The 72,089-nt window shown below is 36.0% G+C and overlaps 2 protein-coding genes and 1 non-coding gene across 3 annotated transcripts in view; 1 reads left to right on the forward strand and 2 right to left on the reverse strand.

Moving 5' to 3' along the window:
- Positions 1–21,060: 21,060 nt before the first annotated feature.
- Positions 21,061–21,164, forward strand: LOC145641109 (small nucleolar RNA R71). Its single transcript, XR_014115175.1, has one exon. It is a non-coding gene; the product is annotated as a small nucleolar RNA R71 (small nucleolar RNA).
- Positions 21,165–61,407: 40,243 nt separating this feature from the next.
- On the reverse strand, positions 61,408–64,527 carry LOC145640206 (protein FAR1-RELATED SEQUENCE 5-like). Its single transcript, XM_081691509.1, has 3 exons — positions 64,330–64,527; positions 62,433–63,708; positions 61,408–62,018 (listed from the first exon to the last, which is right to left on the reverse strand). Exons 1-3 carry the CDS (start codon positions 64,525–64,527, stop codon positions 61,408–61,410), a joined length of 2,085 nt encoding a protein of 694 aa, XP_081547635.1.
- A 2,951-nt stretch (positions 64,528–67,478) lies between these two features.
- Positions 67,479–72,089, reverse strand: part of LOC145639009 (WD repeat-containing protein PCN-like) — a 7,583-nt gene continuing 2,972 nt past the window's right edge. Inside the window, exons 9-11 of the mRNA XM_081690107.1 lie at positions 70,658–70,839; positions 69,590–69,850; positions 67,479–68,153 (exon numbers count right to left, since the gene is read on the reverse strand). Coding sequence (XP_081546233.1) covers positions 67,829–68,153; positions 69,590–69,850; positions 70,658–70,839 — 768 coding nt within the window. The 3' untranslated portion in view covers positions 67,479–67,828. The remainder of the gene's footprint in view (positions 68,154–69,589; positions 69,851–70,657; positions 70,840–72,089) is intronic.

The raw sequence follows: 72,089 nt of genomic DNA on the forward strand, positions 1-72,089 counted from the left end.
CAAGGTGAGTAAACTCTTTACTGATTACAACTCTTATAACTCTTGGTTGAATAATTAATCATCACATGCTTAATTATTACCCTTTGCTTCTGATAGGGATAAGATAGGTCGTTAAACTACTCCCCTAATCAAATTAACAATTTATAAAGCCTAAACTTACACTAAACTAGTTAGTGGCAAGTAAAGGGTCGATCCACTGAGGAAGCACACTAATTCAACATCACAATTACTAAGCAAGAGTAAGAAAGGGTGTATTTTTGTTGGTTTTTTGGATTGTAAACACTAGAACTATAAAACAAACAAGATAAAGATGATTAAAATAAAGAGAGAACGACGCTAGGGGTTCGAGGGTGTCAAACATGATTAGAAAGAGGGGAACAATGATAGTTGTCATGATGAACATGCCAAAGAACACAAGATTCTACCTAAACAATTTATTCTCATGCAATAGTCTAGCCAAATCAATGAAAGAAGTCTATGCTAGTTAGGATCATTCTCATGCATCCTTTTAGACACAAGCAAATCTGAGAATAAAGAAGCACAATACATGAGACTCTATTTTAACAACTCATTCTCATGCAATCATTAAAATAGAGGTGATCTTAATCTAGTTCAAATCATTTTCATGCATTTAAACTAGAAGGCAATCAAATAAAGTGCAACAATAATCTCAAGCCATTAAAAATCATGTCTTTCATCAATTTAAGGCATGTAATCAATCCAACTATCATCATTCATCCATCATTCAATGCATATTTCACACCCCCTTCCCCTAGCTAAGAGATTAGCCTAGAAAAGGGGGAATAAACATGATAGCAAAACTAAGAGTAAACACAAGAAGCATGAAATTAAACATGATCAAAAACAATGAAAATAACAAAGATAGATTAATCCACAAAAAATAAATAAAAATAAGCAACTAGGAGGTAAATAAACAAAACTAAGAGAAAGGATTAGAGATTACTAAAGAGGCAATAAATGAAAGATGAAAACTTGCAAAGTTGCTTGATTGATTAATTGAAGGGAAAGCTTGAACCAAAGTTGCATACAATGAGATAACTTGAGCAATACTACACTACCTCTCTCTAAGATTAGGGTTAATTGTCTAGGATCATGAGATAATCCAATACCATTACATAAAAACGTTCTAAATAACCTCCTAAAATAAATCGTACCAAGCAGCTGGAATAAAAGAGATGGTCCGACCGAACAGTGGGAAGGTTCGGCCGGACCACAGGGTAGGTTCGGCCGAACCCTGGGTAGGTTCGGTCGAACCTCCCCTGATCTTGGTCTGGTCGAACTTCTGAGGTTCGGTCACTCCTGCAAAACGGCCATTTTCCAGCTTGAAACTGCCAAGGTGGTTCGGCCGCACCACAAAGTAAGTTCGGTCACACCTAGGTTCGGCCACACCTTCAGGGGGTTCGGCTGAACCTAGTTGATTCCTCCTTCCTTCACCTTCTCTTAAGCTTCATGCTCCTTCTCCACGGCACGGCATGCATTCCAAAGTTCATCCAAGAAGGCCAAGAACCTACAAAACGACAAAGAAACGCTAGAAAAACCAACAAAAAGAGAAAAAGGGAAAGGAAACACGCGAAAAGAAAGGGAAAGGAAAAACTAAGGGAAAAATGCTTAAAAAGGCTCAAACAAGTGCAAATGAGGGGAGAATACTTAGAGAAAAAGGATGGAAAAGTGGCATAAATGCCACTCATCAAAATCCCCCACACTTGCCTTTTGCTTGTCCTCAAGCAAGGAATAATAAAACAAAAAGACAACACACACAACAAGCATAATATGACAAGGGTTAAGAAAATCAATCAAGCTTCACGATGGGAAATGCTCCAAATGGACTCCAACATAGGGACATGTATCAAAGAATGCTTACTTTTCTCAATTCAAAGAGGGGGAACACGTTCTAAGATGCTCATGGTTGAAGGAGACAAACCTAAGCTAAGCGTAGAGAACTAATGATTTCATCCTCCGCCCTAGCCCCAACCAAGACGGTCCGCGTTCTCTCCACTAGCTTCAAATCATCCCCAATTTAGCTCCTCATGATTCCTCGAGGGAACCGGTAAAAGAAATTTTTATGTGGAATCATAAGGTTATCCCGACATCTCAACTATGCACACTCTCTCCATAGGGTTGAATTCTATCTCCTTCCACCGTTCTTTGACCACGCCCCCCTAAAGTCCAAGGGTCTTAACTAGGGTTGTAATGTTATGGCTAGAGATAAAGGTTGGGAATAAATTTGAAAATTTTGGTGGCAAATCCTAAGTGAAGCGTAAGAGTGGCCATCTCTCAAGAACATCCTAAGAATTGAACCAAGTCTCAAACTTAAAACCTTTCAAACAAATCACAAAACATTACTTCATCCCTTTTTATTTAGTTCACTTATTACATATATATAAATTTTTTTTTTTTGGTTTTTATGAGTTTCAACTTCCTTGCCAAACCTTTTACATACTCTTTTCACGAATACCCTTTCAAGACCATATTTGAACCAAATTACACAACCTTTTTTTTTTTTTTTTTTTTTTTTTGCTCATAATCAACATTATCAAACTCGAACCTCACAAGCCGATGCTTCACTAACTACAAGGGTTGGTAGAACATAGGCCGCTAGGTTTGTAATATGGTTAAATCAAGAAAGGGGAAATAAGGCTCAACATGGTAGGCAAGTGGGTGAATGTAAAATGAAAACCAAATTTGTAACAAAACATAAAGAAAACAAAGAAAATCGAGAAGAAATGCCCTCTTCCTCCTCTAGGGTTATATGGTCACGATTTTGGGAGCTAGATACCAACACAAAGATTAAGATATGCATAGTCAAGGATCCTAAATGCCGCTCACAAGAGTGATGAAGGCTTGAACAAATGACGCTCACATGGGATAAGAAATAAGCAAATACCAACCTAGGGAATCCTATTCACTACGAAGAGCAACACCATCGTACCACTTTCCCGTGAACTAGGGGTTCAAACGTCCTCAAGAGTTCTAAACCGGGCTAGCTTAGCTTACAATGTGTCTAATTCAACCCTAAGCACTCTCAAACCGTGTAATCCCTCATCAACTAGGAAGGTAAGCATTCAAAGTCATGTCATCAAGAAGGTACACAAGTCCACAAATCCAAATGAATGTGCAAATCCACATCAGAAATATTTCAACTTGTCATGGTCATGCTTGTCATACAAAAATAATAAAATAAAAAAAAAACAAGAAAAGCACACAAAAAAGGTAGGAAGAAATGAAGAAGGTTCATAATCGAGGCATGTAATCCAAATAAATCCTAATCGACATACAAGTGATCGTTGATATCAACATCAACGATCCCAGGTTCCTTAGAACCAAAATCAATCAACCTCGAACCATTCAACTCTTCTTAAACTAAACCTAAACTAAGCACTCAAAGAAAAAGAAAATGAAAAAGAGGAAAGGTCTCACCAAATGCCGCTTGAAATAGAAGACAAGGTAATATATCCAATCTCACCAAGGGAGATCGGGATGCTCCTTAAATTCCTCCATCTCCTCTTTCAAGCTTCAAGAAAGGTGAGCCAAACAAAAGATACTACAACAAAACAAGAAAAAGTTAGAAAACAAAGAAAAGACTAAAGAAATAAACAAAAAGAAGAAAAATAAATAAAAAAGCTATCTACAAAGTTTGGATTAAGGGGATTTGGATTTTCGAGAATTTAGATTTTTTTCTTGGGAGCATCTCCACCTACAAAAACTCAAGAATCATCAAAGAAAATCATCAGAAATCAGCAAAAATAATCATAAAACATCATCATCATCATCATCACCATCACATCACCACATCATCATCATCACAACATCACCATCCCATCACATCATCACCATCTCATCACATCACCATCACAACGCCATCAACAATAACAAGGCCACTATCCTCACTATCCTCCTTATGTGCAAGCTACTACCCTACCACTCTACCCTCCTATGTACACTTCAACTAACCAAAAGGACATCTGATCGGGGGATTAGATAGTGTCGTTAGTCTACTAACCCTAATCAAATTAACAATTTATAATACCTAAACTACCCTAATACGAGTATAGGGGTAAGTAAAGGGTCGAACCCAAAAGGACTAAGTGTATCAATCTATGCTAATTAGACTACTAGGAAATCTTGTGAGGTAAAGAGAGGTTCAACTAACACTACTAAGAGCAAATAACTAAAACTAGGGAAAGTGGAATCCAATTACATCAATGCATTCAACAACATCAAACAATTAGATGAAAATGACCTCAATTAGGACGATTAACACATTTAACGCACTCTCGCGCAATTAAACATGTTAATAATCCTACTAAACTAATTCACTCTCGTGCAACTAGCCTAGCAAAGGTATGAAAGAATTTAGACCCTCAAACAACTCACTTTCGCACAATTGATTGAAAGCACGATTAATAACATAGAATCAATTAGCTAGAAAGATTCTAATCCATAAAAGCATTCATCCATACACACTAATCAAGAAACAATTCCATACTAACCACAATCAATCATTAAATTAATTAACATAACCTTCATCCATTTCCCTAGAACAAACCTAAACTAACATGGTGAACAAAAACAAGGAAAACAAGGTAAAATAATAATAAAAGCAAGAATCAACCACTAACCTAATTAATCTACTCAAATAAACAAATAAATAAGCAAAAACAATAATAAATGAAAGCAATAAAGGTGAGAGAAAGTTAGGAAAACTCATTGAATTTATGAAAGGAAAAATCCACAAATTTGCTTCTTCAAAATCCCAAAAACTCCACGAAAAATCCAATCTTTCTCTCTCTAAACTACTGCTAAACTAGAAAGAGAAACTCCTAATCTAACCCTAAGAGAGAGAAAATAAAAGAACTAAAAACTACTCTAATCTAATCTAGCTAAAATAAAAATGTTAAGAGTCATGAGAAAATAACCCCAAAGGGGTATTTATAATACAAGGCTAAATAAAATAAAGTAAAAGAGAAAACTAAAAAGAAATAAAAACTAAACTAAAATAATTAAAATAACTAAACTTAAAAACCAAAAAAACAAAACTAAAACTAAAATAAAATAAAAGAAAAATGAAAAGGAAAAAAAAAAAAAAAAACAAAACAAACCCACTAATTTCCCCAAAACCCACGAAACAAATCAGACCCCATTTCCCCCATGGCTGCTCTGCTTTTCTCATTCAACATCACGCATATCACCACCGTTCATACTCCATCATCAACGGCCATCATTATCCCAAGTCGAAGATCAACGGTAATCACCAAGCTTCACTGTTAAATCATCATTTATTGTCACGTGCGAAGCTCGTGAAGTGGTTCAAATTGAACCCCGATCTACGCGCCCGCGAAGACATCGCACAGAGGTCGCGCAAAGCTTCTGCCTCGACTCTGATTTTGGACTCGATTTTGTGCGCTTTCTGACAGGGGTGCGCGGCCGCGGAGGTCTAGGTTGCTCCTTGCTGTGAAATTGGGTTCGATTGGTGTGATTGGAGATGCGAATTGGCGGTGGTTGCTGTAATTGGAGTTGAATTTGAGGTGAGGTGGTGCGTTGGGAGGCGTAGCAGGTGCTGCGGTGTTGGTTGCGGTGTAGAAGCAGGGGAAGGTTGTTGGTGGTTTGCGGCGGCTGAAATTGGTGTTGTTGTGGGGTTGAATTGAGTTTCTGGTGAGAGGGGTGGAGATGCGTGGGAGTTTGGTTTGTGGGTGCGATTGTGGTGGTGCGATGTGGGGTTGGGAGATTCGGGGCTGTGCAGGTTGGTGTTGCTTGGTTTGGTTGCGTGAGATTGGAGGAGAGTGCAGCTGTTGTGGTTTCCGTGGTGGCGCTGCTGGTTGTTGTAAATTGATGTTGTTGTTGGTGTTGGTTGCGGTTTTGAGAGGGCTGAGAGGTGGTGTTGAAGGTGCGATTGGTGGTGGTTTGGTGAGTGTGATTGAAGGTGTGTGGTGGTAAGTGGTGAGCTGCGTGGCTGCTCTGTTTGGTTGATGGAGGTTGCTGTGAGGGCTGGTGGTGTTGAGGAGTTGGGAGCAGGGGAGGTTGTGACGGAGGGTGTGGTGATGGATAGGGAAATGGGGTGGTGTAGGTTAAGAGGTGGGCAATTGAGCAGCTTTGCAATTTGGCAAGGGAGTGATGGAGTTTGTCTTTGCTCGTTAGAACATTTGACCTTGGACTTTCGAACATGACTTTGATTATAACCAAGTCTCGACCCGAACGTTCCTACAAACAAAACCAAACATGAGGGGAAATCGGGACAAAGACTAAAATAAAATAAAATAAAAAAAGAAAAATAAAGTTAAATAAAATGCTAAAACAAAAGAAATAATAAAATAAAATGAAATAAAATAAAATAAAATGAAACAAACTAGAAACTAAAAGAAAATAAATAAAACGAGAGAAGCGGGAAATTATTAACTAAAACTACAAAAATAAAATAAAAACTAATAAAAAAAAAAGCAAAGATACTCAAAATAGAGAACGAATAAGGAAAATAAGAAAATAAAAGAAATAAAGGATAAAAAGGGTTAAATTATTGGAAAATAAGCCGGAAGACGACTCAATAAACACCCTAAAAGTGACATAAAAGTCACTTATCAAACTCCCCCAAGCTAACCTTTTGCTCGTCCTCGAGCAAATTAACATGAAACACGGGAGAAGGAGAATGATTTATTCAAGCAAAGCTAGAACACTAAAGGAGAAAAGAATGTACACTAACTCACTTTCGTAGGAATCACGGTCACTTTTAGCAACTAATGACAAGCCCTTTAAACCCCTAGATCGCCCTAGAGGACGAGTGTGCTCTCGTGAGGGTGTCCTAAGAGTTTAACCCACAACTCTAAATAAAAACCAAGGCAAGGCAATAAAAAGAAAAGAAAAAGAAACATAAAACGAGAAAGAAAACACAATTTCATATTTGGACAAGAGATAGGAACAAACACCAATGAATGCGAACCTTTCTAAATAGACAAATGTATGCACGTTCCAAGATGTCAATGGTTGATTGAAACATAACATATGCTAAGCATAGAGAACTAATGAGGACACAATCCACCCTAGCCCCAACCAATCGGGCCGCGTTCTCTCCACTAGCTTCAAATCAACCCTTAAGCTAGCTTCTCATGATTCCTCGAAGGAACCGGAAAAAGATAAAGAAATGAAAAACTTTGAGAAGGTAATCCCGACATCTCAACTATGCATACTCTCTCCATAGGTTTGAAATCTATCTCCCTCCACCGTTCTTTGACCTAACCCCACTAAAGTCTAAGGGACTTTTATTAGGTTGTAACGTAAGGCTAAAGGTTAAGGCGGGGCAAAATTTTGAAAATTTTGGTGATATTTCCTAAGTGAAGCAAAAGAGTAGCTTACTCTCAAAAACAAACTCAAGAATTCACAAAATATCAAACAAAAATACCAATAATGCCAACTCCCACAAGCTTACTCAACACTAACACACAATATATACAAAAAAAATGAAGGAACGCTCCCAAAACTCCCCCAAGCTTGGACGAAGCATTGTCCTCAATGCTTAAACAAGGGAAGAAAACGAAACCAAACTAAAATATATTATTTGTGTTTATTTGTTTCTTTTTGTTTTTTATTTTATTTTATTTTTTTTATGTGTCCTTGCCTTTTTCTAACCATGGACGGCTTTTTCTTGAAACTTCATTTGATTTTCTTGAATTGCATCTTTCTTCTCAATTTTTTTGCATATTCTTTTCAAGCTCAACTTTCAAATACCGTACTTAAACCAATTCACAAAGTTTTCTTGCTCATGATCAACACTCTCAAAACTCAAACCTCACATGCCTATGCTTCACTAACTAAAAGGGTTGGTAAACATAGGCCATTGGGTTTGTAATGCGGTTTAAACAAGAGCGGAAAACATTAGGCTCAAATTGGTTAATAAGTAGGTTGATGCAAAATAGAAAATCAAATTTGTAACAAAATAAAAAGAAGATAAAGAAAAATGAGAAAAGGTGCCCTTTTCCTCCCCTAGAGAGGCCCGGTCACGATCTTGGGAGCTAGAGGTCAAAACAAGGATTAAGACATGCATAGTTAAGGATCCTAAATAGCCGCTCAACAAGGTGATGAAGGCTAGAACAAATAAAGCTCACAAGGGATTTTAACCAAACAAATACCAACTAAGGGTTTCAAATCCACTATAGAGAGCAACTCCATCTTACCACATTCCCGTGAACTAAGGCTTCATGGACCCCTAAAAGTTCTTAAATCGGCTACCTTAGCATATAGTATCCTAGAGTCAACCAATGACACTCTCACACCGTGCACACATTTACCACTCAGGAAGAAAAACATTCAAGAATACAAGTCCCAAAAAAATATGTCCAAAATAAGAACAAACAAAACACATTTTGCCAAAATTACCTTGAAAGTAAACCAAAATCTTTTTGGATTTTTCAAAACAAAAGAAAAGGCATGGAAATGCATATACTCGAGTGCATGGCATAAATGAATCAACATCCCACCAAAGCATGATAGAATACCCTCCCCCAAGCTTGAATGAGACAATATACTCAAACATAAACTAAATAATCCATGGGAGGGGACAAGAAAGAAATCAACCCAACAAACCAACACATGTCCAACGAGTCACCAACCATTAGAGAAAGAGCTAGGAAAGATGTTACTGGATATTGGTGGGTGTAAATACCCGCAAATGAACCAATTTAACCTTTCAAAGCCGATTTCCTTTTTAATTGAAATCTCGATTTCCATATGCTAGCAAAAATAGGCATCAAACTTCCTTGATTCTTGATCCAAACCAATGCATAAGTGTATATCAAGTCATGTACCTAGCAAAAGGCACACAAACATTTCCATAAGAGAAAATCTAATCTAAAAAGGAAAGAAAATGAAAGCAATAAAAACCTCGGGTTACTTCCCGAGAAAGGCTTGTTTAACGTCCAAGCGAGACCGCTCTAGTAAATAATATTGCAACGAACGCAAGAGCTTATCAAATGCACTACTACACATCTCATATGATAACAAGTAGGCAAATGAAGGGAGGAGGACGTGCAACAAGATTATTGCACGTAAATGAGGAGGAAGATGCCAAAATAAAGAAGAAAAATCAAAAAAAAGGAGAAGAGAAAGAAGAAGAAAAATAAGGAAGAGAATAAAAAGGCAAAACCTCCTCAAAATCTTTTTGGGTGGCACAATCACCCATTTCCTCAATAATAGGAGGATGAAAAGGAAAAGTCTCATCAAACAAGAGAGGGTCCTCAATAGGCTCTTTGACAAAAGAAGGGAGGAACATGGGATAGTAGGAGATGTGGTCAAATTTCCTTGAGAAAGGGACATGAGGAAGGGGAGGAGAAACAATGGTCTCACAAAGCCTCACATCATCAACGAGGGCATGAAAATCAATCATAGAATCCTCAAAAGAACACTCATGACTCACATCTCCCTCAAACAAAAAATCTCCAATAGAAACAACCTCATCCTCCTCTCTATCACAACGATGAACAACAACTCCCTCAAGATCCTCAAAGCCTAGAGTCTCTAAACCATGCATGAAAGGATAAAGGTTTCTCTCAAATTCATCCCTTTCCCATGAAGCATTGCCAATGAACTCTTTCAAGAGGCTATAATGATTTGTTACACCTTCAATGAACATACTAGCCATAACCTCAAATGAGTCCAAAGACTCATGGGTAGAAGGGTCACAAACATGCAAGGTAGACTCATCAAGATGGGGAAGGGGGTTGGAAACCTCAAAATCGATATTTTCTTCATTAGAAACTCTTCCACCATCACTCAAGGGACTTTCAATCTCTCTTGATTGCTCAAACTCATCATCATCATCCTCATGAAATCCCTCATTCAAAATTGAAGATGGCTCACTCACATCCTCACCAAGGGAAGCTCTCAAAGGGGTGAATAAGGGGAAGGATGGCATTCAAGCTCAAATGGGGAATGAAAAGAATCAAAATCCTCAAAAATCCTCTCATCACAAGAAAATCTCCCTTCACCTTCACACCCTCGGCCCACATCATTCTCAAAAACACTCTCACACTCCAAATGAGGTGCCTCACATCCATTTACATCAACCAAAGCACTCATCACTTGGGCAAGCCTCACTTCTCTCAATTTTTGTTCCTCTTGAAGCTCTTGGATTTGTTGGGTGAGATATTGCATTTGAGATAGAATTTGGGCTTCAATGTTATTGGGTTGAGGTTCATGATCAAAGTCAAATTGCACATCATCAAAATTAGCACAAACCTCATCAAAATGAGCATAAGGGGGAAAGATGTCAATTTTCATACTTGGATTATGACTAGGCACATAAGAAGTATCAAGAGAATTCATGCAAAAATTAAAAGAATCTTGGCATTGAGAATCAAAGTAAGAAACATGAGATTCTCTATCTAAAGAATCCTTAGCAAGCCATGTGAAGAAATCCCACGCATCATGCATAGACAAATGACAAAATCTACCATTATTCATGTCCTCAACCATTCCCCTAGTATACTCATTCATGCCCCAATAAGCTATACCACAAGCATCACTAAGAGAACACCCATGGTAACTAAGAAAACCATCAAGTCTTTCAAAGTAAGCATAGAAGGGTTCACCATCAAATTGAGGAAAAGATAAGCATGCCATTTTTATACAAAGAACAAAGAAAAGCAAACATAAATCAAATTATATACAAGAACCTAGCTAATCTAATCAACACAAACTAATGAACGCCTTAGTCCCCGGCAACAGCGCCAAAATTTGATCGGGGGATTAGATAGTGTCGTTAGTCTACTAACCCTAATCAAATTAACAATTTATAATACCTAAACTACCCTAATACGAGTATAGGGGTAAGTAAAGGGTCGAACCCAAAAGGACTAAGTGTATCAATCTATACTAATTAGACTACTAGGAAAGCTTGTGAGGTAAAGAGAGGTTCAACTAACACTACTAAGAGCAAATAACTAAAACTAGGGAAAGTGGAATCCAATTACATCAATGCATTCAACAACATCAAACAATTAGATGAAAATGACCTTAATTAGGACGATTAACACATTTAACTCACTCTCGCGCAATTAAACATGTTAATAATCCTACTAAACTAATTCACTCTCGTGCAACTAGCCTAGCAAAGGTATGGAAGAATTTAGACCCTCAAACAACTCACTTTCGCACAATTGATTGAAAGCACGATTAAGAACATAGAATCAATTAGCTAGAAAGATTCTAATCCATAAAAGCATTCATCCATACACAATAATCAAGAAACAATTCCATACTAACCATAATCAATCATTAATTTTAATTAACATAACCTTCATCCATTTCCCTAGAACAAACCTAAACTAACATGGTGAACAAAAACAAGGAAAACAAGGTAAAATAATAATAAAAGCAAGAATCAACCACTAAACTAATTAATCTACTCAAATAAACAAATAAATAAGCAAAAACAATAATAAATGAAAGCAATAAAGGTGAGAGAAAGTTAGGAAAACTCATTGAATTTATGAGAGGAAAAATCTACAAATTTGCTTCTTCAAAATCCCAAAAACTCCATGAAAAATCCAATCTTTCTCTCTCTAAACTACTCCTAAACTAGAAAGAGAAACTCCTAATCTAACCCTAAGAGAGAGAAAATAAAAGAACTAAAAACTACTCTAATCTAATCTAGCTAAAATAAAAATCTTAAGAGTCATGAGAAAATAACCCCAAAGGGGTATTTATAATACAAGGCTAAATAAAATAAAGTAAAAGAGAAAACTAAAAAGAAATAAAAACTAAACTAAAATATTTAAAATAACTAAACTTAAAAACAAAAAAAAAACAAAACTTAAACTAAAATAAAATAAAAGAAAAATGAAAAGGAAAAATAAAAACAAAACAAAACAAACCCACTAATTTCCCCAAAACCCACGAAACAAATCAGACCCCATTTCCCCCATGGCTGCTCTGCTTTTCTCATCCAACATCACGCATATCACCACCGTTCATACTCCATCATCAACGGCCATCATTATTCCAAGTCGAAGATCAACGGTAATCACCAAGCTTCACTGTTAAATCATCATTAATTGTCACGTGCGAAGCTCGTGAAGTGGTTCAAATTAAACCCCGATCTACGCGCCCGCGAAGATATCGCACAGAGGTCGCGCAATGCTTCTGCCTCGACTCTGATTTTTGACTCGATTTCGTGCACTTTCTGACAGGGGTGCGCGGCTGCGGAGGTCTGGGTTGCTCCTTGCTGTGAAATTGGGTTCGATTGGTGTGATTGGAGATGCGAATTGGTGGTGGCTGCTGTAATTGGAGTTGAATTTGAGGTGAGGTGGTGCGTTGGGAGGCGTAGCAGGTGCTGCGGTGTTGGTTGCGGTGTAGAAACAGGGGAAGGTTGCTGGTGGTTTGCGGCGGCTGAAATTGGTGTTGTTGTGGGGTTGAATTGAGTTTCTGGTGAGAGGGGTGGAGATGCATGGGAGTTTGGTTTGTGGGTGCGATTGTGGTAGTGCAATGTGGGGTTGCGAGATGCGGGGCTGTGCAGGTTGGTGTTGCTTGGTTTGGTTGCGTGAGATTGGAGGAGAGTGCAGCTGTTGTGGTTTGCGTGGTGGCGCTGCTAGTTGTTGTAAATTGTTGTTGCTGTTGGTGTTGGTTGCGGTTTTGAGAGGGCTGAGAGGTGGTGTTGAAGGTGCGATTGGTGGTGGTTTGGTGAGTGTGATTGAAGGTGTGTGGTGGTAAGTGGTGAGCTGCGTGGCTGCTCTGTTTGGTTGATAGAGGTTGCTGTGAGGGCTGGTGGTGTTGAGGAGTTGGGAGCAGGGGAGGTTGTGACGGAAGGTGTGGTGAAGGATAGGGAAATGGGGTGGTGTAGGTTAAGAGGTGGGCAATTGAGCAGCTTTGCAATTTGGCAAGGGAGTGAGGGAGTTTGACTTTGCTCGTTAGAACATTTGACCTTGGACTTTCGAACATGACTTTGATTTTAACCAAGTCTCGACCCGAACGTTCCTACAAACAATACCAAACATGAGGGGAAATCGGGACAAAGACTAAAATAAAATAAAATAAAATAAAACAAGAAAAATAAAGTTAAATAAAATGCTAAAACAAAAGAAATAATAAAATAAAATAAAATAAAATAAAATAAAATGAAACAAACTAGAAACTAAAAGAAAATAAATAAAACGAGAGAAGCGGGAAATTATTAACTAAAACTACAAAAATAAAATAAAAACTAATAAAAAAAAGCAAAAATACTCAAAATAGAGAACGAATAAGGAAAATAAGAAAATAAAAGAAATAAAGGATAAAAAGGGTTAAATTATTGGAAAATAAGTCGGAAGACGACTCAATAAACACCCTTAAAGTGATATAAAAGTCACTTATCAACATCCTCCCCCACACTATTCTTTTGCTCGTCCCGAGCAAAAGTTACAAGTTAGAAGACTGGGGGGGAAGGGAACCCTCATCACGGGTTATCATCTCCGCACCCCCTAGGTTGAGGGGGGTTATCAGGATCAAACCCGGGAGTATCCATGAAAGGGTGGAAGGGTTGGTTGAAGTGCTCATAGGGCCACCCTTGGTCACCCCAACCGCCATCAAAAGGAGTAGGGGTAGATGTGGATGTCAGGTCATAAGCCGAATCACACCCACCCGGACGATAGGGGTCGTATGTTGGGGTGCCAACGCGTTGGGTAGGGTCGATGGGACCTTCCGAATAGGCGTAGCAAGGGGGGTGGGGTTTTGAGGGTCATAGGGCCCCCAATGATTGACCGGACCCTCTTGAGGAGGGTGGTAAGGGTAGTTAACATAGGGCGCTTGAATGCCCGCTTGCACAAGATTGCCACAAGAAAGAGCAATAATAGTAATCATGCCACCCATGAAGATCTCATCACCGAGACGGTTATCCCTAGTATCCAAGAGCCGTTGGATGAAGGTGGAAGAGCATTGAAATTTGAGCCGGTGAGGGTTATCGGCCAAGAATAGGCAAGCAACCTCATCCTTTACCATTGAGTCGAGGTTTGCTTTTAAGAACACGGCATATTGGAGAAGACGTACAAAATTCCTCAAGGCTATGTGAATGATATTGTTGACCTTTGAGGAGTTGGTTTGAAACCTATCCTTGTTGGTGATACTTCTCCACCACTCTTTCTCGTTGTAGGGTATGCGATGAGTGGAGGTCATTTCGGATGGGTGATCAAGTCCGGTGGCATGCCAAAAGAATATCTCATTTAGCTCACTTTCCGTTAAAGAGTGATCCTCGTTGAACATTCTAAAGTGGATCATAAGTTGAGGATCCTCATCATCATCCTCCGGCTCAATGACTTCCTTGCGAAGAGAGGCAAGGAATTCCAAAGTTACACGCTCATAAGTGTAAGCGTGAAGGTGAATGAAGTCACCTCATCCAAAGTTATGAGCCAACCTGACCACCTCATCCAAAATACCTAGCTTCCTCAAAGTTTGGGGGCAAAAGAATCTGGTAGAACAGATTGGACGCTTGATGAGTGACTCATAGATGGGCCAAAATTGCTCGTCCAAAGCAACAATTTCATGATCATTGATGCCGGGAGGAGGTGGGAATTGTGGTCCTGAAGATTCTCCCACTCTCTTCCTCTTTGATTTTCCTTTGCCTTTGCCGAGCATTTTGATTCTACAAATTCACCAAGAGCATATCATTAGAACAAATTGATAAGAAATGACATAGGAAGCTAGCCAAGGTAAAAGTGTATGCATGAGAGTATACAATTCAAGGCATGCATGAATACATTTGAACCAAGGCTTGAATAAGAAATCCTATGTCATTCCTATACGAGTCCTAACAAAGTCTAGGTGAAATTTGGCATGATGTCCCCTAATTTTCATGATAATCATTCATCAATCCATCAAAAACAAACCAAAACAATGAACAACAATCTCCAACAACATCCAACTCATGAATATCTTAATCATAAAATAGTAACATGAACACCCTAGTATGAAATCAACATTCTTAAGCAAAGATATTGAGATCAAAATAAAACCAAGGCAAACATGCATAATCATCATAACAACATGTTCTACTATCAACAACCAATCATTTGCAACAAGTAAATCCAAAGAACCACATGAATCAATCAAGTTATTACTAACAATTTCAAGAATACCAAAATTCATACTTAAACATGTAAAACATGGTAAAACTATGAGAAATTGAAGAAATAAACTTGCAAAAGCTAGGAAAACCATACCACAATTAATTATAAGCAAGTAGAAACCCAAAAAAAAAAACCAAAGCACTCAAACCCTTGAAATTGGGGAAAATGAAAAGATGGGATTTTTGTGAGGAATTTTTGGTAGAGATTGTAGAAATTGAGTAGAGGATGGAAAATAAGTGAGAAAAAGTGAAGATTTGAGTGATTTTGATGGAGATTTGAGGTTGTAAGAGGGGTTGTAATGGAGGTTTAGAGTGAGAAAGAGGAGAATGGGGAAGCGAGATGCAAAAATGGGAGTATCAAGCCAAATCAGCAGCAAGATAAAAAAAAGGCAGCAGCATTTTTTTTTTCAAAACTGATACATGGTTCGGCCGAACCAGGGGTATGTTCGGCCGAACTACAGTGAAAGTTCGGTCGAACTTACTCCAGGTTCGATCGAACCTGAGCTGAAATTCATTTTTCTTAAATTCTGGAAGAATGCTTCCCCAATTTTGCAAAAATGGAGGAGTGACCGAACCCAGGGACAGTTCGGTCGAACTACAGGGCATGTTCGATCGAACCATCCCAGGGTTCGGTCGAACCTATACTGCAACATGGTTTTTGCAAATTTTGGCAGAATTAAATTTTCAAAAATTGAGGAGTGACCGAACCAAGGACAGTTTGGCCGAACTACAGTACAAGTGCGGTCGAACCATCCCTAGGTTCGGTCGAACCTTCTGTCAAAATGCAAGTTTGAACTTTTTGGCAGAATGCTGCCATAATTCCTTGAAAATGCTGCAGTGGCCGAACATAAAGTGGTTCGGCCAAACTCCCTTAAAAAAATCACACAAGTAAAAATTGTCCTTAACACACATCTAAACACCGTACCATCATGCTAGATGTAAAGCATATCAAAAATCCAAACACAATAAAAACTCATAAATCCCAACAATTCAAAATTGTAAATAGAAAAATAAAAGCAACAAGAAAAGAAGAAAGTAGAAAAGGGTTAGAAACTCAAGTTTCCTCCCGGAAGCACTTCTTTATAAGGTCATTAGCTTGACCATGAGGAAAATTCATTCAAGAGGGTGGCTTAGGACCCAAAGGGTCAAGCCTTAGACACTCGATCACACCAACTTCTTCTTTGCAAAAGTAATGCTTCAAATGAGAACCATTGACCATGAACTTGTTCCCATCCGCATCTAACTCAAAAGAACCATAAGGAGTAGTCTTCGATACCACAAAAGGCCCCGCCCACTTAGACTTGAGTTTACCCAGAAACAAGCGAAGCCTTGAGTTGAAGAGCAAGACCTTATCGCCAACCTTAAAGCTCTTGTTTCGAATATGTTGGTCATGCCATTTCTTAGTCTTCTCCTTATACATTCTTGAGCTCTCATAAGCATCATCCCTAAGCTCTTCAAGTTCATTGAGCTTTAACAATCTCTTCTCACCGGCCAAAGACAAATCCATATTTAGCTCCTTGATAGCCCACCAAGCCTTGTATTCCAATTCAACCGGAAAGTGACAAGCCTTGCCATAGACCAACCTATAAGGGGTTGTGCCGATTGGAGTCTTGTACGCCTTCCTAAGAGCCCATAGCGTGTCATTAAGTTTGAGAGACCAATCTTTCCTTGATTTGTTCACCATCCTTTCAAGAATATTTTTGATTTCACGATTCGAGACCTCCACTTGTCCTTGAGTTTGAGGGTGGTAAGGTAATCTAACCTTGTGATGAATGCCATATCTCTTGAGAAGAGCTTCAAATTGCTTTTTAGCAAAATGGGAGCCTCCATCACTAATTAGCACCCTCGGAACTCCAAAGCTAGGAAAGATGATCTTCTTTAGTAGCTTAAGCACAACCTTGTGATCATTGGTAGGTGAGGGTATGGCTTCAATCCATTTTGTCACATAATCGACCGCTACCAAGATATATAGATTCCCACAAGAAGAAACGAAAGGCCCCATAAAATCCACCCCCCAAACATCGAAGGGTTCAACTTCTAAAACACTTTGTTGGGGCATTTCGTCCCTCTTGGTAATGCCTCAGCTCCTTTGACATCTATCACATTGCGCAACGAATTGGTGGGCGTCTCTATGCATTGTCGGCCACCACAATAAGGATTGAGAGATTTTTGCCACTGTTTTGTCAACACCACCATGTCCTCCACATGGTAGTGAGTGGCAACGCTCAAGAACACCTTGAATTTCATGATCTGGAACGCACTTCCAATAAAGGCCATCTCCACATTGCTTGAATAGGTATGGGTCATTTTAAAAGTATCTTCTCACCTCCTTGAAAAACTTCTTGTTTTGTTGAGAAGAGTACTCCGGGGGAACGACTCCACACGCAAGATAGTTGGCTATATCCGCGTACCAAGGGGTAGAAGTTGACACCAAAGCCATGAGAGCCTCGAATCCTATCTCATCATTAATCGGTACATCCTCCTTGTTCTCAAATGGTAGCCTAGACAAATGATCCGCTACATAGTTCTCCGCTCCCTTCTTGTCCCTCATTTCCATGTGAAAGTCTTGGAGAGAGAGAACCCAACGGATCAAGCGAGGCTTTGCTTCTTTCTTGGTCATGAGATACCGCACCGCGATGTGATCCGTGTACACGATAACTTTTGAGCATATTAGATAGAACCGAAACTTATCGAATGCAAAAACTACCGCTAACATATCTTTCTCCGTTGTTGTGTAATTCCTTTGAGCCTCATCTAGAGTCTGACTTGCGTAGTAGATGACACATGATTTTCCTTGTTTCTTTTGACCAAGAACGGCACCTACTGCAAAGTCACTAGCATCGCACATTAGCTCAAAAGGCAAGCTCCAATCCGGAGCTTGCACAACGGGAGAAGAAATGAGAGCTTCCTTGAGCTTACGAAACGCCTCAAGGAAAGCCTCATTAAAGTCAAAAAAAACCTCTTTTTTGAGTAATTCGGTCAAGGGTTTGGCGATTGAAGAAAAATCTTTGATAAACCTCCGATAAAAACCGACATGCCCAAGAAAAGCCCGTACCCCCGTGATGGAAGTAGGAGGGGGCAACTTTTCAATCACCAAAACCTTGGCCGGATCTACTTCAATGCCATTTTTTTAAACCTTATGGCCGAGGACAATTCCCTCCTCAACCATAAAATGGCACTTTTCCCAATTTAAAACCAAACTCGTCTCTTGACACCTTTTCAAAACTTTTTCAAGGTTAAAAAGAAAAGTGTCAAAGATGAGCTACCAACATCCATGAAAACCTCAATTTCTTTTTCAAGCATCTCAGAGAAAATGGAAGTCATGCATCTTTGAAAAGTAGAGGGAGCATTGCATAATCCGAATTCCATTCTTAGGTATGAAAATGTCCCATATGGACATGTGAAAGTAGTTTACTCTTGATAACTTGGATGAATAGGGATTTGGAAAAATCCGGAATACCCATCCAACAAACAAAAGAAAACATGGTTAGAAAGCCTTTCAAGCATTTGGTCCATGAAAGGGAGAGGAAAATGATCTTTCTTGGTGTTTTTGTTCAATCTCCTATAATCAATGCACATTCTCCACCCGGTCACCGTCCGGGTGGAGATTTCCTCTCCCTTTTCATCCTTGATTATGGTCATTCCACTCTTCTTTGGAACCACATGAACCAGGCTAACCCATTTGCTATCGAAGATAGCATAGATGATGCCCGCCTCACGTAGTTTCAAAATTTCTTTCTTCACAACCTCTTGAAGGTGGGGGTTCAACCTTCTTTGAGGTTCAATGGAGGTGGAATGATCATCTTCAAGATGAATACGATGCATGCATAAAGAAGGGTTAATACCTTTAATATCATCAATTCTATACCCTATCACATCCCTATATTTCCTTAAAACATCAAGAAGTTTTTCCAAATTAAGACCATCTAGGATAGCATTGACAATAATAGGGTATTTTCCCTCCTTATCAAGAAAAGCATATTTCAAAGAAGGGGGAAGGGGCTTGAGTTCTACCTTGGGAGGAGGCTTAGAACTCTCCTCTAATTTCTCCACCTTGGACTCAAGCTCGGTCTCAACTTGTTGTTCGACTTCCTCCTTTGAGGATTCCTCCATTGCCATGACAAATTCTTTAGCCTATTGAGAGTGGAACTCTTCTTTGCATGTAAGGGCTTCTATCATTGGATCTTGAGGCCTCATCACGACCCTCCCCAAACGATCTAGCTCTTCATTCACAACATCAACTCTATAGAATTTTTCAACCATGGGGGTCTTGAGCAACTTCGAAAATTCAAAGACAATTTTTTCATCGGCCACTTCACAAGTGATGGTGTTGTTCTTGCAATTGATGACCGCCCCCAAAGTTTTAAGAGCTTCATGTCCCAAAATCAAAGGAGTGTTAACATCTTCCTCCATATCCATCACTACAAAGTCACAAGGCACGTAGATGTGTCCCACTTGAATTGGAACATCCTCAAGCTCTCCACAAGGTAATTTCACCGATCGATCGGCCAATTGAATTGTCTTCCTTGTAGGGATCATCTCAATATTGAGTTTTTGAGCAATGGATAGAGGGATTAAACTAACACTTGCTCCAAGATCGGCTAAGGCGCCCCTAGCTACCATGTTCCCAATTTTCACCGGCAAAGTGAAACTTCCCGAGTCTTTTTCCTTCTTAGGCATCTTATGTTGGACAAGATCACTCACTTGATGTGGAAGGGTGATAAGCTCATCATTGAGCTTCCTCTTGTTGGTGAGAATATCTTTGAGGAACTTAGAATAATATGGCATTTGTGTCACAACTTCAAGAAAAGGGAGGTTGATATGCAAATTCTTCATGACACTAAGAAATTTTGTGAACTTGTCATTCAACTTCCTCTCCACAAGCCGACCGGGAAAAGGAACCGGTCCATCAAGATTCCTAGCCTCACTAGGAATTGAAGTTTTCTTCTCATTGTCAATCTTCTTCTTCTCCGAACCTCCTTCTATCTCATCACCTTTTTCTTTCTCACCTCCCTTGTTTTCATTCACACTCTCCTCTCCTCCCTTCTTTTCCTCACTATCCCCTTCATTTGGTCCTTCATAGGAAGTTCCCGACCTCAATGTAATCGCCTTGCATGTATCGGGTTTTGGATTGTGAGATGGGTTAGGTTGTGGTTGTCCGGGTAAAGTGGATGGTGAATTGAAAGGAGTTCTCTCGGCCAATTGAGCTAATTGTGAATCAACCATCTTGTTGTGAGCTCTTATCTCTTGCATTTGTTGCCCAAAAGATTGCATTTGCGCATGCATGTCTTGGAGGAGTTGAGTTTGTGTTAGCTCCGCTTGAGGTGCTTGTTCTTGATGGTTTCTTTGAGGTGCTTGGGTTTGATTGTTGTATTGGTTATTCCTTGGATAGCTTCCTCTTGGGTTTTGGGGTTGAGATGGAGGTGGATTTTGATATTGAGGATTGGAGTTATAGGAAGGTTGAGCTTGTTGGTTCGATTATTCAGGTTGAGGTACAAACCCGAGTGGTGGCTGTCTCCAAGCTATTCCACCGCCGCTTCCTCTAAATCCCTCTTGCCTTGTGTTGTATGCCGCTACATGTTCGGGGCTTAAACCTCCACAATAGGATGTATCATGGTTCGTTCCTCCACAATTTTGACAAGAGAAAGAGTTAACTTGAGAAGAGCTTGCTCCACCACTTGAACTTGCATTCACACTCGTGTTCAATTTGGAAAGCCCTTTTGTTAGTTGATCAATTTGATGTTGTAATTGATCAACTTTCTCTAATTCGTAAATACCACCTCTCTTTGGAGCGTTTCTTCTTCGGCCCCCCCAAGCGTAATTCTTTGCTACCTCTTCTATTGTGGCTTCAACTTGATTTTGAGGGATCTTGATTAATTGACCACCCGCATCCAAATTGGCTCTTGACATGGGCTCCAATCCGTCGTAGAAAAACCGCATGAGCAACCCTTAATTTTACTCATGGTGGGGACATGCTTGCACCAACTCTTTGAATCTCTCCCATGCTTCACCAAGACTTTCATCGACCTCTTGCTCAAATGATGCAATTTTCCTTCTCATTTCGGCGGTCTTTTCTTCGGAGATAAAGCGCTTCAAGAACGCCTTTACAACCTCCCTCCATGTTGTGAGAGAGTTAGTCTTAACTTGCTTTAGCCATTTCTTTGCTCGTCCGGTGAGAGATTGCCAGAAAAGGTGCATACGAATGTAGTCTTGACTCACTTCATTGGTTTTGCATCATTGCGCACAATTCAAGGAATCGGTCCAAATGTTCAATAGGGTCCTCACTTGCACTTCCGGAAAATTGCTCCGATTGGACCATTCGAGTATATTGTGCATGGATTGAGAAGTTGGTTTCCATGATGGGTAGCAAAATCCCTCCCGTGAGCTCATAATCCTCCGGATTTCCGAACTCACGAAACAAGACATCATTTTCTTGTCTCGCCATTGATTCACGTGGTGAACTTGAAGAGTAAGTATCACTCTCACTATCAACTATATCACCAAAACCTCTTCCCTCGTCTTGATAAAGCCTACGGACTTGTCTCAAGGTTCGGTTGATTTCGTTGTCAATTTGATGTGAGGGTGCTCCTTGAGACCTCCTAAGCATTCACCAAATCTAAGCAAACAATTAGCAATGACAAGGATGATAAAACAAAAAAACCAAAAAGAAAAGAAAGCAAAATGACTCTAACAAAAGCAATAATAGACGCTAACAAAAGTAATAATAGACGCTAAACAAGCCGTCTCCCCGGCAACGGCACCAAAATTTGATAGGGATAAGATAGGTCGATAAACTACTCCCCTAATCAAATTAACAATTTATAAAGCCTAAACTTACACTAAACTAGTTAGTGGCAAGTAAAGGGTCGATCCACTGAGGAAGCACACTCATTCAACATCACAATTACTAAGCAAGAGTAAGAAAGGGTGTATTTTTGTTGGTTTTTTGGATTGTAAACACTAGAACTATAAACAAACAAGATAAAGATGATTAAAATCAAGAGAGAACAACGCTAGGGGTTCGGGGGTGTCAAACATGATTAGAAAGAGGGGAACAATGATAGTTATCATGATGACCATGCCAAAGAACACAAGATTCTACCTAAACAATTCATTCTCATGCAATAGTCTAGGCAAATCAATGAAAGAAGTCTATGCTAGTTAGGATCATTCTCATGCATCCTATTAGACACAAGCAAATCAAGAGAATAAAGAAGCACAATACATGAAACTCCATTTTAACAACTCATTCTCATGCAATTATTAAAATAGAGGTGATCTTAATCTAGTTCAAATCATTTTCATGCATTTAAACTAGAAGGCAATCAAATAAAGTGCAACAATAATCTCAAGCCATTAAAAATCATGTCTTTCATCAATTTAAGGCATGTAATCAATCCAACTATCATCATTCATCCATCATTCAATGAATATTTCACACCCCCTTCCCCAAGCTAAGAGATTAGCCTAGAAAAGGGGGAATAAACATGATAGCAAAACTAAGAGTAAACACACGAAGCATGAAATCAAACATGATCAAAAACAATGAAAATAACAAAGATAGATTAATCCACAAAAAATAAATAAAAATAAGCAACTAGGAGGTAAATAAACAAAACTAAGAGAAAGGATTAGAGATTACTAAAGAGGCAATAAATGAAAGATGAAAACTTGCAAAGTTGCTTGATTGATTAATTGAAGGGAAAGCTTGAACCAAAGTTGAATACAATGAGATAACTTGAGCAATAGTACACTACCTCTCTCTAAGATTAGGGTTAATTGTCTAGGATCATGAGATAATCCAATACCATTACATAAAAACATTCTAAATAACCGCCTAAAATAAACCGTACAAAGCAGCTGGAATAAAAGAGATGGTCCGACCGAACAGTGGGAAGGTTCGGCCGGACCACAGGGTAGGTTCGGCCGAACCCTGGGTAGGTTCGGTCGAACCTCCCCTGATCTTGGTCTGGTCAAACTTCTGGGTTCGGTCACTTCTGCAAAATGGCCATTTTCCAGCTTGAAACTGCCAAGGTGGTTCGGCCGCACCACAAAGTAAGTTCGGCCACACCTAGGTTCGGCCACACCTTCAGGGGGTTCGGTCGAACCTAGTTGATTCCTCCTTCCTTCAGCTTCTCTTGAGCTTCATGCTCCTTCTCCACGGCACGTCATGCATTCTAAAGTTCATCCAAGAAGGCCAAGAACCTACAAAACGACAAAGAAACGCTAGAAAAACCAACAAAAAGAGAAAAAGGGAAAGGAAACACGTGAAAAGAAAGGGAAAGGCAAAACTAAGGGAAAAATGCTTAAAAAGGCTCAAACAAGTGCAAATAAGGGGAGAATCCTTAGAGAAAAAGGATGGCAAAATGGCATAAATGCCACTCATCAGCTTCAAGGTTCTAAACTTTTTAGGTAACCTTGTTGAGTATAACCAATTAAAATTGTAAAACTTGATTTACCCCAACTCTCCCAAGATATAATATGACTCCAAGCTTTGGCATGACCCATCATAAATATCAAAGGTTTATTGGGTTTTTAATTGGAAAAGCAACCTTAATATTACCGAGACCTGGATTTATTATGTTGTGATTATTTAGTGAACTCTAGTGCATCATCACAAAACATTAATAAAATCTAACATGCATAAAATACTGAATGCATAAATAAACCAGATATAGTATAGCCCCTAATCCTAAGAAAACAAATAAAGTAAATGCTCCCACTTGAATCATCATGGATCTCATCCACCTTGCTCCTTTGGGCCTTCACTTCATGGGTTTCTTGGATTAACTGCAACCTGTAATTCTACTCAATTCTATTTACTACTTAAATAAAATAAAATTACAAAAATACTTTATCGGTACATAGACCGTACTAAGATTTTAAAAATATTTCACGATGCGCAAATCGTATTTAGCAATCTATTGGGCCATACTTGTCATTATGTAACAATAAACAACATCATATATTATAAAATTGCCACATAATAAATCACTCATAATTCTTTCCTATACTACAGCATCGAATGTTCACAATTAAGGAAATATGACACCAAAATATCTCATATTTTTAATTAATGCAATTAGATAATATCATATATTATTCATGACCATCAATAAAATATCGTATATTTTAAATTAGTCATGAGATAGAATCAAATCTTATTTAAATCTAAAAATAAAAAAAAAATAAAATAAATAAAAAAAAAAAAACCATATTTATCCTCAAATATTATCCTAACAAATTTAGGATATTCTATACTTACTAGCCAATCACAAAATTTTAAATCAATTACATCCTAAAATAATTATGGGATAATCACGCTATTTAAACAAATTATTATCCTTTTGGAATATGCTCAGAATATCCAAACAAATCTTATCCAAAATTAACCACATTAATTATGGATAATTATTAAAATTAAAAATTTAAATATGGATAATATCAAACTTAACAAGTTTTGAAAGATTTGATTTTATCTCATAATAAACAATATTTATCCGAAATAAAACTGATTTTATCCCAAAATAATTTTGTAATTATCTTAAAATATTTTCAAAAACATAATTTTTTTTAAAAAACGTGCGCCAGCCACCGTGGTGTGCCCAGCCGAAGCTAGCCACGGTGGTCGTACACTTTGCGGTGACGCAAAGCAACAGCAGCAGTGTCGCGCAACTATTGCACGGTGCTGGTGTTGCTGCACTCTTGACCCAAGCTGCTGCCCCGCCCCTCCCTCTTGACCAACTACAGCGGCAACTGCCGTGGCTACGCCACCCAGCCGCGTTTGCCACATGTTAAAACCCTTTTTTTATTTCAATTTTAATTAACAACTTTTGTTGAATAAAATTAGTGTGGTCCATGATAAATTAAAACATAACTTTTATGCTAATTCATCTTATTAAATTAAATTCACAATCTAATTTTAAAACTAGGGTTCTTCATGAAATAAAATTCCAAATTTAATTTAACTCTTAAATTAAATTATTAATCATGCAAAATTCGTAATTTATACATGAAATCAACAGTATTAAAATCATGAAGCATATTTAAAACGAACTCAAACAAAACAATCACAAAATCAGATTTTAGGGCTTATTAAAGGTTTGAAATTTTCGAAAAATTAGGGTTAGGATTCGAAAAAAATTCAAATTCAATAGGGCAAAATTCGATCCTCTTTATGGCTATTTAGAGCAAATTAAATCACATTTAATCAATTCCAAGAGTTGAATCACATTTAATATAATAATTGACCCATAAATTGTGGGTTATCAAAGAATTATTACCAATATGCGTAAATGCAACAGGCTAACTGTAGACATCCATTTGTGTCTCCCCAAAACCAAACCCGGTGATGAGTTCCTTTCACGTCGAATCGTAATCGAATGAAGTGAAAGTGTGGAAAGTCTAGTGTTGCGGATAGTTTTAATTTCTTTTCTTTTCTCTCTGTTTTTGAAAACATATTTTAAGAAAACAATCAATCCAGTTTGGTTGGTTCATAGCAAGGGTCCAATAATGGTGTAGTTGTATGGGGCTTGAAAAGAGATTTCCAATGATATATTATAAGCTCAATTTCGATGAATAATGAGGAAGTTATGGTCAAATTACTGAACTGGGCCCGGTTTGAGCCTTATATGCGGCCCAATGATCTAGAGGAGGGCCTAATATGAATTTATCATTCCTAATGCAATTAGGAATGGTTTTAGTCTTCTATATTCTTCTAGAAGGTTCTTTTCATTCCTAATTCAATTAGCACTGATAAATTGAGTTTTTAGAGTTTTAATCAGAATAAAAGAGTGTTTTTAAGGAAAACACGATTTTGTCCTTCTGTACGACTAAATTTTATCTGAATTTAGAAAACGCGTAAAAAAATTGATTAGCGCCTAACACCAGACATTAGCGCTTGGCACTAAGCCTGGCGCCTAGCTCTAATGTCAGCGCTTGGCGCTAACTTCGTTTTTTCACTTCGAAACTCTGATTTGTTTTTCTATCTTTTTGGCTGATTCTCTATAAATAGCCTCCTAAAAACTCCGTTTTCAATCATCTACAATCACCAACTCTCATCAAGAAATTCTTGATTCTCTCTCTCTCTCTCTTTCTAGCCTAGCTTTTTACAAATACAATTCCTCATACATTAGCACTAGACACACCTAGCATTAATCGAAGTTGCCTTCGCCCCTAGACGTGAAAGGTTTTAATTTCTGAGGGTTTGGTCCCAAATCTCTATTTTAATTATTTAATTTAATTGTTTATTTTATATTTTCCTTGAAGTTACTAACGCGTGTATTTTGTTATTTGAAAGAGGTACGAGGCATCCAAGTAAGTGCTTTAATTGATTTATTGATATTATGATATAGAAATCATGCTTAGATTGTTATTTTGATTCCTAGTATCATGTTAGGATGTTTTATTGCTTCCTAGTATCATGTTTAGGATAAAGAATAAGTTCCTAATATCAAGTATGATTAAAAGAATGCTTCCTATTTTCTTCTTAATATTCATGTTAGTATCATGTTAGGGTTAAAGCTTTGATTTTCATTGCTTAGTGACATGCTAGGGTTTGTTATTAATCTTGTTAGTATCATGCCTAGGATCTTGCTATTATTATGCTTTAACATGATTTATGATTATTATGATTATTGTTATTATGATTTATTATGTTGCTTGATATATTTATTGTTATTTCTTGATCACGCCTTTTATGCATGTTTAAAGGGAATTGGTACTTGTAATCACGCTTAATAAGATAATTAATAATCTTGTTAGGGTTAATATGATTATAATTCAAGTGATTGCCAATAATAGTTTTGTTTGTGCATTAATATTCAACCAACATAGATAAACAGGTTTAGGGTTAATCCTATTGATTGCATGTTAGTCAGAAAGCGCACATGAATACGATCAGAATAAAGTAGAGGCCTATTACTAGGGGAGGTTTAATCTCTTTTAGGTTGGATTTGTACCTTGATCCCCGAACTACCAGTCTTGGCTCCAGACCTATTGGAGTTGACGATCTCGTGGATCGTTAAGGGGTGTAACCTTCACCTCGTGAACGGTTTACAAGTTCCTAAAACTTGTTGGCGACTCTTTTGCTCTATCTTCTTTCCCTTTGGACGCCACCGTACTTTAGTGTATAATCACAGTGGGGTTCAAGTTAGGGATAACGCTTGAAATATTCCCTATACTAAAAGATACCACTATAGGAGTTTATAGGTACATATTGCGGAAACATGAATCACATTCATATAGCACCTAATCCCAAGATCTAATGCATAACACATAATGAACATATAATTGTACCTTTGATGCGTGATTCCACGTGCGATCAAGCAAGAACAATGGGAGATAAAGAACCTCAAACGTGATTCCTCTACTTGGTCCATGGGCACGGGTTCAGACCTCTACTAATTCTAGTTAGTTGCAATTGAACCCTTCAATTGACCTTCTACGGAGAAGAGCGAGCAACGAACCACCTTGAACCACCACATGCGCCTCCAAGGGTGGTCGGCCTTACAGACGAGGGGAGGAGAGAGATAGCCGTGAGTTAGAGAGAGGAATTAGGGTTTTGGGATTGGTTGCCTTGATGTCAAAATACACTGTGTGTGAATTATGACTACTTGCAAGCAACCCTAGGCATGTATCTTATTTATAGATCCCATCTCTAAATAAGAGCCCATGTCAAATTCCCAAACCTTATTCCAATCTAACTATGCTAGCCAAATCCATTTAATGATTAGTTAATTGCTCATGAGGCCCATTAATAGACCTCTAACTTGCTTAACCCAATACCCTTGTGTGTGACCTCATAGGATCCATTCTAGCGGGTTTTGGACCATTTAACTAGTCCAAAGATCATTGCTCATAGTCTAGCAACAGATGATGACGACCCAAGAGAATGAACTTATCATCTCCATGTAGGCGTCGTTCGAAGTGCGCATACGTTAAAGCATGTGTGAATATGCTTGGCACTCTTAGGAAGTGGGAATTGACATATACAATTAGGGACAAGGAAAGTAGGGAGCCGCCAACAAGTTTTTAAGGAACTTGTAAACCGTTCACGGATCATAAAAGGCAACCACGATAAAGGGACAACGATTGACCCGTGAAGGTTACACCCCATTCATAATCCATGAGATTACTAACTCCATATGGTTCGGAACCACGAAAGGAGGATCGGGGATGATGGTATGAAGTGAGTCATGGAGTCACATTTGCCTGTATTGGCCTCTACTAGATTCTTATAGTGGTTCCTGCGATATCAAAGGCATACAAACAAAGATTCAATTTGCTCCAAACTATTATTAAGTTAAATTGGTTAAATATTAATGCAACACATAATTCTTAAATATTTGTGATCACTTGAATTAAATAACAAGATTAAAAAGGAACCTAAACCGGTTGTCCAAATTATCTTATTAGGCGTGATTTTCAATTACATATTCCCTTTAAACATACAATATGGTGATCAATAAAAATAATATAATAAATATTAATATTGGAAGCAATTTAACAATAATAGCGTTAGTCAAATCAAATATAAAATTAACCTATCCATGATACTAGCAATATTAAAATAAAAATAAGTAACTAAATTAATTACTCACATTCCGCGCGTTCCTTTAAATTGCTACATCATGAATAAATTGTTAGTAACTTCAATAAAAAAAATATAAAGCAAATAAAAATTAAATTAAATTAAATAAAAAGTAGAGTTGATTTGGTCCAAACCCTCAGTTATTTGTACCTTTCACGCCTTGGTTTAAGGACGGAACCTCGGGTTAATAAGTATAGACTCCTTGGAGTGCTTAAGAGAGAAATGATGTAATTAGGAATGTAGGTTTGAGGCTTAGAATATGAGAGAAAGAGAAGAGAATAATTTTTGGTGTAAAAGAGAGAAAGAGAGAAGGATTTGATGCCCCGAACTGCAGAAAGGGGGTTCCAATTTATAGGGAAAATGAGCAGAGGGAACACACGGAACACTAAAAATATAAAAACCCTAAAAAATAACACCGTGTCACGGCAAAGAGCACCGTGACACAGGGCCTAGCACCGTCAGACGAGGGAAGGCACCGTCAGACGAGGGAAAATACCGTGACACGGGGGATAACTGAGTGACGCGGGAAATAATTAGGTTACGGGAAGTGAAAACGCGTTTAGGGATTACGCGGAGAAAACACGGAGCAATCCCATGTCACGGGAAGACATGTCGTGACACGGTGGAGTTTTTGCATCTAGATTCTTAAGCGCGTGGGAATGAAACGTGGAAAAGAGACGGGAAATCACAGTGACACGTTGAAAAATCTCGTGTCACGGTACCATACCCCGTGCCACATCATCATATCCCGTGACGCGGGGAATTTTCGCGTGAAAAGTACGCAGAAATAAGCACGAGAATTCCCGTGTCATGGCACCAGGCACCGTGACACGTTGAGAATCTCCGTGTCATGGTACCAGGCCCTGTGCCACATCACTTTGCCCCGTGACACGGTGGTTTTGTTGCCTGCGCGACGATTCCAGTTTTTTACCCATTTTTAAAATCATCATAACTTTTGATCCGTAATCAAAATAAGGCATATAACATATCATTGGAAAGATTATCAATTCTACTTTCCAAACCAATTAGAATTAGGTCAAAATTATTAGTAGATTTTAAGATATGGCCGTTTTAGTGGAAGGGTGTCAGTTTTGGGCCGAGTTTAGTGTTTTACTCATATCTTTTTTGTTATAGCTCGAAATTGGGCTTATGATATATAGTTGGAAAGCTTATTTCAAGGACTATCCAACAATATAATAATTGGATCAAAATTATATAGCCATAAAATCAATTTATCTCGGTTTTACGATGTGGACACGAAAAGTGGAAAATAGGTTATGGTTTTAGGGAAATGAGCTAGAAATTGGATTGGTTCATGAAATATATTGGATAGAACATGGATTTAAGCACTCCAAAGATTAAATACTAAACCCGACCAATAATGGCAGTGAAAGGTGTTCATCATCGGGTTTGGTTTTGGGGATACATTTTTAGGTGTCTACACTCCATAATAGTGATCCTTGATATATCTAGTAATTGCACTTATCGAAGACACAATTCCTTCATAATATTCAACCAACATAGATTAAACAGGTTTAGGGTTAACCTAATGATTGCATGTTAGTCAGAAAGCGCACATGAATACGAGTAGAATAAAGTAGATGCCTATTTTACAAGGCTAGTTCTTTCTTTTTTAGATTGGATTCATACCCTCATCCCCGAACACCAGTCATGGTTCCAGACCTATTGGAGTTAACGATCTCTTGGATCGTTAAGGGGTGTAAACTTCACCCTGTGAACGGTTTACAAGCTCCTAAAACTTGTTGGTGACTCTTTTGCTCTAGCTTCCTTCCCTTTGGACGCCACCATACTTAAGTGTAGTGGGATTCAAGTTTAGGGCAATGCTTGAAATATTCCCTACACCTCCATTAGTGGGTAGTACAAAATTCTACGGCAAGCATAGTTTTATCTTCCTTTTACAAGGCTTGGATGAATGTGGCTGACAAGGGAGAATCAAATAAAGCTCTTTAACAAAATCAAGTCTCTTTAGCTCGCAATCCACCAAAATCTTTGATGATATCCGCCACCACTACTCCTAGTAGCCAAAACAAAGGAGTGAGAAGAAAGTTGGATTTCTCCACATCTCCCAAGGCTCATCCAAGAGAACCTAGGAGAAAGGTTGCTCCTAAACTTGCACAACAAGGAGTGAAGATTAAGGAGCTATCCTCAAATCCTCGAAAAAAGACTCCTTCAAGTTCTAAAGATAAGGGAAAAGGGTTGAAAATGCTCCTAATCCCAAATTGAAGAATGATGTTGGGTCAAGAAGAAGGGGAAGGCCAGGCGAAAGTTCTAAGGTTGTTGAACATAATGCGATGGAAACTACTCAAACTACTCCTTTATTAAGAACCAATTCCTTTTAATCCAATTCCTCACCCAAGTGTGCACACCCCAAGCTAGTCTCCTTATGTTACAAGGCTATTCTTGAGGAAAGACCCGGTCATACAAAGTCCAAGGCCTTAACAATAAACCAAATCCGCATAGTGGGATTACTAACATGCTTATAAAGCATAATGATAATAATTCAATGGTTCAATAAATCCTTTTAATATCCAATAGTTCCAATATAATTCAAAATCCTTTTTAATAATTCCACATGCTTTCAAAATCAAACCTTGTAATAAATAATTGAGAATAAAATCTCATATTAATACTTTTCAAAATCAACAACTCTTCCTTGAAAAACCTTTATTTAATTCAACAAAACTTTTAAAATAAATTCCTTTATTTAAACACGATAAATAATCCAAATCATTCAAAACATGATTTAAAAATCAATCATTCAAAATACTTTTATTAAAATCAATACCTTCAAACATAATTTATTTCAAAATCATAATTCTAATCAAGTTAGTTCAATCACCAATCAAATCATGTAAAATATGTTATCAAACCAATCACTTTCAAAGGTATCTAGCCACCTAAACGTACCTTGATCCTTGCTAGAAAAACCACACAAAAAGAACCTCAAGAACCTTGATTCCGAATGACAATCAATACTTCGCACTTTCAAAGTTCAATCACGAATACACCTTGCAAATAATATAACCATAAGGTTATCACAATATAAACTCAAATCTAATGTGCATGGACTATAAAATCTTTTAAAATAATACTTTTATATAAAATTATAGCTTTGAAATAGGTATTTGTATTTTGGAAAAATAACCATGAATAAGATAAAGGAATAGGTTTAAAGAGAATTGAATTTTCGTTGGAAAGAATAGGCAGAACTTGCAGGGGCTATAACTCCTTTGATATAACTCCGAATTGGGTGATTCTTGAGCCTAAACTCAAGTATTTTTTGAGAGAAATAATCTTTTGTGAAACATAAATACCCCAAAAAGGGACCAGAAGTTCTTGAAAATTGGCTTCAAAGATAAATGGGATGATTTGTGTAAGGAGAAGAAAAGAAGAGAATTGGTGTGAAGAATGTGAGAGGTATGAAGGGGTATTATAGGCTAGCTCATGCAAGAATTATGGCAAGAGAATGTGGGAAGAATTATGGCAAGTAGGGTTTATAGGATTACTTGGAGAAGTGAGTAAAAGAATTAAGGAAAGTTTTGACATTAAGGTGATTGTGTACACTTGAATATGGAAGGTATGTATGTCATGAAAAATAATAAGGAAAATAGAATTACTTGGGGAATAATTAAGAAGAATGATTGGCAAGAAAATATGATGATTAGATATTAAAAAGATGGAGAATTAGAATTAAGAAAAATAAGATATTTTGGGAGATAATTAAAAATATAATTTTACCAATTAAATTCCCCCAAAATAATTCAATAGGGCCGAAAATATTGGGCTTACCATAGCTCAAATTTTCAGACTCCTATATATATATTTAGGAAGATTTTGCTCGGTTTTTAAGGAATAAAATAATTGTATAAATAATATAGAATAAATAATTAAATACCAATTATTTGCCAATAAATAATCAAGAAAATTAAGATTTTCCATGTTTCCATACATGGAAAATCCAAAAATCCTAGCTAATTATTGGAAAATTTTGGCCATAATAAAATAATTAATAAAATATTACTTTGCTTTAATTAAAATATCCGAAATATGTAAATAATCCGGTTTTTAAAATAGGATAAATGGATAATAAATCTTATCCAAAATAATGATTAGTTTTCAAAATACTTTTGTCGCCAAAATACAAATATTATTTTGGTTCCAAATAATTAATTTACTAAAATACCCTTTTTATAAAAAATACCCTTTTATAAAAATACTTCTTAATTAATTAATTAGAAAATACGTATGAAAATACGGGGTATTACACTTTATCACTCTATATTACCAAAGTAGAAAATGCAATGACAGTATGGAATTTTGAGTTGAATTTAACATTTACTTTTGGATAATGGGTTTACATTATAGGGAGGCTGGTTAAGTCCAAGTTCTATAATCATAGAAGAAACATAGAAAGAAAAGGGCACACATTGGTTGGGAGGTTGGTTAAGTCCCAGTTCTATAAGCATATAAGAAACATAGAAAGAAAAGGGCACACATTGGTTCTTGTACAAAAGATTGACATACCTTATATATTCATGTGTGACTATACCACAAGGACTTGAGAAAGTGATTACTGATTAGCAACAAAAATCTGTAATACATATACAGCCATTTTTAAAAAAAACAAAAAAAAAACAGTTATATCATACAATGGCACTGGATATGGATAGGATCAAACACTTTGCAATTTGTTAAAGAATATAATTGTACTCTGTAGTTTAAATTTCTCATCACCAATTTTAGTAACTATTATAGGAAGTATATATACAAAATAAATAAAAAAAAAAAAAAAAAAAAAAAAAAAAAAAAAAACCATTTTGTAAAAAGTTAAAATAAAGATCGATAGGTTGAGGGTAAAGAATATTTATCCTTCCATGACTTTCCTAAACACAATATCAAAACTTCTAAAGGAATAAAAAAAAATTGATAATGAAGTTGAGGGTAAAGAATGGTCACGACTTTCCCAAAAACGATTAGAAATCAAAAGGAAAAACATATGAAACTATATTCACAGTATTCTTCAAAAATAAATCACAATATAATTTATTTGAACAAAAAGATAAGCATAGTAAATCAGTCTAGTAGTTTAACAAAATCTTTCATACCTGAGTCGTGAGATTGCATACAATTACATTCTAGCAAAAAAAAAATAAATAAAATAAAATAAAATAAAAAATCACTGAGTAGATTGAGACTAAGATATACAATTATACATAGATATATAAACTAAAGAAAAAAAAAACAAAACAAAAAATTTGAGAAAATTTACACCTTTATAATTTATAATTATAGCTTTAAAACTTTTAGAAAAATAAATATGAAATTGCGTAATTAACCAAACCTATAAAACCGATAATATGACTATAATTGAGTAATTAATCAATATAGAATTTCTAGAAGGAAAGCCATAAGCATAGGAGGTTGGACTGGAATGAACACATATTATGAGTGGTTTTTATTTTTTAGAGACGGGAAGCAGTTGTAGGAGGAGGGAAAAATTAAGTGAATATATATATATATATATATATATATATATATATATATATATATATATATATATATATATATATATATATATATATATATAATTTGAAGGGTTTTTTTTTTTTTTTTGTATGAGGAAGGATGATAGCTAGAACACTTGCCAGTTTTTAAAATTTTGGTAGTATAAAGTATTAGTCTTTGTGTTTTTTTTTTTTTTTTTTTAATCTGGGTAGTTATTATTTTTTTTTTTTTTAAGAAATATTATTCTTGGAATTAAGTATTTTAAAGGGCATTTTTAGAAAGGAAAAATTCCCAACCAAAAAAGGGAGTTCCCTTTAAAGATTAACATAGATTGAGGATATAGTAAAACCTTAGAGTGTTACCCACTATTTAGTAATGTTTTCTTTTAAATAAAGTGTAATCAATACTCGGATTTTTTTCTTTAATTTATTATCTAAGTTTTATGATGTACTTTTTAACAATTTTATGCTTTGAATAAAAACTAGAGAGCTCTTTATTTATTTAACCGAATCAAAGATAGCCTATGTATTCGTATTACAAAATCAGGTTTTGCGTAGTTCTTTGTAATTTTTTATTTTGTTTTATTTTTTCTTTAATCCTACTTGTAGAAATTAAATGAAAAAATCGATCAAACTTTGTTCAATAGTTTAAATAAAAGTTTAATTTTGTTTTCCGAGTACATGTAAGATTGGATACACCTTCATTTTATCGCTAATAAAAATCGTTATTAATTTTTTGCAAGAGAAAAATTTCGTGTTCGTAGTTCATCATCAGGTGACGCTCGCAACGTCAATGATTGTTGCGCGTGCCTACCGTACGCAACTAACTTGGTTGCGCGCGGCATCTGTGCTACGAGTGTATTATTTTTAATATATATGTTATTACCCCCCCCCCCAATGTGAGGAATTTTTCGTAGAGTTCGAAAAAACTCGAGCACTTGAATGGCTTGTTTCAATTGACATGTTTTGTGTCTACCCCCCCCCCCCCCCCCATCCAAGTGTTGTGAATTTCACAATAGAGTTTGTTAAAGTTCATAACACTTAGAATCTTTTGTTTGAATGCTATGAAATATGATTTGAATTTTGAGTGAACGAGTTTATCCAGGTTTTAAATGTAAAGTTTATCCAAGTTGATCAATTACGCGGTATGGTCCTATCCAATTAGGTTTGAATTTTCCTCTTGGATCAGTTGGTGGACCTCTAACCTCTTTTAATACAAAGCCACCCTCTTTCACTTTACTAGGTCATACTCGTTTGTTAGAGTGTCTTGCAATGCGTTGTTGGTAGACTTGTACTTGATGCAAAGCTTTCAATCGGCGTTCATCAAGGAATAAAAGCTCTTCATACCTAGCTCGCACCCATTCAACTTCCAATAGCTTACTTTCGAGTACGATGCGTACGGATGGTATTTCCGGTTCAATTGGTTGAACTGCGTCCATGGTATTTCCATTCATGTGAGGTCCACAAACACCTTTGTGAGTATCTTCCACATGGCGTGTGGACTCGGGTTAGTCTATACACAATAGGCTTTGATCATTAGGTTCCTTTCTACACAATCGACCGTTTATTATCCCATATTGGGCTGCGACTCCTGCGAGCGTTCTTAAGGCGCGTTGGTCTTTTGATGAAGTATTTGCAAGATATGTGATGTGAGTAATGTAGTGGAGGATATGATCATACCAAGGATTCTCTAATTTAATGTCATTTAATTCCTCTATTGTGCTGCAATAAGCTGGTTCATTTCTTCTTCCAACGCATAAGGGCATCATATTTAAGTGATCAGGAATGTGGATCATTGAGGCTAATTTTGCTAGCGCATCGGCAAATTGATTCTCATCCCTCCCTTGGGAGATACTTGAAGTCAATATAATCAAAGTGCTCGATGAGTTGCTTTAGGTGTGTTTGGTATATTATCATTGTGGAGTTTTTTATTTTTTATTTTTTGAGTATATGATTTATTATTAAATTGGAATCTTCATATACCTCTAATTTTTGCACACCTATTCTAGATGTTGCTTCTAACCAATAATCCACGCTTCACATTCTGCGACTGTAACACCCCAATAATTCTCTCTTTAAACCTATGAGGACCCTGAACAATATTCAAGAGAATTACTGGCGTGCTACCGCCACGTGTTCAAACGTTAAGGCTTTATCAGAAAATAGCAGTGGAAAAACTAAATCAGTTATAAATAAGTATCAAAACCAACGAATGAAATCAAATTAAGTCATACAACTTGGAACCATTAAGGCCCTTATTCAAAACCCAATAAAAGTAGTGAGTGATTAAATTCATTGTTCAAATAAATTCAAACCCAAAAGAAATAGTGTCGAATAAAATCGAATTAAAATAAATTCAAACTTGCAAAAGAAATAAAATTGCAAACAACCAACTCTCTACTCAAGATCCCACAACCCTGATGAATGATGCATGTGTAAGAACCTGTGGTAATTCTGCTCCCCAATATTACAAGTGTAAAAATTGGATCGTCACAGGGTCATTGAAAGGCGAAGGTCATGACCAAAGAAAGACACACAAAGCACGCAATCAGCAAAGCTGAGTACATACAAGCTGCAAAATAAATTAAGAAATCCATAACATGCTTCTAATAATCAATCATCATGCATCATTAAATTATAGACTCAACACACGACTCAACTATTTATATTACTAAGACTCCATTAATTAATTATAGGTAAATCATTATTTTTATTCATTGGATTACGCAATAGACAAGGTTGTCCAACCCATGCTCCATTTGGAACATCAATAAAAGAAAAACCCCATGTCTCCTTTCGGAAACATCAATAAACATCCAACGACCACGGGCGCGACTCCGTGACCGTAGTTAGTATGAGATCTCACCTAACTCCTAGTTTTGAAAAATATTTGAAATAAGAGACTCGTAGATCAGACGGCCTCGAGAAAAGTACACGGCTAATACCCCATGTACCCCAACCCATGATTGTCATTACTCTAGAAGTGCATCAATCCAGAGTTTTATTGCTCATCCATCTTGCACTTTACGTGATTTACAGGTTTAGACTTGGTGATGACTCATATGCATAACAATACAATCAGTCCAATATCAATTCAATCAAGTAAAACAACTTTTCAATTTCAATTCTTGATTTATTAGTGGCAAGCAACATTTATTATTTATTCCTTTACTACCTCGGTGTATAAACACATTGAGTGCATAAGGCACCCCAAAACCTTAACCTCGTCTTAGAAGACTTAAATTCTTCCTTTACTCATCCTGCTTGCATAATCATGAATGAGTAATAAATTAATCATTACACCAATCATATACCTTTGCCTCTAAGCGCACCTTGCATAATTAGAGCACAAATAATACTTGCAATATAAAATAGTGCACGTCATACGAAATTCACAATGTATAACCAAACAATTTAACTCAATCATCCCTATACATGATACTAAGTTCTCGATCCGTCGTCCTTAAACATGCACCTAAAAAAAAGGTTTCGTAACTTGTACGTACCTTGAGCAAACGAATTGGTATGCCACTTTACTAACTAGAAATCACCTTCAATAAACTCCTCTCCTAAGCCAAATAATAACATCTCAATCAATACCCAATCAATCAAATTTACAGCAATACTAACTTACTTTAAAACCTTCAAAATCCAAATCAAACAACACTTTAAAACTTTCCCTTTAGTTGAAATTAAAGGCTTATATATAGTTCTTTAAATTTTATTCATAAAAACCTTAAAATACACTCTTATACATGAAATTACAGCAAGTTCAAAGTGTAATAAAAATCTGAAAATTATATAAAAACCCCTAAAAATCTCCCTTTTTAATAGGTGATTAAACCCTCTTTAATAAAACATCAAAAGTAGTACTTAGAAACTATTTCCAACACTTAAAACTTCAATAAAAACATATATTTATGCTTAATAAACTTTAAACATAATTAATTTTATTAATCAAACTCAAGGATAATATTTTAAGTATAAAAAAAACTTCGTTAAAATCAAAAACTGCCCGAAAATCATATTTAGAGGCTGAATTTGGCCACTAGAGTGTGGTGCTCATTACCCACGGTAGTGAGCTTTTCTTAAAACATTGTTTCCACATGGAAAACACTACTTTTTCATCAAAATCAGATGAGTTCAGAATCTGATCGGGATTAAAACGGGATTAATATTAACGAACGAAATCTAAAAATTAAAACACGAATTTACATGTTCAAAATAATCTGGAATTAAGTTAAACTAATCATTAGTTATAATCACCAAAATTTCAAAACATCATTACTATAAAAGCCCTAAATCAATTGTTTATAAAAACCCTAAAATCATGATCTTCAATAATTAAAAACCCTAGGTTATAAAATTTACAAAATCTGAAAAATTATGATACTTATAAAATCTGAAATTATAAAGTTTAGTCATCAAAATGCAACTTGATACTAATTAAATTACTTTCAAAACAATAAAATCAAAATCCATAAATCAATAATTATAATTATACAAATTAATAAAACAAAGGAGAGAGAAAATAAGACTAACCTTTTTGTGTGGGAAATTTTTGGGGATTAATGGGGTAGTTATAGGAGAGAATGTTGTAGGGTAAGTAAGAAGATTGGACCTCATAAAATTATTGGGCCAATTAGGTAAATGAAATGGACTAGGCTTTGTTTGTATGATCATGAATTGTAGAACATAGGTTCATAAAATAGTTTGTGCTAAAATAATTTTTGACCAATATTAATAATTTGAAACTTTTGTAATTAAATTCCGGAAAAGTACAAATAAATATTATAAATAAAATAAAATTTCATTTATAAAATATTTAAAAAATACGGGGGATTACAGCGACATTATTAGTAACCTAAAAGTCTAGTTTGGTAAAGATTGGACTATGTGCTCTCTCTGGACTTATGAGTAACACTCCTACACCACACCCTTTTTGATTAGATGCACTGTCAAATTACATTATCCATTTGTCATCTTGTGTCATGAGAATCTCCTCATTCAGGATATGAGTAGTTTCTTCATGACTTGTTTGAATAGGATGTTGAGCTAGAAAATCGAATATTACTTTTCCTTTTATTGATTTTTCAGGAATATATTGTCTTTTTTCCCCACAACCACCACCTCACTGCCACTGCCACCACTACCACCGTGCTGGTACCACCTTCCATGGTAATCCACTCTTACACCTATCATTGATCCACCTTCTCACCTCCTTACATGGCAACCCATCATAACTATCAATCATTCCATCACAATCACCCCAGCGCCACCCAAAAATAACCTCCCACCCAATCGATTGGAATACTACCAATCCCCCAAAAATCAATGCGACCCCAAAAACCCACTCACCCACCCATCCAATTAACCTCCACCCTAAAAACCTACCCAACCACCCTGAAAATAACCCAGTGTTGTTTAATTTGTTGATAAAAAAAAAAACAAAAAAAAACGATGAATTAAGGCGCCATTAAATACACTAACAAAAGCACCAGGCCATCCACAACATCTAATACAAAATCATCACCGAATTAAACCTTAGAAATCAAAGAAAGTAGCAACCATTGTTAGTGGTTTTGCGTTTCAGAGTAGAAAGAAAAGAGGACAAGAGAGAGGGGCAAGCAACGATCTGGTCATGACTTAAGTGGAAGGGGATGGCTTGGGGTCTAGTCAAGCAGTAAAGCCGTTGAAGAAGAAGGAAAATTTTTTTTAATAATTTTTTAAAAATAATTAAACTAATAAAAAAAAAAACTAACACGTGGCATTCTACCTATTTCAAATGAGCAATAATCTTATAAAATCAGTCATGGCCTATTTTGAGAAGATAAGGGTAAAATGTCGAGCTTGTCTGAATGGAGTTTTGAGATGCATTAGCAAATGCATCTTCAGGGGTAAGCTTGTAAATTCGCGCGATTGAGTGGAAATCCACATAAGTTCCCGTTATGCTTTTTGTCAGCCCGTTTCTACAGTATATTGTATTTAGTAAATGTATTTGGGTAAGTACTCCGTATTTTGTATTTCACATCTTGTCTTGTTGGGGTATTTTTTCTCTCTCTTCCCATTTACCCGTCCTTCTCTCTTCTCACTCTCTATCTCCCCGCTGAAAAAACAAACCCTTTATTTTCTCCTTTTGAATTTGAATTTCGAACCCTTTTTGTCACTCTAGCTCTCTGTATTCCTCCATCTCCGTCATTCGTGGTTTGCGTGGTGGGTTTGTTGAAGAATTCATTTTGGGATTTGCTGCGGGGAGAATTGAAGAGGGTGTTATGCAAATTCGCGGAAGAAATTTGACCCAAGTAAGCGAGTTATTATAAAATTCATTAGTTTTTCTGAAATTTGTAATGCTTGATGTTTTTATTTTAGTAATTTGTCTAAGTGAATTTCAATTTAATCGTTTGACCTAAAAGCTAGGGTTTTTAAACTTTGGATTTTCTGGGTTTTTAGGGGGTTTTAGTGTTGTTGTTATGCGAAATCAGTAATTGGGTTGAAGAATTACATAAATCCCAATTACAATTGTCAAAAATTTGTTTGTTTGTTAGGGTTTGTACTGGCGAGGGGTGATTTTAATTGGTTTGGTTTTTTTGTTGTTATTTAATTGATTTTTTTTGCATGGTTATATATGTTTGATTAGATTGTGTGTTTTAAGATTACTTAATTATTCATTCATCAATTAGGTGAGTAATAAAAAAAAAATGTGTTTGTTTGTTAGAGTTTGTACTGGCGAGGGGTGATTTTAATTGGTTTGGTTGTTTGATTAGATTGTGTGTTTTAAGATTACTTAATTATTCATTCATCAATTAGGTGAGTAATAAAAAAAAAAAAAAAAAAAAATTGAATGATAGCCGTGTGTGTTGTTGGGTGTATAAATGGCGAGGGGTGATTTTATTATTATATGGGTATTTGTTGTTATTTAATTGATTTTTTTTGTTAGGTTATATATGTTTGATTAGATTGTATGTTTTAAGATTACTTATTCATTCATTCATCAATTAGTTGAGTAATAAAAAAAAATTGATTGATAGCCGTGTGTGTTGTTGGGTGCTATTATTATATTGTTATGAGTTTGGTTTTTTTCATGTCGAAATGTAACCTTAAATCTCAATCTGTAAGAGATCTTCAACAAAGATGCTTAATGGAAAATCTTGTCTAATTTGGGTGCTACTGATGTGTGTTGTATATATGCTGTGTGGTTTACAAGTGCTTGACCTCTTGGTCTGTTGTAAGTTATTTATAAGCAGGGCTGTTGTGGTACATTGGTGCTTTTGTGACCTGAATTGAAGGGGCTACCTTGTTCATATGTTAATTATAATTTTGCTTTTTGAATCATTTTGCTGAATGTGTAACTTGTAGCACCATAAGGCTATAAGTTTTCCTATCATAAGGCAACTATGTTCTTATCTTTCGATGAATTTTGCAAATAAATGTTCTGAGGCAAATGATGAGTGTGTAGATAAGCATCTATATGTCTTTTTGTGTCTCTGTTGATCTACTTTTATCAAATCAAATTATGGAGGGTGTAATGAATCCTATTGTTACCTTCTGGTAGAATGCTGATTCTTTTACTTGACTAGGCCCTGTATTTTAGGCCCTGTTTCTGCATTTTCTGACTTCTTAATGATATGTCTGTATAAGCTAGGTTTCTATTATTCCTTGCAAAAATTATGAGATCGAAGACAGTTGTACGATCGAAGAACTGGAATCATGTGATGGTGAGTGTTCAATGTTTGTGTTAATATATTAGTTGAATGTGATTGGGGGAAGACTAAAATTTTTTCTCCATTGGATGTCATTTAGGATCCTTCAACTTCTAAGGGCCCTGCCCCTGGTAAGGCCCCTATGAAAGGGGTGTCTGAAGTGAAAGGGAAGCAGAAACCTAACAAGAGTGTAAAGGTACCTAAGAAGTCAACAAATGTTGTTGAGGATAGTGAAGAAGACAATGGTGGTGATGAGCAAAGTGATGAATACAATGAAGATGACTCCTGCTCTCCGTCTGAATTCATGAAGATGATGATGTTGTTCATGAAGAGTAAGAGTAGTCGAAAGAGGAAAAGGTCAAAGGTATAGTGAATATGTAATTACGAAAGACAGAGTATATTTGTACCAAATTAATATTCTAAGAATTGTATATAACATTGGTTTATGCTTTGCATGTGTTTAGGGTGAAATAAGCGAAGGGCAAAAAGTTTTGAAGGAAGGGGCAGTGTTGAAGACCCATCATGAGAACGTCGGAAAGGTATGATGTTATAGTCCCTAACTAATTTGAAATTGGGCATGTAAATGAGTATTTTATTTGTACTTTACTTGACTTTATTTGTTGGCTACTAATGCATATTCCCTGTTGTTGTGTCATGGCAGTACCCTAACATTGTATGCAGAGTCGAGTCTTTCTGCCAAGCTGTCAAACATTTTGATTCCCGAAGACGCGCATTAGTGACACAAATGGGGTTTCAAGGTCTGTTAGAGATTGACATGAAAAATATACCAAGGTAATTTTGCTATTGGTTGATGACAAGAGTGCTTCCTGATGGCACGATGGTGTTTGGGCAGAGTGAGGTGTTACCCTTAGGTCCCGCTCAAGTGAGGTATGTACTTGGCTTACCCATGGGTGCTGAAAAAGTGCCTTTTGATGTTGGTGAAGATGATGAGGAGAAGGTGGAGAAGATGAGAAGGATTTTTTATCTGTATGGTGTCGGTTCGAATAAAGAAACCATTTCCTTGAAAAAAGCTTCAGATGCATTATGTCTGTTGGATGAATCGGGTCAACCAATTCCCCTTGCTGATGAAGTTGACGAGGAGGATTTCATGGTAGCCTTTCTACTTGTTGCTCTTGGTAAAGTGGTTTGTACAACCACTAATAATTCAAACTTTGCGAAGTCACTCCTACCAGCATTGACAGTGGCCACTGAGGCTGTCAAGTATGACTGGTGCTCGCTGACTTTTGAGTGGCTATGTGACACGGCTAACAGATTTCATAGGAAGTTCCAGAAAGATGGTTTTAGGTCTGGATGTGGGGGTAGTTTTCTGTTCATTATGGTGAGCCTCAGTCATACAGATGCATATTTTGGTGTTCAAAGTATTATTTACTTGTCATATTTATAAATTTGTTTTATATTTTATACTCATTATTTTTTTTTTTTTTTGTAGATTTATTATCTTGATCACTTGCATCGAGTTCCTGTTCAGTGGGGCGTATACCTGAGGGTGATGGTATGGAACTCTGTTGAGGTGAAGGCAGCTCTTCTTGAAGATAAGGTTTCGACGAATGAGTACGGCAAGCTTGAGGTAAAACACCAACATTATTTTTATATGTCTTGTGGGATTATAACTTTACATGTAACCAATTTTTCCCAACTGATAGGGCGTCGATATTGCTTATGGAGAGGAACATCCCCTAGTACCAAGGGAGGATGATGGTAACAAGGCGGTGGTTTCAGGAAAAGAGGTTTCCGTAGATGTTGTTGTGGACCGGGTGAGTGTGCAAAGTGTATTCTACTATGACTGTACTACCTCGTTTTGATGCATATTATAATGTAGTAACTTCTGATAATTGTGCTTCATTTATCTCAATCCTTAGCTCCTAATATGTGTCCCTTTGTATTTGTATGTGTAGGTATTAGGTTATTTGGAATCAAAGCTCGAAACCATTGTTGAGGGTTTGATTGGGACAGCCCTAACTAACTTTGTCAGTAAGATGACTGGAACACTTGTTGATCAATTTGTGGGTTTGCAAAATGTGGGTTTTCAAAATGTGGCTAGAAGGGATGAAAATGCAGGAAGTACCGGACCTAGGAATGAAAAAGCCGCGAGTACCGGCCGGATCAAGAAGGGGTGGAAATGGTTGGATTAATGGACATAGGGTTGAAGTGATTCCTTCCCCCAAAAAGGATGGTGCTGATGATAACTCTGTTGACAGGTCATCACCCAATTTGGAGGAAGGACCTAGGCCAAATAAGCTCAGTCCCTTTGACAAGAGGATTCTGTGCTTCGTCCGCGGTTAGAAGGAGTTGAAGAGTGATACAGAGTAAGTAGTAGATAAATTTCATTTTTCACATATTATATGATTATGATCTCCATATTGTGTTACTAGCTGCTAAGGTTTTTGTGAATATATAGCTCTATATTTGAATCTACGCGTGAAAATCATTGTTTAATCTTTAGCAAATGTTTGGTGCTTCACTTAGAAAGAGTAATTGATGCATTTTGTTCTTAAAAATTGGATATACATTATTGTATATGTGATCTTTTATGCCATGTGTGCAGGCCCGGTCCAAACTTAATTTTATGTGATGGTGTGGATGCATCTCAAAGGGATTGTTATGGTGTTGTGTCCCCGAGGGCTCGTGTTGGAGATCATTATGTCAGGGTGGCCTCTATTCTGTATACGAAGAGTTGGGCATCACAACATACAAGGAAAAGGATTATGATGGATCCTTCGTATGCGGTGAGTTTTTTGCAACCACTGTATTTGGTTATAGAGTTTCTGCATCAACATTTTTATTTTGTTTGTAGTATTTTACTAATTCATTTTATATTGTTTTTAGAACTTCGTTATGGTCGGTAAAGATGACCCTAAAGAGTTGGGGCAAAATTACGGGAAGACTTTCCTTAGCTATTCTCTTGACCAAATACAAAGTGTAAGTGTTAATTTTCTCAAACTATTCATTTTTTTATAATTAAGCCTTTTATAGTTAATAGAGGGGTACACTTTCTATAACTCTGTAGCCTTAGGTCCCCAATCCCCTGGTGTCTACTTTGTATTTCAACAGGTTCATTTGTTTGTAATTAAGCCTTTTATAATTAAAGTTGATTATGGTTGATACAGGTTTTTGTCCCCGTCCTTGATGCATCTGTTAAGAATGCAGAACATTGGTATTGCTTGGCCTTGGATTTAAAGGCGCATGTGGTTTGGATGATTGATTCTCTGTACGAAGATCCGTACTTAAAGCATGACAAGTGTCATCAGCAACTAGTAGGGAGCTCAACTCTGTCCTTCCTTACTTTTATGTTATTTTCTCCTTTTCTTCGCGAAGTAAAGTTGTGACATGCCCAATTTCTTCCTTTAGATGGTGGCTTTGGAGGAGTTGCTACACCTGAGTGAACCCACATGGGAGGTGGGTACAACTTCAACATGGTTGAGGAGGACCTTCCCGGTACGACAGGCTGACAAGTAAGTATGTTTTGATTGATTTGAATGTTATTGGTTGACAAGTAAGGTCTAGATTGCATGTGTGTTTCAAGTTTTTTGTTGTGAGCAAATGTATCTCTGTTTGGTTAAATTAATTAAGGATGTAATTTAATCAATTGCTAACTAGGATATGACATTACCTTAAGTCATAGAATTTGCTCTAGGCAGAGGATGCTCCTGTCATGCGAAGTGCATGCTTTATTAGTTTCCTATTTGTGTGATTAATTTCAAGTGAAGTACATGCGTATTTTGTTTTCTAATGCTTATCTATCTGGCTGTCAATGTGTTGCTTTAACAGTTGCTCGTGCGGCGCAATCATGCTATCAAGCATAAAGCATTGTGCACGTTCTTTCAAAGCTCCCTATCACATGGTGAGATTATGGTCCTTTATTTGTCCTACGCGATTAAATGAATGGATAGATGTAGATGAATTCTTTACTAAGGGCAGAAGAAAAGTTTGTATCATTGTCATGTGTTTTGACATAAGTTTTTTTGCAGGAGAAACACACCTCCTCCTTGAGGAACAATCTGTTTCTTGAAGATGTGAACAACGAATTCAACGAGCTGCATGCAAATTTGGAGAAGATCCTCCCAAAGGAAAGACGTGGCGGTAGAAGGACAGGTTCTCAGATGAGTTGATAGGGGTTTGTGGTTGTTGTTTTTGAAACTAATACTGATATTCTCTTCATCAGCAATGGGGTGCATAACCCAATTTTGTGGAAAACTAATTATGAGGCTGTTAACATCGGTCTGGTTAATTAGGGGATTAAATAGTTACTTTTAGGATAATTCGGCCCAGTTGAATAAGTCAGCTAGCTAGCTAATTTTGTGGATAACTAATTATGATGCTCTTAACATTGTAGTTAATTTTAATGCTACAATTAGAATTTTAATTCAGGTTACATACCCATTACTATTTTGTAGTTGTACCAACAATCTTTAGGATAACACAATCATTAATCAGGGTTTGTTTCGTACTACACTTATAACTAAATAACATATTAATCTAATATTCGAAGCTAGATTCGGATGTCCAATTAAGGCCAGAAGCTGAGTCGGAACCCGTCTTGTTCTCAAACATATTGATTGCTCGTTGCATGTACAGATCCCTTATGATTGCATTTGGGTCGTATGATCCCACTATATTGCTTTTTAACTTCGTAACCTTCCTTAACAGCTTTCTGCGCCTTCTTTCATCCCGTCTCCTTTCTGGTCAGACAGTTAAAATGGGACATTTTCATTACTCAGTTGTGTAAAATTTGTATCCACAATAGCAACACTAGAAGGCAATATGGTCCAACTGAATATCAAAGAAGTGCAATTTTACATACAAATAGAACATGTTTCCTAATTAACTTCTTGTATTTTTTACCCACACATTGGATTTTTTTCAATTAATGGATTTTTTTCAATTTATAATGGACCACACACAACATATAATCATTAACTTCTTGTATTTTTTGCCCCTGGTATCAAGTGGTTCCTTTTTTTTTTTAATTAATTTAGCAATAATAAAAGGCATTAAAAGCTGAACATCAAAGAATATTACTGTAAAGGATTCAAAGGCAAATTACTCCGATTGAACATCAAAGAACTCCCACTTAATATACAAGTACAACATGTTTCGTACTTAATTGGTTGTACTACCTAAAGTGGTTCAAAGTAAAAGGCAACATAATCCAATTGAACAGCAAACTCGTACAACTGGTATATAGTGTGCCTTGAACAAGTAGAACATTATAAATGGTAGACGTACGAATTAGTTTGGTTCATTTAAGTATTACATTAGTTCCTTCAACTCCCATCTTTTGTTCATAGTTGATGAAAATGCTGTCACAGGTGCATAGAGCCCAGCACAAACTTGTACTGTCTGAGTATCCAAAGACCTCAGCATTTCCAAAGCTGACTGACATTGCTTGTTCAGCTCAACTTAATACTTTCTCAGTTCAACTGGACTTAAAGTTGTCCTTCTGTCTGACCTTCATGTCTGACTTTAGTAAAGGAACTCTGCATTCTTCGGATTTCCTAGGATTTTTAGTCTTCTTTTCCAAAGCTTAAAATATGAATAAAACAAAAATATTTACTTTAGCTACTCTAGTTAAAGTTAGTTCTTATTACTATCTTCCATTTCCACGTACCCAAAGACCTCACCATTTCCACTTTCCACACTACCCAAAAACTAAACTCCTTTCTTTGGCTTCACCATGTCCAACCCTCAAAAAACTATTGTGGGTTCTTGGGGAAGGCGCATATTCCCTCATCCAATCACCCCACTACTCTACTTCAGCCCCTTCAAGCCTAGTAACACCCCTGAAATTGATTTCAACACCACGACTTATTTTGCGAGCAAATATGACTGCGACGAAGGGCTTTACATGGAGCCTACCTTTCTTCGTGATCAATTGTCTGACTCTCTTGACTTTAGGACAACCACCTACATCCGAAAAAGTTTGATGGAAGAGTCGATTGGAAACATTCGGCCAGCTTATTATCCAGATCTAAGTGATTTAAATGGCTATCTCCACAAGGGGGTTGGTGCTTTTGCCAAGTGGTTGTGCAAAAATACAACCTCTGCTGATTTCATCCCAAGAGAAACTGTTCCAATTTTTTATTTGAAGCCAGAATTCGACCCCGACAGACTTCCTCTGTACACCCTGCCTTTACAAAAAAACACACATTTTCATTGGCGCTACCACGGCAACCTTTCATGTGATGGAGGTGCGCAGCCTTGTCGAAATCATTCGTATCAATGTTTTCTCTTGTGTTACCACCAAGCTGAAGGTGAAGTACCATCGGGTATCTTTGTATGGGTCTGAGGCTGATGTTCATGAGCCATCTCCTAAGTTCTTACCAATGGGGTCACATGTCATATTGTGGAATGCAAGGAATGTTCACCGACCATCGTTTCTGGAGACGTTCTACCAGTTGTTCAATGCGTACTCTCCTAGTGTTGTTGTCATAACCGAGGCCCGCTTTGACGAGAGCACGATTGAATTTGTTAAGTGCGAGCTAATGGCGACGTACAATGTACAAGGATTTGGAGGGCAAAACGGATACAGTGAGGTGCTACTTATATGGAATGTCAAAGATTTGGCTCCATGGATCATCAAGAGGGGCAAATCGTATTTTGCCCATCAGCTTGGCGTCGATCTAGAGGTATTTGTTTCCACGTTTTGTAATTAATTTTAATTTAGTAATTATAAATCCTACTTAATTTTAATTCCGTATTAATATATTAAGTAGTATACATGTTTTAATTTAGTAATTATAATTCCTACAACTCTATGGTTAAATTTCATTTTAATGATAAATGATATATAGCCAATAATTAAAATTAGCCAATAATTAAAGACCTTTAGGTACTTGTTCTTATAAAAATTTAAAATCAATTGATTTAGTACGGACAATGCTACTTAGTGTTCATTTAGTTATATATGCACTATTCCAGTAAATTAGTAACTTCAACATGTATACAACTTAATTCTAATGTGAATTGAGATCATATATGCAACAATTAAAGACCTTAATCTAAATGTTTTTGAAAAATTTAATGTATTGTCCATAGTTCATTTTTGGGTTATGTTTCGTTATCTAATTTGATTGTAGTAGTCTCTGAAGTCGCCATTTTCGGAGCCTTCCTCCCCGTATTCGCCCTATCGCGGAGGTGAGCCTGATGATGACCCCACAATTCATGATTACAATGATCACCTCACCCCGTCGCCTTTCTCTGCCTCAAGTGATGATGCGCCCCGCAAGCCATGTGATGACCCAACTATTGACAACTACAACGACCATCTTACCCCTTGATCAAGTGAGAGTCATGTATTGAACTACTGCATTTTGTAGACGGATTGTAATGTGGACTTATTTCTATTTTGCTTGCTATTTTATCATGTTATGATTAAGTTGCTATTTTATCATGTTATGATTAAATTGCTATGGGTAGACAAACATTTTATTATGTAATATTAACTAAGTTAAGTTATTGTTCATGTTCCTTATTGCGAGAGGCAAATATTTCATTTCAAAACGTATGCCTACAACATATATACCATCACATTATTGTGTTTGTATCTAAAATTTTACATATATTCCTAATTAGATAATAAGGAAAAAAAGTAAACGACTGTGGAGACTATTTTCTCCTTCAGTGCGACCATGTTAAACGTCAATAGTGCATAGTTGCGTTTTAATGGTACCTTCAGACTTCCACTTGATGTTGGTAGTCTATGTTTTATGAATGGGTTGTATCTTGATGCAGTTAAATGGTACAATTAACCCTTGTAGTTGTATAAGGCAAATATTCATATAATAGTAACACGTTATTGTATTCGTATGTAAAATTTTACATATATTCTAGTGCGACTATTTTCTCCTTCAGTGTGACCATATTAAACCTCAATAGTGTATAGTTGCATTTCAATGGTACTTTCCGACCTTTTAGTTGGTGTTGCCAGTCAATGTTGTATGAATTAGTTGTATCTTTTGTATTTAAATGGTACACTTAGCCCTTGTAGTTGGATTGTAGTGTATAAAGCGAATTGAACCCTTTTGTATCCAGTTGTACTCTTCCAAATTCTGATGGAACAATATTATATCGTAGAGGTATCTTCTAATATTTTGGTAAAGGTCATTAATGTTTGTACTTGTCATTTTTCCCACAGTTGGTGTGGTAATATATTTCTATTTAACGCCCTTCACAATCGAGCGTTTTAATTATATGTAAACAAACAAAGTATGCATCAAAATAAAGGGTTACAAAGTTATTTGTAATGACACACATTTAAGCATCAAAATAAAGGGTTACACATTACTAGATCGGGATTGAACGAGAAAAGGTACAAAATATTAAGCCTTACTAATACGTTACGGTTAAAGGTCCGTATCTTTCCAAAAAATTCCTAACATATAATGATTCGCAACTCCATATAGTTTATATATAAAATAGGAGCTGTCACGCTTCACATAATCTCCTTAGGCACCATTGGATAAGTCCTCATTCCAGTCATGAGACGAGCTTTCCTCATCAAGTCCTATGTCGGAGTATGTTGGCGAGCTAGGAGTAGGGTCCTGTGTGGCCCAGTTCTTCGCACCAGCCTACAAGTTGTTATAAACAATTAAGTAACTCAATGCACTACTTGTAACATATAAACCAAGGGTATAACATAACCATAATATATGTAATATGTCGCTCATATGTCTTGTAAGACTAGGAACATGTGAGATGAGACTTTGACTTTAAGACTAGGAAAGTAACCGTACAATTTCTTCTTCAACTTCAACTCTTTAAACTTTGACTCAAATATAAATGCATCCATAAGTCTTAATATCCTAATTCTAACTCTTAATATCCTAATTATTAATATCATAACTCTTTAAACTTTGACTCAAATCTAAATGCATCCCTAACTCTTAATATCATAATTCTTTCTTTCAAATTCCTAATTCTTAATATCCTAACTCTTAATATCCTAATTCTTTCTTTCAAATTCCATTCATGAAAATTTGACTAATATATAAATGCATCGGTCGATTGACCAAAATCGAAGTGTTAAATGAATTTATAAGGACAAGCATATCCAAAACTTGAGAAACGGTGAAGTAGGAGGGAATAAGCATTTATACCTCAATAGCAACACCCATTTGGTGGCCGTAACCATGCATACCTCTGTGCTTGACCTTCGGGTACACGTCTTGTTTGGCCCAGATAAGAAGGACACCGTTGTACCCGTTGTAGGTACCGAAAGTATCAACGTCGTACACTCCATTCAAATCTCGAATAAGGCTTTCTAGCATGGTGTTGTCTGCCCGAGCTTCAGTAACAATGAAAACATCAGGGGTAAAAGCATTGAATAGTTTGGTAATAGTTTCTAAAAATGATGGACGATGAACACTACGGGCATTTAAAACTATAATTGATGAACCTATGGGAAAAGGGGGAGTATGAGGCCCGTCACCGGTTTGATCACCATAGATTGACACACGATGATAACGTATTTTCTTCTCATTCATGATACAAGAGAACACATTTACCCTAACCGTTTTCACCGGCTCTTGAACCTCCATGATGTGGACATCAGCGCTCTTGTGACAAAAAAAGAGGTGTCTCTCTTTGAGGGGGAGGGTAAACACTTGCATAGACTGAGCGCGGAAGAAGGGCTTCCGATCAAACATTGGTACCAGAACAGAGGGGATGAAATTTTCATCTTCCCCCCTATCATGTTCACAAAGCCACTTTGCAAAGGCTCCAGTCCCCTTGCGTTGGTAGCCTTCCAAATCAGAGAGCAAGGGGAAGTAAGCCGGGCGACAAAGGTTGTCACCAACCTCCATGACACTCTGTCGTATGAAAGTGGTGGTGCGGTAATCAAGCGGCTCAATTAATTGGTCCCGAAGTTCTTTAACGGGTATAGGGTCACACATCATCATGTAGTCCATGGGATTAGAGTAGTAGGGGGTGTTATTGAAATCAAGCTCGGGATCTATAGTAGCAATAAAAGGAAGAAAATAAAAAACAGGTTCGGAAGGGTGGGGGAGCATGGGTAATCCGCCAATGCTACGGAGGCGGGTGGGTTGTTGGGTGGATGTTGCACTTTGCTCTGCCATTTTTTTTTTGTAAGAAGCAAAATAAGGTCTTTTTTAAGATATTGCTTGGCTAGGATATATGAAAAGAAAAGACACTTTTGGCATGACCTTTAAATAATCCTATAATAATAAATTCCAAGTAAAAGAAATTAATATAAACAAAAAAAACAAAAAAAAATTAAAATAAACTCTTCAAATCAACAAAAAAATCTTTCGCTCCAGAAGAACCTACTGACATAGGATAACCTATGACTGACATAGGAGTACTTCGATGGGACAACACACAACAACTTAAAAGAGAAGTAGAGGAAAAGACAAAATGAAAGATACACCAATTTCCAAAGCAAACAACCGCATTAAGAGTTCACAATTGTACGAACTTACATGGATGGTTCGACCAACATATCAAAGGGTACGACTAAGACAGTTCAGGGTACCACTTTCTTTATGTTTTAATACATTCACATCAAAACATTGTTTTGTTCCACTAATGTTTTGGAAGGTACGAATTACAATGACAAGGATAACACTAAATGGAATGCACCACTAATAAAACTTGTAGATGCCAAACCCTTCGTTAAGGGTACCATTCATATACTCTAGGGTACCACTCATACACTATAGGGTACCACTGGATCTATTCATCTAACCAAAGATTTTTGGATTACTCAACATAGCATGGAATGTATTGAAATACTATGAAGTGATTTTTTTGTCAGTTGAGAATCAATGTTGAGTATCTCAAGATTCTAAACTTAGCAAGTCATAATTTGGAGTTTTAGATAACAACATATTGATAAATTGGATTGAATTTGAGCTAGTGTATTTTATCACAACAAATAGATGAATGGAATGAATCCCAAAGTATATTTAATGTCATTTGTAATAGTATTAGTGAGTTTAATCTTCTCGTGATAAGAGAGACAAGGAAAATAATTTGAAAACCGTAATTGTTTAGTTGTGCTATAGTACTTGATCTTATGAAATATTAGTTGGAATGTTTGTTTGTTAATTCTCTTTTATGGTTATAACCTCAATGAACTGCTAGGGTACCACTAACGAAACTAGGGTACAACTAGACAGAAATTTTTTGTTTTTAATTTAACTGAAGTAGTGATTACTTCCACTGATATGCTGAAAGGTACGATGGACAATGATGATAATAACACTAAAAGGAATGTACCACTTCAGTTTGGCAATCCCTTCATAGGGTACCATTCGCATACCCTAGGGTACCACTACACATGTGTATGCGTTTAACCAAAACCCTATACCAAACCATTTGGGAGTAATTCATGTATGAAGCATGGGATGTCATATTTGGAATATAATAATGAATTAAAGTTATAGCAATGAACTCAAAATCTTGGTATGCAACCAACGTTGAATCCAAAAAGCCAAATACGAATTATTTGAGGACAAAAAAATGATATTATTCAAGTTTTGACTTTAAACCTATGATGAAAATAACTATTAGACATCGAATCGTATTTGAGGACCAAAAAACAAGTATAGATTGGAAAATTGATCTTCCACGAAATTGAACTTCCTAGGAAATTGTAAGTAATGAACTTCCCCCATTTTATAGAAAGTGGAAATTCATGGGATTTCTGAGGAATGATGGACCGCTACCCGGTACAGGTCGCGTGTCGCCCAATACCAAGTGACGGCACTTTTTTTTTTTTTAAAATTTAAATCTTAAGGTAAATTGCAGTACTTAATAAATAAATAACAGTACTTGATAAACTAGTGACATTACATTCATTTCAAATAACGATTTACACAGATTATTATTATATTTCAATTTGATAATTTATATGACTTTTATTGGTACTAGAAGTGTTAAAGCTGAAACCCTTAGTATTGTAGATCTTCATTTGTGGTTATTTTATTAGTTTTAGGTAATAGAGGAAGATAATATAGGTTTTAAAAATTTTAGTAACACAATCTTTGTAACACATATTTACACTCAACTAATGTACAACTAGAACTACAATAACAGCCACTGGTTACACATAACGTACCATTGACTTAAATATTTTGGAAACATTTGGTGTCAATGATATCTAACCTTGTTAAAGAGGATCAAAATGAAACATTGTGGAATAGGAGCCGTCCAAAGTAAAGTAAAATAATGGGCCCAAGTCATGGAAATTCAATGCGGGAAAATGAAAATTTTCCCCCAACATTTTACCGCCAATGTTGTTCCTATAAATAGGCAGCAACCTTACAAAAGAAGACATCCAAAACATCATACTCTCAACAAGGTGAAAGTATGTCTATAAGTACAACCGGAAGGTCTTCCCAAGCAAGGGGAACCAACTTTAACAACTCTGAAACCGGGATATCATGGGTGGCGGCAAAGAACTGTAATTGTGGTGGTCAGTCAATAGCGGAATTCCGGATATCTCTTTCGGAAGCCAATCCCCGTAGGCCTTACTACAGCTGTAGAGCTTGCAACTATTGGCAGTGGGCGAAGGAAGAGGACCTCGTTCGAACAACGAATGCGGTTGGCTTTCGTATGATATGGCAAAGGATGGAAGAGTTAGAAAAAATCATTGCCTTGTGTATCAAGGTCGGCATAACAGCAGCCATTGTACTGTTTATGGTGTATCTTAAGAAATGAATTAGTGGGGTTTGATTATGTATGGTAACTACTCTTTATGGTTAGTACTGGAATTAGGATTTGATTATGTATGGTAACTACTGTTTATGGTAAAATTACCCATATATTATGTTAATTAAAGTTTATCCGTAATGTGAATTGTTATTTTTAGTGAGTTATTATAATGTCATACTATGCTTTTCTAATCTTATTTGTACTTACGTTTAACCTTGTGAGACATACTTATTCGGACTCAAAATTCAACAATGCATCTATAAATGCTTTTCTAAAGGGAATCTGTATTTGCTAAACTAAAATTTACAACTTGGAGGTTAGGTTGTTTTTTGTACTTACGTGCTAAAATAAAATTGAAAACTTGGAGGTTAGGTTGTTGTTGTTAAAATAAAATTTCAACAATGCAAATTTTATGGACTCTTAGGTGTAATTTGAAAAAAAATGTTTATATGAATCAAAACCAAAGCCCAAAGTCCAAACCCAACCCAAAGTCCAAACCCAACCCAAAGCCACAACAATAAATGTTTAGGAAACTAAAGTACCTTAAAAAGAGCACAGCTTCACCATTTTTGAACAATCAGTGAAACACAAACGTACCTTATTGTAACTGTTATTGTCCTCATTAATAAGTACATTCCATGAACTGGTAACTTATATTCATTAAGTGATAGTGTTGTATATTTGGAGTATCAACCCGAAATATACAAGGGATGAACCAAGATAAGTAAGACTAATGAACCAAATAGCTTCTTAGCTACAGTCACACCACTAAGAAACGAAATGGATTCCTAAGATCACAAGCCAACTAGTAGCCTAAACTAGCAGCCTAAACTAGCTAACTAAGAAAAGGAAACGAAATTCCAAATCCAAGAATTTCAGGTTTTGTTTCTAATCCAAGAAACGAATGTAAGACAAGTTTTTTTAATGTTTGAATGATCTCCTTTCTCATTCACATTTGCTTGCTATTTATAGTAAACAAGCATCCTTAAGTACAAGCTAAACTAAGTGAGATGTCAGCCCACTTGTTACACGCCTAAGCTAAGCATCAAAACAGATTTTGTGTCTAGATACATTAAAAACAGATTTTGTGTCTAGATACATTAAAAACAGATTTTGTGTCTAGATACATTAAAAACAGATTTTGTGTCTAGATACATTAAAAGTGGTGGTCACAACCTCCTCAATTAAGCCTCAACCAAGCAGCAAGTAAGAAGCAAAACAGCCCCTTAATTCACGCCCAATTCAACAGCAAAAAGAAGTGTAACTCCTCCTTGATTCAAGCCTTGGATCAAGCTTGGATGTATGTAGACAAGAGTGTATTTGGACGCCTTTTGATGCTCAAATGCTGAAATGACGCCCACTTGGATTGATAGTTTGCAACTCCTCATTGAAGCTGATTGTAACACCCAAGTTAAATGGCTGCCTTCTTGTTGTATCTTGTACTTGTACTTCATGTGAATGTGACACTACATTTTCGAACTTTAACAAGCTAAAGAAAACTTAAAGAAAATAAAACTAATTTGTAAACTTAAAATAAGACTAAAGTTTACAATTTATTCAAAGCATAAAATGAACTAGATTGAACTAGTTAATAAGAACAACAAGAAACTCAAAGGATTGAATATCTTGCTGCACCTGGATAGAACGCATAGCACCAATGCATGATTCTATGTCTTGAACTAAAGAAACGTCCATAACCAAGTTGTTAGGCTTGGCTACAACATTCCCCCCTTCTTGAAAAGAGTTTGCCCTCAAACTCGGCAACTCTTCAAACTCATCGTAGTAAGGTGATAAATCAGCCACATTAAAGGTGCTAGAAACACCATAGTCTCCGGGCAACTCAACTTTGTAAGCATTATCATTCACCTTTTCAACAATAGCAAATGGACCATCACTACGAGGACTAACCTTAGAAAAATAACTTGGGAAGTGAAAAAATGACACTTCTCTAAGTTACCATATAGTTGCTCACGAGCAAGGGCTTCAAAAACCTGTTGCAAATGCCTAGCATGCTCTTCTTCTTCCCTACTATACACCAAAATATCATCAAAATAGACTACAACAAATTTACCCATGAAAGGTTGCATAACCTGATTCATAAGGCGCATAAATGTAGATGGTGCATTAGACAAACCAAATGGCATCACAAGCCACTCATAGTGGCCCTCCTTTGTCTTGAAAGCGGTCTTCCATTCATCTCCTTCGAAAATTCGAATTTGATGATAGCCACTTCTCAAATCAATTTTAGAGAACACTTTAGAACCATGCAAATCATCAAGTAAATCATTCAACCTTGGAATAGGAAACCGGTACTTGATAGTGATTTTATTGATTGACCTACTATCAACACACATTCTCCATTCTCCATTTTTCTTAGGTACAATCAAAGTAGGACAAGCACATGGACTAAGAGACTTACGAATAAGACCCTTTGATAACAATTCCTCCACTTGTCTTCTAATTTCCTCGGTTTCTTTGGGATTGGTTCTATAGGCTGGTTTGTTTGGGAACATGGATCCGGGTACAAGATCAATCTTGTGTTGGATGTCACGCTTTGGGGGTAATCCGTGAGGGATATCTTTGGGGAAAACATGGGAATAGGTTTTGAGAAGAGAGGTGAGGAGTGGGTGGTTTTCTTCTTTGGACGGTTGAGAGGGGGTATCAAGTTGGCTCAAAATGAAGTGTTTGTGAACTCTATATTCATGGAATTCAGATTTTATGAGAGTGGTGAGGGAAGTGGGAGGCGTGGGTATGGGGTGATCATTTTTGAGGATTAAAGGGGTAAGGACAATTTTCTTTCCGTCCTTAGAAAAGGAGTAGGTGTTTTTGTAACCATCATGCATCACACGCCTATCAAATAACCAAGGTCTACCAAGTAAAACATGACATGCATCCATAGGTACAACATCACACCATAATTTTTCCTCATAAGTTTTACCAATGCTAAATGATAACAAGACTTGTTGTGTGACATGAATCCCTTTACTATGACTTAACCATTGAATTTTATATGGTTTAGGATGAGGGATAGTTTTCATTTTCAACTTGTCTATCACAACTTACGAAGCTACATTGGTACAACTACCTCCATCAATAATCAAAGTGCATACCTTTCCACCAATGGTGCAACGAGTGTGAAAGATTGCCTCACGTTGCAAGCTCCCTTCTTGGTCCAACATATTGCTAAGCGTACGTCGAACCACCAAGCATTCTCCTTCATCCGGACCTAGGCACGCATACTCATCATTCTCTTCAAGATTGCTGTCCTCTTCAACCTCTAATTCGTCCTCCTCTTCATACTCTACCAAAGTAACAATTTTTTTATTTGGACAATCACTAGCCATATGTCCAAGGCCTTGACACCTAAAGCATCTTCTTGGGGCTGGATTTGGGTTGGAATTTTGGGTGTTTTGTGAAGGTGGTTTAGAAGTAGGCTGATTGGATGTGGGTTTGAAAGGTGGGAAATTGGATGTTTGCTTTCTTTGGGGAAATGAGGTTTGAGATGCAAAACGTGATGATTCACTTTTGCCTCTTGCTTTTTGTTGCTGCTCAATCTTATGTGCTAAGATAATGAGCTCTTCAAGGGTGGTGTAAGGGTGTAGTTCGGCCACATTGGCTATTTTTGGGTCAAGTCTACCTAGGAACCGAACCAAAGTTTGAGGCTCATCTTCCTCTACTCCACACTTCATAACAAATCCTTCAAACTCCCTAGCATATTCCTCTACTGATTTCGTACCTTGCTTAAGGTTATGGAATTTTGAAAAGTTTTCTTGCACATAGTATGTGGGAAGAAACTTTTGTTTCAACAATTTCTTCATCTTAACCCATGATCTCACTTTTTCTTTGTCTTGCCTTTCCCTCTTGGCGCACACACTAGCCCACCAAGTTGAGGCATATTTCCGTAGCTTCAAGGCCACAATTTTCACCTTTTTCTCTTCCGGTGTTTGCTTATAGTCAAACACTCTCTCCACCGTTCTTAACCATTCTACAAACTCATCAGCATCGAGTTTGCCATCATATTCAGGAATGTCTGCTTTTATGTCATTATTAGGCCGTGACCTTTCTCTTTCATGAGAAGGTCTATCATTGTGATTGAAATTAGATTCACTCAATTCTTCATCACTATGATTGGGTGAGCCCTCTTTTTGATGGCGCAACTTAATAGAAAGATCTTTTAACTGATCTTGCAAGTATTGCATTCGTTGCTCCATATCTACTTTCTCTTGTGCAACCTTATTGACATATTCTTGCCAATTAGGGGGTGGGATGTCGGACATGGTTTGTGTTTGGGGTATGTGTTTGGGTATGTGTTTGGGTATTTGTTTTGCTAGATCCCCCTCCTTCTAGCGCCAAATGTTGTATATTTGGAGTATCAACCCGAAATATACAAGGGATGAACCAAGATAAGTAAGACTAATGAACCAAATAGCTTCTTAGCTACAGTCACACCACTAAGAAACGAAATGGATTCCTAAGATCACAAGCCAACTAGTAGCCTAAACTAGCTAACTAAGCAAAGGAAACGAAATTCCAAATCCAAGAATTTCAGGTTTTGTTTCTAATCTAAGAAACGAATGTAAGACAAGTTTTTTTAATGTTTGAATGATCTCCTTTCTCATTCACATTTGCTTGCTATTTATAGTAAACAAGCATCCTTAAGTACAAGCTAAACTAAGTGAGATGTCAGCCCACTTGTTACACGCCTAAGCTAAGCATCAAAACAGATTTTGTGTCTAGATACATTAAAAACAGATTTTGTGTCTAGATACATTAAAAACAGATTTTGTGTCTAGATACATTAAAAACAGATTTTGTGTCTAGATACATTAAAAGTGGTGGTCACAACCTCCTCAATTAAGCCTCAACCAAGCAGCAAGTAAGAAGCAAAACAGCCCCTTAATTCACGCCCAATTCAACAGCAAAAAGAAGTGTAACTCCTCCTTGATTCAAGCCTTGGATCAAGCTTGGATGTATGTAGATAAGAGTGTATTTGGACGCCTTTTGATGCTCAAATGCTGAAATGACGCCCACTTGGATTGATAGTTTGCAACTCCTCATTGAAGCTGATTGTAACACCCAAGTTAAATGGCTGCCTTCTTGTTGTATCTTGTACTTGTACTTCATGTGAATGTGACACTACATTTTCGAACTTTAACAAGCTAAAGAAAACTTAAAGAAAATAAAACTAATTTGTAAACTTAAAATAAGACTAAAGTTTACAATTTATTCAAAGCATAAAATGAACTAGATTGAACTAGTTAATAAGAACAACAAGAAACTCAAAGGATTGAATATCTTGCTGCACCTGGATAGAACGCATAGCACCAATGCATGATGCTATGTCTTGAACTAAAGAAACGTCCATAACCAAGTTGTTAGGCTTGGCTACAACAGATAGCTTCCTAGTATTCAGCTGCACCTCACCAGGTATCAGTAACAACTCAACATAATGTACATACAGTGGTACATTAAGATGTTTTAGTGGTACATTTAGATGTTTTAGTCGTACCCCCCCTTCTGCATCTCAATTATAAACAGAAATGGATCACTTCATTACTCAGTTGTACCTATAATTGTCGTAGTGGAACAAAAACTTAAACAGTATTACCATTATTTAGAAGCTAAAGTTCATCAGAGAGTTAAAAAATCGCACTGAAATGATGTAAGAGTTAGCTGACATCTATGTAAGTTTTCGACTTGAAATAAGCTTAGCAAATTTTCTAAGGTCAGAATGCTTCATCAAATGCTTACACCTGAACAAATGCTTCCCATCAAATGCTTACAACATTTTTGCTACAAAAGAATATTAATCTACCAAATGAGATCATACATTTCTGGTGACTTTGCATACATTGTCCAAAAGTCCAAGACCCAAGATACAAATACATCCTACATGGTCCTCTGTGATGAATGTGGAGGAGGAGTCACAGGAGTCACAGGAGGCTGCGGTCGGGGTAGTATGGAAATGTAGCCGCGTTGTGTTGATGCAGCTGACTGTTGAGATGTAGGGGTCTGCCAACCTCCTACAGGAATCTGACCATGAGGAAATTGATGATACGGAACGTAATAACCATGTCGAGGAGAAATTTGGGAGCCAAAGTACTGCTGACCTCTACCTTCAACTGTTGTAAAGTACCCAATTGATCCATCCCCATCCAACATTTGAATCCCACCAACACAGTGAGGAATGTATGGAACCATATCTTGCATATTTTGCGCAGGAACATCCTGTTAGTTTAAAAGGAGATTAGATAAAATACAGACATTATACAAACATTCTAAGTAACGAAATAAATAAACATTAACCTGCACTGGTGGAGGTGGGGTAACTTGGGATTGAGAACCATTCTTGTTGTTCTTCTTGTTCTTCCCCTGATTGTCCTTTGTTGTCTTCGCTTTCTTCGGTTTCTCAAGGCATGACTTGTACCTAGAATCCGTGGGTCGATGTGCAGGCCTCTTTGGTATAGGAGGATCTCTCACATGAACAGCAGGAACTTCTTCACCTCCTTCGCAGCTCCCATGTCTTTGAGTGGAGGGGGTTGCTTGCTTTTCAGCACACACAGAAGAAGGTGTTCCCAACACACCTTCACCTTTCTTCTTCTTTGCAAGCATGGTAATCTTTTCCTCTACTTGCATTTCAATTAATTACATAGCTTGTATCACAAGAGAAGTAGTTTCTAGATGAGCCGATGCTTTCGAACACAAAGGACCAAACCGCACCATCATTTTGTCGTACCTACACACTTCTTCAGTTTTATCCGGGTCATGGTAGCATACCTTAACCCGAGTGTGTTTTCATATCACGTCTTTTCTCCACCTCCGAAGAATGTACTTGTCTGGTATTTCATAGAAGTTGTTCCTCTCGAACACCTTAATGATATGGCGACAAATAATCCCATAACATTCAAAATATCGGCACTCACAAGATACATCCTTCGTTGACCTGTCAAACACAAGTTTATACTGTATTTTCCTCTTTGACGGTATTTCTTTGTTGCTTTTTTTTGGCTTAAACCAAACTCGGTCCTCCACAAAATGCTCAGTTACATTGTCTGAAACATGTGTCCTATGAATCTCACTCACATACATAGTACGATTGCATTCACGCTGAACCTCCTTAAATTTGGCATCCGTGTAAATCTTCTGAAATATCAACTCAGCCGGAAAATCAGAGTATGTCTGACGCAAAAACCTGTCATTGTTGTCATCCGCCCTTTTCTCACTAAGGCATCTAACCTCCAAAGCATCACAATACCTCTCGACAAACTCGGACAATAAAGTATGCATACTTAAATAACCATCAAAAAACCTGTGAATACTCTCAACCCGTTGAGTTGTTTTCATCCCAGCCCAAAACAAATGCTTCAAAAAAGCGGAAACCCACATATGACGTTCCTTATACAACCCTTTAGCAACAAAAATATATCATTCATAAGTTGAAGTGAGTAACAAAAACTAATTGCACCACACAGCAAATTATTAACTAACTCCATACTACCCTTAAAACTAATATTTCACAAACAAACACAATATGGTGTTACATTTGGCAAAAAAAAAAAAAAACAAAAAAAAAACACAAACAAACATATGCAGAGTGGGCAAGTGCTCCAGACCCCTGTACATTAACATGAAACTGACCATAACTTAAAATGATATAAATAGGGAAATGAAAATGATATTGTCTATTTTTGTAACAAAGTCTCTAATCACTGTCAATTAGCACTCAATACTTCATTTAAAGTGATTATACTTTAACATACTAATGCATAAAGGACAGAAAGGACACACACTAATGCATAAAGGACAGAAAGGACACACACCTTCTAGCCATTCATCTCCTTCAACATCATGTTTGTTCATAACTTCGGGCCAATTAGCCTCAAACTCTTCAACATCAAGGCTATCATATATTACATTCTCAAGATCATCATGAAGTTGGGCGTAATTGGAATGCTTCCCGAGTTTCTTACCAAATTTTGAGGTTATGTGCCAAATGCACCATCGATGAGTGGTTCCTTTCATAGTCACCTTCAAAGCTTTCTTCATTGCCGGATCTTGATCCGTTAGAATACTAATTGGTCGCTTTTCACCCATACACCGCAACCAATTAGAGAACACCCACTCAAAAGTTTCCGCGGTCTCGCGGGAAACTAAAGCGCACCCAAACAAAATGGTTTGGCCGTGATGATTCACACCCACAAAATTACAAAAGGGAAGCTTATATTCGTTGGTCAAGTACGTCGAATCAAAACATACGACATCTCCAAACTCCTCATATGCGGCCCGGCTCCTAGCATCAACCCATAAAACATCTTGGAGCCTATTAGACTCATCGACACGATGAGTGTAAAAAAAATTATCATTGTCATCCGTCATCCTCTTCAAGTAGGCAAACATTGCCTTCGCATCTCCTTCTTCAAAAATAATTCTCCTTTGCTTCGCTACTTCATCATGCAAATCTTTTTGGGTGAATTGCATCTCTTCCCTCCCATTTCGTTGTCGGGCCATACAATTGTATATCTTTGCAACCGGAACACCCGCCTTTCGATCATTAAACACTTGTTGAAGTATATGCGGGTTGTCCATCAAGAATTTCTTCCTAAACTTGGTGATGTTCTTGGACTTGCCCGGTGTAGGTGCATGGCCTTTATGCTCTAGCTCGACTTTATCAATTACCCAATCACCACCCTCGTTCACCTTTGCATATAATTTGACCGGGCATTGAACTTTTTTACTCTTCCTTTTAACAACAAGTTCCTCACTTATTTGTGAATCCGAGACAAAGGTGGGACCGGTTTTCTTGCTCTTCCTACCGGGCATACCAAAACACTCACATGTCCATGTGACACTCTTCTTCTCCTTGGCATTAACACCTTTACCTACAAAGGTTCCACTTGATCGAACCACCCCAAAACCTTCTTGCTTCCCGTAATTCCGAAAGTATTCATCTATTTTTTTCCAACTATCAAATACCATTCCAACATTAGGAGGGGGAAGAGAAACCTCTACATTTGCAAACTCCTCAATCTCAAAACTAATGGCCACCGTACTCTTCCCTTTCGTAGGAGTCTTGTAGGACTCTTCTCCAACATTTACCTATTCCACCAAATCAATAATCTATACATTAACACCAAACATCGAAGGATAATTCTACTTTTAACAGACAAACTGTTCAATAATCCTTGCTGCACATATTGGTATGCTACATACTTAAAACAAATACACACTTTAAGCAAAGCATTGAATCCAATAAAAATCAAATATATGGAACAAATACAGAGTAATAAATAACTCAATTCTATATCTTGTGTTCATATATTAAAAGATTACTGTCATTGTTTTCAATAAGAGTAAGAGAAGAAAGTTTTGTATTTAATAAGAGTAAGAGAAGAAAGCCCCTAAAGGCTCCAACTTATTGATAATTAGAGAATGGAGTTTGTTCTACTAATATATGATTATGCCAACACTTCACAGCACTCGTATAATTGGGTTTCAGAAAGCTACACTTAATTCAAGCACAATTAATTGATCCATGTAAACAATTATCATTTATTCGTGCTTAAATTATCTATCCCTCACTCCCCTGTTCCTCTTAATAATGGTCACTCCCCTGTTCCTCTTAATAATGTTAATGTTGATATAATTTAGGTTTTTCATAAATTATCAATTAAATTATCAACAAACCCTAAAACTACGAATTAATGGGTTAACAATTACCTCCTTCAGCAATGCGTCTAAAGCAAACTCCAATTCATCTTCCTCGGCTCTATCGTGCTCCACTTGGTCTTCAATGGTAGCGTTGTTGTCGACATCGTCACCAAAAATGCGGCCGCTACCACCACCGAAGAGCTCATCACAGTCCTCCGTACGGTCTGTTAACACCGGATCCTCCATCACTAGCATCTTCCTTGCCATTTTCGACCATGCAGTCTTGCGCGCCCTCTCTGAACTTACCTCCTCTCAAGCAAAAAAAAATGGAGTAAAAATGGTAAACTAAGAAAAATGGGTTGACTGTGAAAAGTAAAAATAAAATAAAATGAGGACATTGGAGTATAATATAAAGTAAAAAGAAATTTAGTATTACATTGTTGTATTATACCATATACCCGTATACAAGCTTTTCCTTTTTTTTTTTTTTTGCCTAACATCACTTTACACTGACAGTGGGTCCTACTCCGTTTCCTCAAACCGTCGTTCTGTTGGAGATGCATTTGCTAATGCATCTCAAAACTTCATTTCTACTTCCACTAAAATGTCAGATTATTTTGGGATTATTAAAAGGTATGATTATTTTGAGAAGACAAAAAAAAATGTTGGATTATATAAATATTTCTTCAATTTATAGATAACGTAGAGGAAAGGATACCTGCAAAAGAAGAGTAATTGGGATTAAAGAAAGTAAACAGCGCCCAAAGTTCGGATTATTCCATAATAATCCAAAGTTGGGATTATTAAAAGAAAATACAACAAAATTAGGGTTATTTTTTATAGTTTTTTCTTAACAATATTGATTGTCGTTGTTTAACACTTTAGTGTTTTGACCCACACTACAAGTAACCATGCTAGCTGGATTTTGAGAATTGTCTTGTGCAATATCCTTATCAGTGTAATCTGAAGATTGCAAAGCTTGCATCACTAACTTTTCTTGTGATGGTTAGAGAGTCATAAGGGCAGAGATGATGAGAATCAATCCCAAGATCCTCTGGAATCGTGAATTGAGTTATCCTTCACTCTCAACATGCATCACTAACTAGATTATTGGACATCCTTATTTCCATTAGCAATGAAACACGTTCCTCTCTAGTTTCAATAGGATTGTCGAAATTCCCTCCACAAACCATATCATCTGCCTTAAACCAATCTCATTCATGGGCAATTTTTTTAAAAATGTCATTCTCTCTCTAACCACTTTCTCACTCCTCTTTTTCACTTTTTCTTATTGTCATTATTTTTCTACAACTTTTCACACACTCATGAGCTACAAAAAAACCTACATTGTTCTCTCTCTCCTATTTTTTCTCTCTCCTAAATATTACTATCATCACATTATTTTTTAATATGTGTAGGTTTTTTTTTTTTTTTTTTTTTGTTGATTTGATACCATGGCCCATACTACTGTAGCAATTAAATTTTTGCCATTGCTATGGGCATTTGAGAATTTTCTCATGGGCATTTTTTAGCGATCATGAGTGAGAAGCCAAAATTTCCTTTTCTTTTTTTCCAAAAAGTTCTTCTCATGGGCATTTACCCATGAGTGAGTGCTCTAAGGTAAATTCAATTTTTTCCAATCATTCACTAATTCATCAACCATATATAGAATTTGAAGATAGAACTCAAAATTACACTCAATTAGTGAAATGCTTCACATTACCTTTGTCTCAAATTTAAGTTAGACACTATTTTGTGATCAAATTTATACTATATGTATTTAGGAAAATGCTATACATAGCCCTTAGGGCTCCATGTAAGCATTAAATTTACACTTAAAAATCGTAAAAAGTTAAAAAATCATTAAAATATAAAACACTAATTATACTGATTTAAGCGTGTTTTTATCATGAATTCCTAATTTAATACAATTTTCAAAAGTGTAATTAATACTTATATATAACCCTTAGGGCTAGAGGGCTACATATAGCATTACCTTATTTTTTAATATCATTTTAGAACAAGTTAAATTATCAAATGTTGATCATTAATTATCACATAGTATAACATTATTTGGAGTTTATAAATGAAATATTATTAACTTCAAATCAAATTTTCTTACAAATTAGCAAAAACACACAATAACAACCAAATAATAATAATAATAATAATAATAATAATAATAATAATAATAATAATAATAATAATAATAATAATAATAATAATAATAATAATAATAATAATAATAATAATAATAATAATAATAATAATAATAATAATAATAATAATAATAATAATAATAATAATAATAATAATAATAATAATAATAATAATAATAATAATAATAATAATAATAATAATAATAATAATAATAATAATAATAATAATAATAATAATAATAATAATAATAATAATAATAATAATAATAATAATAATAATAATAATAATAATAATAATAATAATAATAATAATAATAATAATAATAATAATAATAATAATAATAATAATAATAATAATAATAATAATAATAATAATAATAATAATAATAATAATAATAATAATAATAATAATAATAATAATAATAATAATAATAATAATAATAATAATAATAATAATAATAATAATAATAATAATAATAATAATAATAATAATAATAATAATAATAATAATAATAATAATAATAATAATAATAATAATAATAATAATAATAATAATAATAATAATAATAATAATAATAATAATAATAATAATAATAATAATAATAATAATAATAATAATAATAATAATAATAATAATAATAATAATAATAATAATAATAATAATAATAATAATAATAATAATAATAATAATAATAATAATAATAATAATAATAATAATAATAATAATAATAATAATAATAATAATAATAATAATAATAATAATAATAATAATAATAATAATAATAATAATAATAATAATAATAATAATAATAATAATAATAATAAATAAATAAATAAATTAATTAATTAATTTATTAAATTAAATTGCACTTCAGTAAAGGTTAAAGTTAAAGTGAATGCTAAAACTTCTCAGCTTCCAAATACATAGGTGTAGAATTTTTTTATTTTTTATTTTTGAAAGAATATATAGGTATAACACAGTTAAGGTTATTTTTTTATTTAATAAGAAAAATATCAAATGAAATAACGAAGTCAAAAAAAAAAAAAAAAAAAAAAAAAAAAAAAAAAAAAAAAAATCATTACAATGGAAAAATATCCCAAAGTGGTTCTTGGAACCCTATTTACAGATGCACTAAAACTGCAGCCTAGATGAAGTCTGACAATAAAATCATACCCCTTTCTAACTAGAAAATGTGACAACATAATGTTAGTGAACATAATACACAACACGCTTCGTAACCCAAAAAGGCACAGAAGTGATTACTGCAACACCAAAATTGATCGCCCCAACAAGGCCTAACCCTGGCAAACCACAAAAAAAAAAAAAAAAAAAAAAAAAAAAAAAAAAAAAAAAAAAAACCCTGATCGCTGAGTAACTCGTATACCAACACCTGTTTGTGTAAACGAACTCAAGTACCATATATGTGTTTGTGAATTGGTTGGCTACTGAAACTCTTAACCACCTCCAACCACGGTTTTTCTACGACAATAACAGAACTCTTTGAAACATGACCAACAAATAAAACAGGATGTTTAAACTGGACGAATTCAAAATTCCGTCTGCCATACAGCTTTATGTACATATCAGGCTGTTGCAACTTGCGCTTCAGCCTTCCATTTGAGTTTAAAAGCTTCTTTGAGACAGTGTCCAAACCATTAAGCATTTCGGTTTTGACCAAGTCACTACTATCATCCCGTTCAACAGGCATTCCAAAGTCAATCAAACACATCGCCCTGCAATAAAAGTTCGTTTATAGTCAGACCCACAGCTTGTCCACCCCGTCAAACATAGAAGCACAAAGCCAAAATTTAGATGACTGGTTTCAAATAGAAGATGATAACTACAGAGTACTTAATTTTAAAGAAAGAACTACTACAATAAGCCATGCTTAAGGTTATTTGTAGCAACACAAGACCAAGAAAAAAAGTGTAGCTCATAGTTCTGTTCTTGACGTAATCCTTATAGATATAGGCATATAGCACAGGGAGAATTAATCATCTCCCATCACAACAGGATCATTGTCATCAAACTTGATCTCTCCAAAAATTAAACGCATATTATCTGTAGACAAGCATCCTACGTTACTTTCAGTAAACTCTATAGCTAAACATTTAATTAAGTTATTAAATCTGTTTTGAGGTTCTAGGCAATTATTAATTACTTTCTAAACAAAGCCATGATATCTTTCGTGGCATGAAGAGAACTTTGTCACAAATGGTAGTGACAACACTTATTTATGCTCAGCTATGACATGAATATTCACTATGCAACCTATGAAGCACCTAAGCACGCCGGGGGTATACTCGCTGTGCCTGCAGACGATTTGGATACAGCTAAATTAAACGGCAATCAATAAGAGGCGAGTATGAATCAACTTTTCAACCTACCAAGTCTCTATTACTCATGTTATATTCCTGATTAGATGTTATAGTCCATTAGACCATTCGTAGTTTCATACTACCTCTTTTGTAAAAGCTCTGTTAAGGCATTTACTGCTAGCACTGTTAAGGCAATTGGAGGAAGAGTGCTGATAGATTGTTCATAGTTTCATACTACCTCTTTTTCGAAAGTTCTCAACATTTACTGCTTATGCACGGTTAAGGCAATTGGAGGGTAGGTGATGATGTGGTAAGAGGATGTAAGAAAAAGGTGAATAAACTAAGAGCGTGCAAAAAAGTGGGAAGATGTAAGATCAAGGTAGTAAACACGGGTGAGAAGAAAGGTGTCAAGGAATAAGTCAGTAAGGTAGTAAAAAGAGTTGCCAAAAATGATCTATAACAGAAACTGTTATTTTAAGACATATTAATAATAGCTGGATGTCATTTCCCTTATGCATGCTTCATACACTACGGGAAATTAAGGACGAAGAGTATTATTATCTCCAGAGAAAGTAAGACAATTATTTTGGGATAAACTGCAACCCGCACCAGAAAAGGAAATAACTATTGGTGAAAAGAAAGGTACACCTAAAAGGACGCATAATTTAAAACTCAAACCTTTAACCACTACAAATTATGGACAATTTGTCTAAAGTAGTTCACAAACTACCAAAATTGCAATTCTGAAATCAAGTTATACTGCCCATGCAAAACATAAAAAAGCACACAGCCGTCTCAAGAAATGAATAGAAGCAAGCCAACTTCTAGACAGAAAGGTAAAGGAAACACACCTTGAGCTATAAACAACAATAGATGACAAACTTGCTGATGGTGGAAATGAGATGCCAATAACTTCGCCAGGAAATTCCTGGAACCTCTGAGGCAAAGTGAAAGAGTTTTTTCTTGACCATTCACCCAGTTGTTTGGCCTCTACGTCAAATGCATAAACTTGGTTTGATGATGTTGTGATGACAAGCACATTGTTACTATGGGGAGAGAAGCCACCAGCGGTAACAGAAGCACCATCTAATCTTGATATGAACCAATGTTGTCTGTTTAATGCAGTAAGGAGGATGGTTAGATATACATATAAGAAGCATGCATTGACAATTGCAAGACATAATCAAATGAAAAATGCAGGAAAAACATGCAGGATAATTGTATGCAAATTTATTTTAAGAATTCATCAACATCATACATCACAGTCAGTGTTAGAAAGTAGGGATCATATGCTGGATCACACAAGGAATTCACATATAAAAACATCCAGAAAAGGCAAGCTAATTGCAGCAAAACGAAGCAAATGAGCATTTATTAATAAACTTCACAAGCATTATTGTAAAACATTGTCAAAAAGCACTAGCCACAAGCCTACAATGTGATATCTTTCCTCTCGACGGACACAGATAATGCAGATGTAGCCATCTTTTAATTAGAATAAAATGGAGTATTGCAGAAAAAGAACAGTAAAATTAAGACTGCCCAACAATGCCATTGATTAATCAGAGGTTTTGAGGAATTAGGCTCTTGGTGGGCTCAACTATTCTGCAACAACCCCAGACTAAATTAGATCACCTGGCACGAGCCAAAGACAGCTAGGCAAGTAAGTTAAAGGACATTGTGAGAAGCATCCAATTTTACTGATTATAAAGTATAAAACTACATATCAGAAGCAATCATCCATTCCCATTCCAATAAACCAGGACTAATAATATTTTAGCAGGTTGTAAACCTTTTTCAAAATTAAAAAAAAAAAAAAAAAAAAAAAAAGGGACATAAACTAAGCTGTACTACAATTCAAAGAAACTTACTAATTACGAAATTAACATAAAAAGAAGGTCCACCACACTACTCTTTACCTCTGTATTTCCATATTGAAGACATATATATCCCCAAAGCAATTTACAGCAGCCAACCATTGTCCATCAGAACTTGTGAACAACTTCGTGATTGGAGGCTCACTGGGTGGCGAATGCTCACCTTGTGTCTTACGAGAAGGTGTGAAAACGTGCAACAATTCTGTAGATCCCAAGTCTACTACCTGTAAACAATAGGTAAAAGAAATTGAGCACAAATTGTCTATGCGATACTTGAAGCTCAATAAAAATTCCTATATACAAACAATGCCATAATTTAAATTATCAACAGAACTACCCAGTTTTAAAAGGAGAAAGAGAGAATGAGTGCATGATTAGACCAAATGGAAACTGGCTTTTATTAATAGTTTACCAAGAAAATTGTGAATAAGTAGAAATTAAATTTATTTAATAGATTACCATGGAAATATGGGTGTTATTGAGTACCAATACATTCCCTACAATAACCAATGTTTTAAGTTTCCAAATGTCAGAATACGCTACAAATTCCAAAATGCCACAATATATAACAATAACTATAACATTCCAATGCCACAACATGTTACTATACATTCCAAACGGCGCAATCAATTACAATAAGATCGCATACAAGTACTCCCCCCACTAGAAAACCTCAGGATTTTGCATAATTATAGTTAGTAACTGCTTACACATAGAGATGTGAATAATCCCCAGTCACAATACAAGCATGACTTGATTGAGACAGAAAGCAAGCAAGCCAGACTGGGAAGAAAAGGCCCAAGTCCACTGCAAAGCTACCCTCTACAACCAGCAGTCCAGCACAATGATAAGAAGCATGGAAACTTTTGCAAATATAACTGCTTCTCTTTTCCAAAACTAGGAGCCTCCAAAATCTGAACCTCAAGGAAATTTAGGCAGAAATGTTTTCTATAGACTACAAGCAAATCACGCCCTTGGGTAGCCATTTTAAAACTTGTTCTAGTTGTAATTTGAACTTGGATAACCCTTATCAAAATTATCTTATCTAAACTTGTAAGACATGAAATAGAAAATAAGGTGAATAGAATAGAGCTAAATGTAAGACAATTCTTCATTGGAACCAAACTTTTAAGTAGGTAAGTGATAAAGGAATCCTGCGTCCATCAAAAATCCAAATAGTAGACAAAGAGCTTTTATATAGTTTATAAAACCAACACAGTCAATAATAAGAATGAACTGGATTTGTAATCTCATTAATAATGTATAGGAACTTATTAACAATATAGTCTTATTTATAGATTTGTGCAAGAGTTGTAGCTTTTGCTAGCAATTGAAATTGTTGTCAACAATCATTTACTGAACTATTTTAGCATTCTAAGAGAATACAGAATCACAAACCATCTACTTGTATATGCTTAGCATTTAAAGAGAAATTAAGTTCAATAAATCATTAGTTAGCTACTATGCCTAATTT

Source organism: Chenopodium album, chromosome 7 (assembly GCF_948465745.1).
Source record: "Chenopodium album chromosome 7, dcCheAlbu1.1, whole genome shotgun sequence".
NCBI lineage: Eukaryota > Viridiplantae > Streptophyta > Magnoliopsida > Caryophyllales > Amaranthaceae > Chenopodium > Chenopodium album.

What these genes read in the sequence shown, in the direction of transcription:
- LOC145640206 (XM_081691509.1), bottom strand. Translation starts at nt 64,527, where the DNA reads ATGGCAAGGAAGATGCTAGTGATGGAGGATCCGGTGTTAACAGACCGT. An exon ending in TAGACGCATTGCTGAAGGAG is followed by an intron (nt 63,709 to 64,329) that starts GTAATTGTTAAC and finishes TTGGTGGAATAG; the next exon opens with GTAAATGTTGGAGAAGAGTC. An exon ending in AGGAGATGAATGGCTAGAAG is followed by an intron (nt 62,019 to 62,432) that starts GTGTGTGTCCTT and finishes TTGTTGCTAAAG; the next exon opens with GGTTGTATAAGGAACGTCAT.